Source organism: Pinus tabuliformis, chromosome 4_1, assembly GCF_031772625.1.
Source record: "Pinus tabuliformis cultivar Carrire ecotype Pingquan chromosome 4_1, CPIR1, whole genome shotgun sequence".
NCBI lineage: Eukaryota > Viridiplantae > Streptophyta > Pinopsida > Pinales > Pinaceae > Pinus > Pinus tabuliformis.
The window spans coordinates 950,262,045-950,334,133 of NC_142303.1; the positions used below are offsets into that span (position 1 = coordinate 950,262,045).

General features: G+C 37.2%; 2 long non-coding RNA genes and 1 pseudogene across 4 annotated transcripts; all 3 read left to right on the top strand.

The window, feature by feature from the left end:
• Nucleotides 1-10,879: 10,879 nt before the first annotated feature.
• On the top strand, nt 10,880-25,226 carry LOC149179284 (uncharacterized). Of its 3 annotated transcripts, XR_016258255.1 has the most exons (4): nt 10,880-10,961; nt 11,084-11,777; nt 11,918-11,991; nt 24,644-25,224. It is a non-coding gene; the product is annotated as an uncharacterized LOC149179284 (long non-coding RNA). The 3 variants fall into 3 exon arrangements; XR_016258254.1 differs by lacking the exon at nt 10,880-10,961 and having other exon boundaries at nt 10,974-11,777; nt 24,644-25,226; XR_016258256.1 differs by lacking the exons at nt 10,880-10,961; nt 24,644-25,224 and adding an exon at nt 18,675-19,073 and having other exon boundaries at nt 10,974-11,777.
• Nucleotides 14,891-17,147, top strand: LOC149179285 (L-type lectin-domain containing receptor kinase S.4 pseudogene; annotated as a pseudogene).
• A 7,849-nt stretch (nt 25,227-33,075) lies between the features above and the next one.
• LOC149179286 (uncharacterized) lies at nt 33,076-37,444 on the top strand. Its single transcript, XR_016258257.1, has 2 exons — nt 33,076-36,917; nt 37,058-37,444. It is a non-coding gene; the product is annotated as an uncharacterized LOC149179286 (long non-coding RNA).
• The last annotated feature ends 34,645 nt before the right edge of the window (nt 37,445-72,089 follow it).

Consider the following 72,089-nt stretch of genomic DNA (forward strand, 5'->3'; position numbering starts at 1 on the left):
GACAGGAATCTGGCCATTGAACTATGATGCTCTTATGCATGATACTGGTTGTAGCCAAGCGTTTCATGTGGATGGTCAAGAAGAAGGGAATGCCCAAACAGGTGTTGAAGTGCAAGAAGTAGATGACCAAGATGATGTTGTTGCAGCTGGTAATATGATTTCCCTCTCTCAAGGACACTTATATGCTGAAGATGATGAAACTGTATGTGAAACACAATATAACCATGAACAAATTCGCAGTAACATGGAGATCGTTCCACCAACTCAAGAACATGAAACTCCTGTTGCTGATATTGTTAATGACATTGTTGAACATGCAGTTGACAATGACCAATTGACATTGCCAAGCCAATTAACCCCCCCTTCATGGCTAGCAGAAGCAATGATTAATATGAATGCACATAGTGTCTCAGCAACCAATGAAGAAAGCATGAACATGCCCTCACAACCAGCATAATTGAACAGTGAAATTGTTCATTTTTTTGTGGACAATAGATCAATGGAAGAAGATGAAGCACATAATGAGGCATCAAATGAAGATAATGATATAGTTCAATCAGTTCCATCAGATACTGAAAGGGAAGTACCAAGCAATGACATGCAGGTGGGAGGGGTGGAGAAGACACTTGGCCGGTTCCTAAAGCTACTAGTAGAGAGAGTATCAGTGAAAAAAAAGCAAGGTGCACCGGGTAGTCTTCGTCTGGGCCGAAGCTCACAGTTACTCACCTCAGAGGACTATATAAACCTGTTAGTTGAGTTTGAAAAAAAGAAATTTGAAATGCAAGAATTAAAACAGAAAAAGAAGGATCTAGTCAAGGAGAAGAAGGCAACAAGGATTGTTGCAGCGCAACGTCGAGCAGATGAAAGGATTGAAAGAGATAAAGTAAGGCAAGTTAAGGACCAACAAAAACAAATGGCAAGACAGGAAAAGGAAAAAAGAAAGGCACAACAAATGCTTGAAAAGGAACAAGGGATGATCAATATGGTTGACAATGATACAAGAATAGCTGATGAAACCAGGATTATTTCAAACTCATTGGACTCCATTGCAGATAATACACCATTATTCCAAGATCTCATAAACATTCAAGTGCCTCATTATCAAACTGAGGGTTTACCCACTTGCCTTATTCCTACCAGAGTTGGTGTCAATTCTATGTATGCTCATTACACACCTCCACTTAATGCAAGGGTCAGTAGTGCAAATGTGAGGTATGGGTACTCAATACCTCCATGGTTGGAAGCTGCAAATTGGAGTCAATCATATGGCATCAATCAACCATTTCCTAATCAACACTTGACAGGTAGGCCAACCTACCTGGCTCAAGAAGTTAACTCAGGGAGTTTTGGCACTCAAGATTCTCAGGGCCATAAAGAATAGGGGTGTCATATGTTTTTGGTTGTAACCACATTATGATGTGGATTTTGGATGGATTGTATCTTTTTCTTGTCACAAAAACATTTTGGCTTACAACCTAGGTTGTTTTATTTCATAATGTGTGATACATTGTAGCCAAAATCCATTTTAGAAGGAACATCTATAGTCTATTATAATGTAGAAATCTTACAAGATTCTCAGGGTCCTAAAGAATAGGGGTGTCATATGTTTTTGGTTGTAACCACATTATGATGTGGATTTTGGATGGATTGTGTCTTTTTCTTGTCACAGAAACATTCTGGCTTACAACCTAGGTTGTTTTATTGCTTTGAAACGCTAACAACATTATGGTTCTATGCATTCACTACATTGAAAAGCCAACAACAGCTTGGTTGGTTGTAAAGCAGTTTTATTTGCAAGCTAAGCACAAATGTTTATAAAAATTTGATTATTAACATTGAAAGACTATTTATTACAGTGGAAGAAATGCTAGTACCTAGAAAGACAAAAAGAGAAACCAATGAAGTCTGCCACCCAATGGATGCAAACATAATAGTTAGACCTGAAACCAATGGCTCAAAAAATACACCAACCTCTGAAATATTTAAGAGAGATGATATCAGTGCACAAAAGATGCTACAATGATAACTTAGATACTTATTCCCCTTTTGAAATTGTTATGTCAATTCATATTATGTCTTGGGCTTCTTTTTCCACTGCAAAGATGAACAATATTTCACAAAATAAATCACTTAATACTTCACCATTAGCTTCAAAATGATGCTCCCAAGACTGATAAGTGATTTCTTATGGATATTAAACCTTAGCAAATTGATTTCTTCCTACCGAAACAAGTACACCAGATCTCAAAAAGCATATTTCAGATATCAGAAAACATATACCAGACCTTAGAAAAACACTTGGAAAGTCACCAACAGAAAAAACATATGACTTTATTAGCCTCTTATGGTCAATGTGCAATGGTCTTAGGCTTATTATTATTGTCTTATGGTATTTATTAAGTCACAGTAGCAATATGCTTCAGATCTAATTATTCATTGCAGTCAACAAGGATGATAGAAAGCAGGCCATTGTAAGCAGTTTTTCAACTTTGAAAGAATAACCTAGATCTAAGCAAGCTTACCTACAACATCTAGAGCTAAGAGAATGAGAGGGAGTATATGTCGATGTGATCCTTCATACACCTGTATAGTGCCATGGTCCATTGCAACAACATCAAGGGAAACTGAAAAGGAAGCTAGGGGTGACGATGCCTGAAATGCTTCGGATCTAGCAGTTCTTTTAGATGATGAGGAAGTAATCATCAACAAGAAGAAACCATCCAGTTAGGTTCCATGTCTCATATCCTGCTAGGTCCCTTACTATAATTTGACCTTTGCCCCGATAAAAGACAGATTAAAGAGGACAAATACCTACTGAACTGCTTGGGATCTATCAATTTTTTCAAATGATGAGGAAAGCTAAAGCAATCATCCACATCCACACAATCTCAAAATCACTAATTGACATGCTTACTAAGTTCATTCACATCCACAAGCCTATCTCCAAGATGATGGTGTGGAAGGAAAAGTAAATGTTAGCAACCCTCAACTGAAAGTAGCTAATTTAGAAACTAAAAGCCATGCACAAAAGTCACCTTTATGTTAATTTTAGATCTGACTTCTATAAGATTCTTCTCTACTTTAATAATGCAACAATTTTGTAAGGAACGATGATAAGTATAGGAAGGATATATTATGCAAGAGTTAATATTCCCGAAGAGTCGCTAGAACATGTTGTGTTATATGAAAAATACAAATCAGAATGTCAATGTAATGTTTTGCAATGAGATGAGATGCAAACATGAAATGCTCAAATAAGAAAGACAAAAAGAGAAACCAATGAAGTCTGCCACCCAATGGATGCAAACATAATAGTTAGACCTGAAACCAATGGCTCAAAAAATACACCAACCTCTGAAATATTTAAGAGAGATGATATCAGTGCACAAAAGATGCTACAATGATAACTTAGATACTTATTCCCCTTTTGAAATTGTTATGTCAATTCATATTATGTCTTGGGGCTTCTTTTTCCACTGCAAAGATGAAAAATATTTCACAAAATAAATCACTTAATACTTCACCATTAGCTTCAAAATGATGCTCCCAAGACTGATAAGTGATTTCTTATGGATATTAAACCTTAGCAAATTGATTTCTTCTTACTGAAACAAGTACACCAGATCTCGAAAAGCATATTTCAGATATCAGAAAACATATACCAAACCTTAGAAAAACACTTGGAAAGTCACCAACAAAAAAACGTATGACTTTATTAGCCTCTTATGGTCAATGTGCAATGGTCTTAGGCTTATTATTATTGTCTTATGGTATTTATTAAGTCACAGTAGCAATATGCTTCAGATCTAATTATTCATTGCAGTCAACAAGGATGATAGAAAGCAAGCCACTGTAAGCAATTTTTCAACTTTGAAAGAATAACCTAGATCTAAGTAAGCTTACCTACAAGCACATACTTTTGTAAAATATCTTAACTCTCAAACACATCCATCTTCTATTGAATACAGAAAGAAGTTAATACACAACAATAGCTCAAAACCAAAACTCACTAACCAACATAGTGGCGCACCCTACATATCCTTTCTCAAATAACAGAATAAGGTAAAATAATGTCTCTAAACACGTGCAATAAGAACTTGGTTTCACTGTGTCAAACCCTAACCCTACTCAGAACACCTAGTACACCCTAGCTCCATGGATAACTACACATCAGGCAAATCTGCTGGTGCCTCCTATAGAACTAAGCTCTCATCCAGAAATAAACAACTCCCATAAAAACACCTTAGACAACCTAAGGATGTACGCTATTTGAAAAACGGACCATGCATGCACCCTCAAAACTGAACTAAACTTAAAGCCAAACTGAACAGTAACAAAAGACAAACCGGAATTGCTAAATCTGAACAACCTGCAGAATGGAATTAACTGAAGGTGGAAACACACGAAAGATACTAAGATTAGCATATGCATGTTAACACAAGTATGCACCCTCTACACTCCTACATAATTGCACCTCCCTTACACTGCAGATTAGTAATGTGCCATCTCTATGCAAGGATTGTTGCACAAAACCCAAGACACACATTTAAAGCATCTCATTGCTATATGAATCTGCAGCATTGCTATGCCATCCAGACAAGAATATTGTCTACGCAACAAATAAGAACTTTTAAGAAGGCAGCCAATTGCCCTTATCTAACAATGTTCAACCCAAAAAGAACAGTAAGGAAATGGTTAAGAAACCAGTGCACTTTAACCCTGCAAACAAAACCCTAAAACCCTAACCTGCAAAACCCTAAACCCTCAAAACAAAACCCCTAACCTACAAAACCCAAAACCTGTTTGCCAATTTAACAAAAATTCCAATAAACAAGGTGAGGTGTTGAAAAACACATCAGAAATGGCTGGTAGGATTAAAATCCTACCGGATAGAAGCCATGTCCAAGTCCAGAGCTCGCCACACCTTCGCCAGACCTTCTCCAGAGCTCGCCACACCTGCAACAAGTGGGAAATTAGCAAATGGAGAAAAAAAACCAAAAAAACCAAACAAAAACCACAAAAACCTGCAATTACCTGTAAATGCAACCTTCGACCTCGAACTGGCTGAAATTGGTACTGGCTCCTCCCCAAACAACAAATAGCGCGAATTAAACAACCACCAAGGAAACCCTAAACCACTGGCGGTCCAGACTGAACAACAATTGCAGGCGGAAAACCACAAGAACAACAGAAACCTTGCTCCAACCATGGATGCGTGCAAGCAAACAATGGCGGACATCAGCTCAACCATGGCGGACGAAGCGCGCAGGTAATGGAGGCGTCCCGCGCCATCGTCGGCGGAGGGCTTCGCCCAAACACCAGACCCGAACAGAAAAACAAGAGGCAAACCACACATCGCGGCAAATAGGCGGAAACGACCGGGCTGAAGGTCGGCAAATGATGTTTTATGGCCTAACACGCTGCACAACACGTGACAGTCCACGTTGGACACGTGTCGTACAAGGTCATGTGGTGTTCACGTGCTTGTAGGCAAGGTGGAGGGGAGGGCGCACAGGGAATGGCGTCCCTCCCCTACTCAACTTTGAACCATAATGTTGAGTTGTACCCAACTTGAGTTATCCTTACCTCGATGGCATCAAGATTTCGCCCTTATCTGGATTGCAGATTCCGATCTTTTGGCTCTGTTTCACGCACGAGCGAGCCATCTTCTCTTGTTTTCTCACCTGCAATCAAGGAATGACTAGGCTGAATTTGCTCTATTTATGGTAGAATATCTGCGGTTTTATTGGATATTACAACTGTCTTCTTGCTAGCACCAAATGATTGTAACAGCATCTGAATTTCTTTCTGCTAAAAGCAATTTGACCAAAAGTACTGGAAGCATGATTTACCGCTGAAATACGCGGAACCCTATATTTGGCCATTCCCCTATTTATCTGAGGAGGGAATGAGGACTTTGTGTGCGATCTGCTATTTATATGAACGTTAACCCGCTGACCATTTACATTGAAGCAGCAAATAACAGAACGTTGTGGGTTGTTACAGGGATGCTCTGCAGTGTGGGAACATTAGGCGTGGGACGATTGGGAAGACTTGGTCGATTTTCTCTACTCAGTCTTCCCAACCCCTCCCATGCCTTTATTCCTCACTGCACGTCCCTGTTATTTCTACCCACTCATGCCATTGCCTCCATATTTTGTTTGTGGATTTGCCGACTTTTGTTGTTTTTCTGGCCGTTTGCTTGTTTGGGTTCTGTTCTCTACGGAAACAAGGTTGATCTGAGGAATAGGCAAGTGAAACCCAAGCAAGCTACCCTATTAAAGGGTACTGTGTGATATCTGCAAAAGGTAACTACAACTTTGCAAGTCATTCCTCTATTTGGCACACAAGTTCTCAGGGTAAGCTTTCTAATCCAGTTTGTCATGACTTGTCATTCCAGGGATTCAAGTGTCATTTTGTGGAGTGGGCTGCTTCTGTTCCTCCTCGGGTTCAGATTGACCTTGCAACCCAGCAGCAGTAAGTGGAATGATCGGAAGCCGTTTTTTTGGTTATCTTTGAAGAAATTTGTGAGATTAGTAGCCTCAAGCAGTGTTTTTTTTGGGTTATCTTTCAAAATTTGGTTATCTTTTAAGAATATTGTGAGATTAGTAGCGTCAAGCAATGGGGTTGTTTTTAGTCTGTTTTTGTATGTTGGCCAAGTTAATCCATCTGTTTTTCCATTTTTATTTTCAAGTTTTTTTCAGTTTGGTTTGATTTCGCTCAGAAGGAAAGGGGAAGAAGTTTAGAAGGAAAGAGGAAGAAGTTTAGGTAATGCAATAATCTGGGTTTATGTTGATTGTAGATTTCTGGATATTCAATCTGCATATAGTTAAAAAAAAATCCAAAAACTACTGTCAAAATAAAGATACCCAATGAAAGTGAAAGCAAAGTAATCCAAGTATATTCAAAGTATTCACTAAACACAGTGCTTTTTGAGATGTTATTTGGGAGAGAAATTAGTGTGCATGCCTGGAATATTTTACCTTCAATTTTTGTATTTTATAGATTTATGCAGTGTTTCTTTGTAGGTTCAACCAATCATGAATCACTACTACTATAATATTAAAAATATATTTTAACAGTTTGCATGTAATATATATCAATAACTTGCAATCCTTTGACATTATTACAATATATCAACATTTCCTTGAATTTGGATAAAAGGAAGAACCAGGTGTGTTAGGAACCACCGACCATAAAATTGAAATTTTGCTAAAATATAAATTTAAGTAATTTCAAGTTCCCTTCCCAGCTTTGGTTTTTACTCCCATTGATATAATTTTTACTAAATTAGATTACCTACACCTTCCTAATCTTCTTTTGTATTCTCTTCCATTGTTTATTGACCAATTGCTTGTCACAAAAGGATAAGTCAGTTGACCAGTTATTCAATATTCAATGTATGCACAACTGTGCTACTCATGGAAAGTTTATGCACATCTGTGCTACTCACGGAAACAGTTATTCAATATTCAATTTATGCACAACTGTGCTACTCATCGAAAGTTTATTCTCATCTGTGCTACTCACGGAAACTTTGTTGTAGAGTACTTAGTAATGAACACTTGAATTGTGGATGATTCCATGCTTAAATTCTTGATGCTCCAAGCATGATCTAGGAGGGGAGAAAATGGAGAATCTGAGTTACGAGTTGCTATCCCTCTGTAAGTGATCTTCCTAAGTTACGAGGGCTCCAATCGATTGATTTGTGGTTGGAATTTCAGCGAGGCGTTAATGTTGGATGTTTCATAATGTTGGTTGTAAGTTATGTAAGATGGTTGTTCATATGTTCATGATGACTGCCCTTTTTGCCCTAGGTGTAAGGATGAATACAGACGAGTTTAAAACTTGTTTATTGATTATTTATTGCCCATTATTTCGGGGACTAAGAAACGAAACTGCTACACTCTCTACAATTGGGATATCTTTCAAAGCATGGTTGATTGGGTTGATTGGGTTTTTATGATTATGTTTAGATGAGTATTAATTTTGATTATTAATTTTTTATTTTAATGTCTAAAATATAGATAATTAGGTTTTTGGTTTCTATAATTATAATATATGATTATTGATTTTGAATGCTATGAGAAAGTATGAATGATTGCCATGATGTGTATTATCATAAATAAATATTCAAAAAATTATAATAATAATCTTTTTTTGGTAACTAGAAGTTTTATTAATTTTCTATGAAATTATATAGAGAGTTATTGCATGCCTCTGCTCTGCTACTAGGAGTGGCAATGCAAAGGTTTTTTTTTTTTTTTTGTTAAAAAAAAGTTTCAAAAAATAGACAGAGTTATGCTATTTAGAACTAAATTTGACTAGTAAATGAGAATGCCTAGGTTGACAATCAGTAGAGTAACTATAAAACTATGAAACCAAATAGCTATCATGCATTGTATGAAGAAACAGATGGATCCACCACAATGGGGTCTTTAGGGTGCTTATTAGTCTTGTTTGGGCCTAGATGTCCTTCAATGCCAGCCAGTTGCATGTCCATGTCTTTAATCTGGAGCTGCAAGCCTGCATCTCATCACACATGAGCAATTTTTCATCCTTGGCATCATTGCAGTCTAGGAGCACCTTTCTCAGGAGCATCTTCAGTTGCCAATATAGGTCTATGGTGTGTAGATATTGATCTCGTCTTCCTCTAGTGAGCCTTGCATCCAATACCCATGTATTCACCTTTGAGATTCTTTTTGAATCAGAGAGAGAATCTCTCTCTTTAGTATTCTCTCTCTTGACCTCATGCAACTCCTATTGAATATCCAAAGGAATTTGGGCTTGATATTTCTCAGCTGAGGACTCATCTTGAAATCGAGCACATGAACTTTCTCTAGATCTTTAAACGCTTGCTCCTCTTTTTCTTCAACCATGTTTCCTGGTCATAATTAAAGGAGGAAAAAGAGGCAAAGAAATAGAATAAGATGCATATAAGAAGGGAGGACTAGAATTCGACCATAGACAAGTACAAGACTAATAAGAGAAACGCAAACAATGAACCCACCCAATTAACTATCATAGTGCCAGGAAAACCTTTCAAGGAGAAAAAGCACTAATGCTAAAAGCTAGAATAGAGGAATTTCCACAACAAAGTGTGGGAAGGAAAATAGTAGGTCTGCCCAGTGAAGGAGCCAAGGAGGGGATGCTTTGAATGTGGAAAAACCTCTCAATTCAAGGGTGATGAGTGAGGAGAGGATCTCATCATTGAGGTGACGATAGGGAGGAAACACACTAACATCATTACACAAACTATAACATTGATACCTCATCCTTCTTAGCCGAGAAAACATCATTACACAACCTATAACATTAATACCTCATCCTTCTTGGGCGAGGAAACCTTTCTTGTAGTAAATAACCATCACTTCCAAAGTTGCTTTGAAATGAGCCAGAATAATGAAGTGGGGGATGGCATGTCACATCCTCCTCGTTCATTTCTTGTTGGGACGACTTCCTAGGCTCCCTCCCACTTGACCAGTCCCATGTATTAGCTTAGCATAGTGTTGTTTCAGTATTGATGGACTAAGTTTATCCCATGAGAGTTTGACAAGTGCAGCTAAGAGGTGCAACATTCATTAGCTAGCTACAATCTTATTTTCTTTATTTTCTTTTTGTCAAACATGAGAGGTGATGATAACATAATTTTTGGGAGAAGATCTACTATCCATGCCAGGACGCTTTCTAGATTCCAACTATCCCGTTACCACTAGTTTGGAAATTTGTTTTTTAATGGTCAATTGTAGACCATATTCTTAAGCAAAAAGCTCAATCACAATATTACTAATATTACTATTATAGCCCACAGCATCGACGAAAGTGTGAATGAGTAATCCTTGGCTATTCCTATTACTCCACTGAAGCTAGACAAACTTGGATTGCCTTTATTAGAGGTGCCACCGAAATTAAACTTGAGAAATCCATGGGAAGGAGGAGACCAATGCTCCCAAGAAAATGGACAGGGCAGCGAGAGTTTCACAAAGGGGGATAAAGAGGTAGGTATTATGAGCCAAAATCCATGGGGAGGAGGAGACCAATGCTCCAAAGAAAATGGAGAGGGCAGCGAGAGTTTCACAGAGGGGGATAAAGAGGTAGGAATTATAAGCCAACATTGAAGTATGGCCTTTTCATTGGCAATAATTTGGCCAGACCTACGCTGACATGGATGAATGAGGATTTATTCATGGACATTGTGCTTGATATTCCTCTAGATTAAATTAGGTGGTAAGATTTTGGTGTGAAAAATGTGACACTCATTCCAGATTGAGACCTAGAAGGAGGCACCGAGCTTGATTAAGGATGTGTTGGCCTCAAAACAAATCCCCTTCCATGGGCTCCATATAGATTACTCTTATTGATTTTTATATAGTTGATTGGATTGATAATGCTGAACATCATTTTATTGTTTCAAACCAAGCTTGATTAAAGATGTGTTGGCCTCAAAACAAATCCCCTTCCATTTTCTTGAAATGAAATGGGCTCCATGTAAATATATTACTCTTATTGATTTTTATATAGTTGATTAGATTGATAATGCTGAACGTCATTTTATTCTTTTAAACTGCCAAAGTTTTGAAAAATCTTTGTATCCTCAAAAGTCATTGTGATTTCGATTATTTCATGACTGTAAGCATGAAATTCAAAACATGATTAAAACCAGTTTTCCTATGTCTTTCCATACCATCAATGATTCCTTGACATTCTTATGCTTATATGCTCTAACGAATTAAGAGATCTGATTCTGTTCTTAGTTGTAATCTTGATTATATACAAGGTGTTCATTTTTGTAATCTTAATTGTATTGTTCTCTAAAAATTGGAATGGATTTTCAATTTATATATATCCGAGGTTCATTTTTGCTTTTAAAAACACAAACGCCTTGGTCATATCATCAAAACCTACCTACCTTCAGAATTGGATTTTCGTTATAAAGTCAATGTTGTGGAAATTTGAATTTGGTAAGAAATGTTGTGTATATGGTCTAACTTTAAGCAAACCCCATGTTTGATCCATAGTTGGAATATTTGGTTGTATGATCTATTATCTGTCTGATATTTGGTTGTATGATTTATGAGTGCAGTCGTCCTGTGAATCATTAATGCGCAGAGCGGTATATGCAACCAAGTACAAAATCTAACCAGTGGCATATACTGCCCACGCATTCTGGTTACAGCTGTCTTCTTGCTATCACCAAATGAGTGTAACAGCATCGGAACTTCTTTCCGCAGAAAGCAATTTGACCAATAGCACTGGAAGCATGATTTACCGCTGAAACACGCGGAACATTATATCTGGCAATTCCCCTATTTATCCGACGAAGGAATGAGGACTTTGTATGCCATCTGCTATTTATATGAATGTTACCCCACTGACCATTTACATTGAAGCAGCAAAGAACAGAACGTTGTGGGTTGTTACAGGGATGCTCTGCAGTGTGGGAACATTAGGCATGGGACGATCAGGAAGACTTGGTCGATTTGCTCTACTCAGTCTTACCGACCCCTCCCATGCCTTTATTCCTCACTGCACATCCCTGTTATTTCTACCCACTCATGCCATTGCCTCCAGATTTTGTTTGTGGATTTGCCGGCTTTTGTTGATTTTGTGGCCGTTTGCTTGTTTGGGTTCTGTTCTCTGCGGAAACAAGGTCGATCTGAGGAATAGGCAAGTGAAACCCAAGCAAGCTACCCTTTCATAGGGGTACTGCGGGATATCCGCGAAAGGTAACTACAACTTTGCAAGTCATTCCTCCACTTGGCACACAAGTTCTCAGGGTAAGCTTTCTAATCCTGTTTGTCCTGATTTGTCATTCCTCTACTTGGCACATAAGTTCTCAGGGTAAGCTTTTAATCCAGTTTGTTATGATCTGCAATACAAATGTTTGTAGTAAAAAAATGGGTTGATTCTATTCCAGGGATTCAAATGTCATTTTGCGGAGTCTGCTGCTCCTGTTCCTCGGGTTCAGATTGACATTGCAACCCAGCAGCAGTAAGTGAAATGATCGGAAGCCTTCTTTTTTTTGGTTATCTTTTTAAGAATATTGTGAGATTAGTAGCCTCAAGCAGTGCTTTTTTTGGTTATCTTTTAAGATTTGGCCATCTTTTAAGAATATTGTGAGATTAGTAGCCTCAAGCAGTGGGGTTGTTTTTAGTCTGTTTTTGTATGTTGGTCAAGTTAATCTATCTATTTTTCCATTCTTATTTTCAATTCTTTTCAGTTGATCGGAAGCCTTCTTTTTTTGGTTATCTTTTTAAGAATATTCAATATTGTGAGATTAGTAGCCTCAAGCAGTGCTTTTTTTGGTTATCTTTTAAGATTTGGCCATCTTTTAAGAATATTGTGAGATTAGTAGCCTCAAGCAGTGGGGTTGTTTTTAGTCTGTTTTGGTATGTTGGTCAAGTTAATCTATCTATTTTTCCATTCTTATTTTCAATTCTTTTCAGTTTGGTTTGATTCCTCTGAGAAGGAAAGAGTTTATGCTGATCGCAGATTTCTGGATATTCAATGGGCATATAGTTAAAAAAAAAATCCAAAATATAAATTAAGATAAAGATGCCCAATGAAAATGAAAGTAAATTATTCCAAGTTTATTCAAAATACTCATTAAACACAGTGCTTTTTGAGATGTTATTTGGGAGAGAAATTAGTGTGCAGGCCTCAAATATGTTACCTTCAATTTTTGTATTTTGTTAGATTTATGCCGTGTTTCTTTGTAGGTTCAACCAATCATTAATCATTACTACTATAACATTAGTATACATCACTAACTTGCAATCCTTTTAACATTATTACACTATGTCAATATTTTCCTTTACAGGAATTGAATTTGGATAAAAGGAAGAACAAGATGTGTTCGGCATCACAACCATAAAATTGAAATTTTACTAAATATTTTCTAATATAATTATAATAAATTTGAGTAATTTCAAGCACCTTTCCCGGCTTTGGTCTTCTACTTCCATTGATATAATTTTTACTAAATTTGATTAGCTTCAAACACTTTTTAATTTAAGTATGGGGGATTTTCGCAGTGCATTATATTAGATATCATTTTTGGGATTCAACTGCGTTAAGTAAGTCATTCAAAGTATGACCATTTCCATGAGAGGTAGTCGTAAAGTGACTAATTTCTCATGATTTTTGAATAGTTCACTTAGCACTCATTGCATCGGGTGATGCTCACAGGGGTGAAGAAGTGGGATTGAAACTAGTGAAATGTGGAGAACGAATCACATAGCATCAATCATCACTTCCGGGGCTTGCACCCGGTAACTAGGACTTCCCAGGAGGTCACCCATCCCAGAACTCCTCTGGCTCAAGCGCGCTTAACTGTGGAGTTTTTCCCCACAATCAAGCCCACTTAGCTTGCTACCCCATTTGCAAAACCTTAGCAAGTATTGTGCCTCATGAACCATTCAGGTAGAGATCCCTTGACTCTTTTTGAATTTAAGTATGGGGGATTTTCGCAGTGCATTATATTAGATATCATTTTTGGGATTCAACTGCGTTAAGTAAGTCATTCAAAGTATGACCATTTCCATGAGAGGTAGTCGTAAAGTGACTAATTTCTCATGATTTTTGAATAGTTCACTTAGCACTCATTGCATCGGGTGATGCTCACAGGGGTGAAGAAGTGGGATTGAAACTAGTGAAATGTGGAGAACGAATCACATAGCATCAATCATCACTTCCGGGGCTTGCACCCGGTAACCAGGACTTCCCAGGAGGTCACCCATCCCAGAACTCCTCTGGCTCAAGCGCGCTTAACTGTGGAGTTTTTCCCCACAATCAAGCCCACTTAGCTTGCTACCCCATTTGCAAAACCTTAGCAAGTATTGTGCCTCATGAACCATTCAGGTAGAGATCCCTTGACTCTTTTTGAATTTAAGTATGGGGGATTTTCGCAGTGCATTATATTAGATATCATTTTTGGGATTCAACTGCGTTAAGTAAGTCATTCAAAGTATGACCATTTCCATGAGAGGTAGTCGTAAAGTGACTAATTTCTCATGATTTTTGAATAGTTCACTTAGCACTCATTGCATCGGGTGATGCTCACAGGGGTGAAGAAGTGGGATTGAAACTAGTGAAATGTGGAGAACGAATCACATAGCATCAATCATCACTTCCGGGGCTTGCACCCGGTAACCAGGACTTCCCAGGAGGTCACCCATCCCAGAACTCCTCTGGCTCAAGCGCGCTTAACTGTGGAGTTTTTCCCCACAATCAAGCCCACTTAGCTTGCTACCCCATTTGCAAAACCTTAGCAAGTATTGTGCCTCATGAACCATTCAGGTAGAGATCCCTTGACTCTTTTTGAATTTAAGTATGGGGGATTTTCGCAGTGCATTATATTAGATATCATTTTTGGGATTCAACTGCGTTAAGTAAGTCATTCAAAGTATGACCATTTCCATGAGAGGTAGTCGTAAAGTGACTAATTTCTCATGATTTTTGAATAGTTCACTTAGCACTCATTGCATCGGGTGATGCTCACAGGGGTGAAGAAGTGGGATTGAAACTAGTGAAATGTGGAGAACGAATCACATAGCATCAATCATCACTTCAGGGGCTTGCACCCGGTAACCAGGACTTCCCAGGAGGTCACCCATCCCAGAACTCCTCTGGCTCAAGCGCGCTTAATTGTGGAGTTTTTCCCCACAATCAAGCCCACTTAGCTTGCTACCTTTTTAATCTTCTTGGAGTAGTCTACCTAGGCGGTAGAATGGCCTGTTTTCCGGCACCGGCCGGAAAATCGTCCGGCTCCGGCCACCGGGAATGTCTCCGCCCTCCGCCACCCTCCTCCTCCGCTTCTCCGCCACCCTCCCCTGGCAATCCTGACATTCCTGCCACGGCCTGACAAAAAATCGGATTCGGATCGTAGGGAATGGGGCATGACATCCCCTGACAGACTACGAACTGTCACCCGCGTGCTGGTATTCATAATCATAACCCTGTTGCATAATCGCCAAGATTGCAATGCATAATTGCTGAATCGGAGAGGTAGACTACTCCTGATATCTATTCATGTTAACCTCTCAGATGTCCTTCTTGATTATATGTATGTTGGGTTTTCAGCATCCACAGGGCTGCTTTCTAGTGCTCCTCGGATGGAGTTTCAGGATGAATGGGCTTGCACAGGACCTTGAACTCTCAAAGCTTCCTCAGATTACATCTGCAAATTCTATGGTGAAGACTAGAAGGTTCATAGTTGAGGTATCCATAGCTGCCGTAACTATCACAATTCTTGCAAGTCTGGCAGCAGTTTACCTTATTAGGGGGATTCGACAGAGTGAGGTGATTGAAGAATGGGAGCTTGAATATGGTCCTCATAGATTCCCCTACAGTGAACTTAAAGTGGCCACAAAGGGATTTAGGGACAAACAGCTGCTGGGGTTTGGAGGTTTTGGCAGGGTTTATAAGGGCGTTATTCCCAGCACTCGGCGGGAAGTTGCAGTGAAGCAGGTTTCGCATGAATCCAAGCAAGGGGTGAGGGAATTTATTGCAGATATTGCAAGCATTGGCCGGCTGAGGCACAGGAACTTAGTTCAGCTTCAAGGTTGGTGTCGGTATAAGGAAGAGCTTCTGCTTATCTATGATTACATGCCAAATGGTAGCCTTGACAAGCTCTTGTTTGAGAGCACACAGAATATGTTGACTTGGTCGCAGAGGTATACAATTTTGAAAGGGGTTGCTTCGGCTTTGCTTTATCTTCATGAAGAATGGGAGCAGACAGTAGTCCATAGAGATGTCAAAGCAAGCAATGTATTATTAGATGCATATTTGAATGGCAGGTTAGGGGACTTTGGGCTTGCTCGTTTATATGAACATGGTTCAAATCTTCACACCACCCATGTAGTTGGAACTATTGGATACCTTGCTCCAGAGCTTCCTCGTACTGGTAAGGCCACAACAAGCACTGATGTGTTCGGATTTGGGGCTTTATTGCTTGAAGTGGCTTGTGGAAGAAGACCCATTGAGCCGAAGATGTCTCCCGAAGAATTAATTTTGGTTGACTGGGTTCGAGAGTTGCATTCCAAGGGAAAGCTTTTGGAAGCAGTTGATCCTAGACTTCTTAATGAGTACCCTGTTGAAGAAGTTGGGCTCGTTCTTGAACTGGGTTTGCTCTGTTCCCATCCTCATCCCGAAGCTCGACCTAGTATGAGAGAAGTAGTGCAAATGCTTGCAGGCGATAAAGCACATCCTGTGCCACCTTCTGAACCTCCTTCGGCAGACACACCTACAAGAACTGAAAATCTTGATGAATTCATTGTTTCATTTTCTTCATACAAGCATGGTTCATCTATTGCTATCTCACATCCTAACAGAAGCTCAGATGGTAGGCTAGTTTTCACACCGGATAGAACATCACCACTTTCACTGTTAGCAGCAACAGCTTGAAAGGTGTGTGTAATTAAAACAAGTCATGGAGTAACTGTTGTTGAAAAAACATATTTATTTTGGTCCGTTGGTGCATGATCCATGTCTTCTTGTTTATTGGACTGGCCAATGATGAGTTACTTCCTCTTCAAACAGACTAAGAGCTGGAGTTCCAGAGATACAGAGCTTGGAGTTTTCCTTTTGATATATCAGAAAAAAAGGCTAACAGATCTGAAGTCTATGATTGCTGAGTGTAGACAAACTGTGTGCAGTTTTACTAATCTTCAAAGAGTATTTGATGTAACAAAATGTAGTGATTTTTCTTCAGTTGACCCAGTTTTTCATCTCAGCAAATGGCTTGATTATCTGATACAACAGAGTGTAAATTTAGAGGAGAATTTCTTCTCTGATGTTTAAATTATATTTACAAGTCACAAAAAAATAACAGTGTGTGTTGAGTTTCTTTCAAGTGTGAAGATATGCCGAGTTACATTATCTGTGTAACTAGCAGTTTCCATTGTATATGAAATGCATAAAGAAATCTCTGGCTTGCATTCTTGTGCTTCAGAAACAAAGTTGTTTCCCAATTGTATTTCTGATTTTAGGGGTGACATTGTTTCAATGTTTGTACATTCCTTATAGAAAAAAAGGTGAACAATCATCTGTTCCCTCTATATTAAAAAAACAATCCTTGTTGCTTTATGTACTTCTTTGTTATAGTTTTAAATATTTTGAATTTCCTATTTATCTTCACAATTTTTCTGCTGTAGATTCTTCTCTAATTGCTATAGGTTGCTCTCCAGGTAAAACAATTTAGTATCAAGTGGTTGTTGGTTTCAAAGGGGGACATCTTTGTTGCCAAGTTGAAGAAGCTTGGTTTGCAGAATCTTGTGTTCTTGAGGCCTTGTTTTGAGGTCTTGATCAGAAAGCTAGAGAAATCTCATTTTCTAGGTAAAGAAGCTCAAGTTGGACAATGTTGTGTTGTTGTAGGAGTGATTATTTTGAGGTAGCTAGCTTCAGTGAGAGGCTAATAAGATATATGTGGTAGGAGAAATGACATCTAGACATTTAGAGATCGATAAATTCTATGGCCACAACTTCCATTTATGGAGGTTGAAGATGGAATATTTTCTTATTGAAAGAGAGTAGAAATCAGTATGAAGGACACAAAGTCTGACATCGTGAAGTAGGACTGGGGCAAGATGAATGATAAGGTCATGGCCTTGATTGGTCTTGATATATCAAATTCTATGTTAATGGATGTTTTAGGAGAAGCTAACTTAAACAGGGTGCACAATTTGATTGATAACAGCTATAATATATGTGTGAAAGTAGCTCATCTGCAGAATAGGTACTATTGAAGGATGAGCATAAAGTAACAGGAATTGCCACAAAATCTGAGTAGGGCAGTGAACCTCTCCACTCATGTTTAGATTCCAACTCGGATGACAGTTAAAATGAATGATTTCATAACTTAAGCCTTCAGACCTGGCAATAATAATCATAAAGCATACATGTATCAAACCCAATTGGGCTATCAAGTATTATTGATTGATAAAGACACCAAATCTCTGTAAACTTCAAAGAGCTGTTGAAATAGTTCCCTATTAAGCAGATGTGAAATCACTACACATCAGAACTTGAAGTCCCTAGATTTATTAATGAAGTCTTCTTGTACGACTAATAAATTTATCTGAGCTCAGATATAGCTAGATTCCATGACGTCAGAATTAAGAGGGCATAGATATGCTTCATCTAGGTCATTAAGGGAATTGCTTCATCTAGGTCATTATCCATATCTAACACAAACAAAGATTCATTTCAAAGTGGTGTTTTCCAAGAATGTATATGAATAATGAAAAATGCACCTGTTTAAAGCTACTATGGCTTTGTTTAATTTAACATTCCATGTAAACTGATAAAATAAACTAACAGTTGTTTATTCAAAGAAACTCAGTTAACGAGATTAATATGTTTCCAGAGGCACAAATAGTATGTTTCCAGAGGCACAAATATGACAATTATCGATAGTACATAACACAAACTTAACCTGAAAATGTGTACTATAATTAAGTGAGGATTTATTGTAAGCATGCTACATGGGTTAGATTTTGTTTAGCAAAGCAATCAACACCCTTTTCTTTGATTTTTGGTAGACTACTCCCTTTGGCCCGAAAGCCAACCCCTATTACATTGAAAATGATCAACTTTACAGAGAAATAAAGCTACTAGCTTTAAGGAATGAAATCCTAACAATAAACTAAAATAAAACAATCTCTGGCATGTTACAGGAAATCTGGAAATGATGAAATGGAATGCTTCAAATCTGAATTAGATCCACAGTTGATTGCTGACCCAATGCCTTGAAATCTGATATATACTCCACAGTTGCTGATTCTTCTCCATAAAATCTGAGACATGAAGCTGTTCCCTGAAAATCTGTCAGATATCCTTTAAACAACGCAAATTTTGCCACCTATCTGTTGTCACACAACACCTTTTTCTTTTACCAGGAGGAGTATTCTCCCTTGAGGAAGAGTAACTCAAATTAAATCTCGAGCATTTTGCTTGTTTAAAGCATCAGGTGGTTTTGAAACATGAACTACAAAATGAGTGCCCAAAGGAGCAGATTCAAAATACATAGAGGTGCCACTGGTTTGTGTGTCTAGCTTTCAACGGCTCCCCTCTGGCTCACATAGCTTTGCTTTTCACTTAATACATTCCAAAACACCGTTGGTTCATCCGCAGACTTTATCAAATCCTTTGACAGTCTATTACCCACTACAACACTGTTTGTTCCTCTGAAGATTCATTTGCAGATTTCAAGAATCTGTTCACTTCCATTCCTGCCCTTCCAGAGATGTAGTGTATAGATACAAAAGGAAGTTACAAATTTACAACATACACTTTTTAAGCTTGAAATGAAGCCATAGAAAATGGATGCACCGTTAGAATTATTATTCAAAATTTCTCATTTTGTGACCAAATCACTCTCTTTGTTTAATGGTTTAGAAAAGCAAATAACTGTATTCTATTACCGTGCCACAACTAAATGATATACAGACAAAATCAATAAGAGCCATGCTAAATATGAGCTATAACTCATTCATATAGTTCAATTACCAATGTCAAGCCATTCATAGGCAAATATAAAAGAGATCAATGCTGGTCCATAAGGCAAAGTAGAAAAGAAAAGAAAAGGTACCTTAGATCACTAATTCACTCACTGAATGCTAAAAGGGACTAAAACAAGTATATAAGCAATGGGTGAAACTGTACACAGAATTGAACATCTTCATTTAATCTCAATCTAGTTCTCACATTTAGGTTTCTAAAATATGTGAACATGTCTTGGATCAACCAGAGTTTGTTGATGGAGAGGCAAATCACTTCAGCAATTTCATAAAGGTGACTTAGACACTATAACCTTGATATGAGATTCAATCAATATTTAACAAAATATATTTTCTATATTTCCCAATCATTTGTGTCATGAGATGATATAAAACTATGATGATGTCAACATTGTAGTATGTTACTATGCCAAGAAATTTGAGGCTGGAGGCCTATAACCCTCCTCAATGTCTCCCACAAGGTTATTACAAACATTTTAAGAAAATGATTCAAGTCGCAAGCTTCCAAAATCATAAGAAAGAATATTATCACCTTGCAGAGCATCAAATTGGCCAGGGAGATGAGTAAGAAGGCTCACTTCCTTGAATTTGATCTTGACAAGTCATATAATATAATTAAGTGAGGATTTATTGTAAGCATGCTACATGGGTTAGATTTTGTTTAGCAAAGCAATCAACACCCTTTTCTTTGATTTTTGGTAGACTACTCCCTTTGGCCCGAAAGCCAACCCCTATTACATTGAAAATGATCAACTTTACAGAGAAATAAAGCTACTAGCTTTAAGGAATGAAATCCTAACAATAAACTAAAAATAAAACAATCTCTGGCATGTTACAGGAAATCTGGAAATGATGAAATGGAATGCTTCAAATCTGAATTAGATCCACAGTTGATTGCTGACCCAATGCCTTGAAATCTGATATATACTCCACAGTTGCTGATTCTTCTCCATAAAATCTGAGACATATACAGTGCTTGTATACTCTGCATATACAGTGCAGAGTATACTCTGCATATACAGTGCTTGCATATATAGTGCTTGTATACATCAGTTCCTCATTTTCCGAAGAAGTTAGATAAAAATGTCATAGTGCACAATGAAGCAGTGTCAAGTTAGTGGTTCAAGTCATTAATTGACAAGAGGATGGATCATCTACAGCACAAATGACAGGAGGAATGCATCAAAAGCATGGACAGCACCATGATTTCTTATGTAAAGGAGACAAATGTGTTGGTTGGTATGGACATATTTTTTATTTGTGTACTTTATAAAACTACAAACTTGTATTTATGTAAGCATTGAAGGTTATAGAGTAAGGACAGGATGCATAATGTATTGGTTGCTATGGATGTAAGGGTTTATTTGTTTACAAGGAGAAAAAAGAAACTGTAGCCTCTAGAAGTGATTCATTATGTCCATCTAAACAAAGATATGATATGCAGATCCATGATGTTAAGATAATAAATTCACACAAGCACCCAATTATCAAACATTGACACTTGAATATGCAATACCAAGCTTTCAAGTGGTATCAGACCTGGGCATGGGCAAGTTTGTAATCTTCTTCAAAAGTACCAAATCAGGCTTCAAAATTCCAAATAAGGGGTTTGATTTGTGTCTTGTTTGCTTCATGTTTTTAGAACTCATGGAAAAGTTGGTTGTGCAGTTGGTAACAGAGTTCATAATTGAAGCATTAGAATAAATAAGAATGCACGTTTCAGGTTGACTTGGTTCAAAAGCAACAAGTTCAGAAAACTTTGGGATGCAAAAAATTTGGGATGCAAGCATTTCCTTTAAGATGTTGCTTCTTGCCTCATTCACTTTCAACAAGGCATTCCTTAAAGGAAAGATTCCTTTGAGAACATGAATTCATGCAATCCAATGAATGTTGGCCATGTTTTTTTAGGGTCACCATTCGCTAAGCAAGACTAGACTTGAATGAAAGGGCTTTCTACAATGTACGTTTACATCACAACTCTACAAACATGAAGCAAAGAAGACACAAATCAAACCCCTTCACGTCACCACTCTTATGCGTTTTGATTGGCATGCGAATTAAGACTACTACTCCTCTCACTGTTGTACTTGCACCTCATTTTATATCTTCTATTAGCTAGACACTTAGATTTAAACTAGTCTCTTAGTTCTTTATTGTTAATTTTAGGCAACAATGGTATGTTCTATGCTTTAGAGCAATTTTACTTCAATTTCTTTATTAGCCCAAGGAAATAATGTTGAGGATTGCTTGAAACATTGGATGGAAGACAAGTCTGTTAGGGCACCACCTTGTGTGGTCTCTTGGGCCAAATGGCTAGCTAGGAATGCTATGCTATTGCAAAACAAAGGAGTCCTAACTTTTCAGGTAACCCACTAAATCAGGTACACATAATAATAATAATCTATTTTTAAAGTCACAACCTAAACTGTCACCAAATTGATATGGAGGGTTGTGATCAGCTGGTCAGAGAAGAAAAGAAAAACAAACACCAAAAAAACAACCTAGAATAATGGCAGAAGTAAACATTAACAAATTCAAAGATGGGTGGTTTTCGTGGGGCCTGTCAAGGAAAACTTGGAGTATGTGGGAGCAGGAGGCATACTATTTATTCAGGAAAACCATATAGATTGATTTGAAGACTGCACTGGGTGAAGGTACCATTAACTATGGAGAGATGAACTGTCTATGGTTCTTGTTAAGGGTTGCTATTGAAAGAGGGGTAACACAATTGCAGATTTCTTAAGAGCTGCAAAACATCACATTTTTGTACCAGGTAAAAGAAGATAGATAAGGTTCACACTTCTTTCCCTAATGCTAGCAAGAGACCACAATATCTAAAAATTCCAAATTTCAATGGCATTCTTTTTATTTGTGGGTTTCTTATTTAGTTTTCTTCTGCTGTGTATTTAGCTTTTATCATCACTGCCATAAGCAGTTTTCAGAACTTGGATTTGCTTTGCTACTTTGTCTCATGATGCTGCCTTCCTTGTGTGATTTAATTTATAAAGTTTTTCCATGCATTTTTCCACAATTTGTTCTTCTAGAATTAGGAGTGTAAGATTCTGTCCCACTACAATTTTCCCCTATTGATGAGCAGCATAATTATAATTGCTCAATCTGGCCGACTCTGAACAAAGAGCAGCATTATCATTTTTCATTCTTGTCTTGAAATATCACAAGGCTTTTCAATGCCTTAGTTACATGACTTGGACTTTGGAATGACTTGACAAAGGCAAAGAGTAAGAGGCTCTAGAAAATTTCAGGGAAAACACCACATATGACTCCAGTTATAAAAAGACAAAATAATACTAGTCTTATCTATCAAAATGATAAACGTGGTCAAACTCGTTGAGTAATTCTGTCAAGCTTGATCAAATTCATGGAGTCCTGGTCAGAGTCTCCAAGCCTAGGTCAAATTTTCTCAGTGTTGGCAAGTAATGAAAAGAAGATAGATAAGGTTCACACTTCTTTCCCTAATGCTAGCAAGAGACCACAATATCTAAAAATTCCAAATTTCAATGGCATTCTTTTTATTTGTGGGTTTCTTATTTAGTTTTCTTCTGTTGTGTATTTAGCTTTTATCATCACTGCCATAAGCAGTTTTCAGAACTTGGATTTGCTTTGCTACTTTGTCTCATGATGCTGCCTTCCTTGTGTGATTTAATTTATAAAGTTTTTCCATGCATTTTTCCACAATTTGTTCTTCTAGAATTAGGAGTGTAAGATTCTGTCCCACTACAATTTTCCCCTGTTGATGAGCAGCATAATTATAATTGCTCAATCTGTCCGACTCTGAACAAAGAGCAGCATTATCATTTTTCATTCTTGTCTTGAAATATCACAAGGCTTTTCAATGCCTTAGTTACATGACTTGGACTTTGGAATGACTTGACAAAGGCAAAGAGTAAGAGGCTCTAGAAAATTTCAGGGAAAACACCACATATGACTCCAGTTATAAAAAGACAAAATAATACTAGTCTTATCTATCAAAATGATAAACGCGGTCAAACTCGTTGAGTAATTCTGTCAAGCTTGATCAAATTCATGGAGTCCTGGTCAGAGTCTCCAAGCCTAGGTCAAATTTTCTCAGTGTTGGCAAGTTTGATCAGGTTTAACCAAGTTTGGAGCAGACTCAGGTTTATACCACTGTCTTGATCTATCTTTGTTCTTGGCTTTTACCTTTTCTATTGTTTTCCATCAGCGAGAATATTTTGTAAGACCAATTTGGACTGAACTGTTGCATCAATTGAAATGGTGACATGCATAGCTTTCATAAGAACACTGATGCATGAGTTATGACATTTCCAGTTAAATTTTTATTTGTTATTATCTCTATACATCAATGGTAGCCATATCAATGTGGAATGAAATCCTCAATGAAGGAATATGCCACTGGGATTCATTAACCTTCTTGCATTTAAGACGGCATCATAAAAACAACCACCACAGGCAAGGGGAGTCCAGTCCCTTGTACCTTTCTGGTCTACTATGAGTTCATTATGTGATTGTTTCGTCTTAACATCCGCAGAGTCGCTGTCTCTATTGAAAGGGCATATGCTTTCGATCTTCCTGTGTGCTTATTACAAAAGCATTTGCAACTTACATTAGCTTAACGAGATTGTGAACCTCAAACCCCGTGAACCGCTGTTAAAATTAAGTTTGCCATTAACTGCTCCTGCATACCCAGTTTTGACAGCGATATATGTGGTCCATGTAGACATGGAATCACATGGAATCAGACAAACAACAATAAAACAGTTAGCTTCCTCACTGGCAAATGCCTGCAGGAGAATTGATTTGGGTTTCTTTGTTTATGTAGCCATCTTGTCAGGTACATCACTGCCACAACAATTTGCCATGGGTTATTATGGTGGCAAACAATATTTGTTGTAGTTTTGACATTGCAACTATGCTATTTATATGTATTGCATTGCCTTATACTCTGAGAAGTGTTAAGCGGGTCTAGGCATTATCTGCCTTAGCCTCTCTTGCTCCACTAGAATTGTTTTTCCAGATTGATCAATGGGGCTTCTTTTATGTGGGTGGTGGAGAGACTTTGAACCTATGCCATCCATCTTTGGTTATATTACAAGAGTGACGAAGCTTTATTATTTGTGTAATGGCAGAAGAGGTTTTAGAAAAGGGACATGGAGTGGCACCATTGTTGAAAGCAGCAGCAGGAGAAGAAGAAGATGAAGAAGAGCAGGAAACGGCGGCACAGATAGCACTTCTGAAGTCTAAGATTGCTGCCAATGTCGGAGCCATGCCTTCTGTTTTGAAGAGAATGAAGCTAGTCATAGAGAAAATAAACAAACTTGATCAGTATAAGGGTAACATTGATTGTGTTTTCAGAAAAAGGCTGGCTCCTGACGATTGAATGCAATGCTGATTGGTATTTGGACTTCTTCTATTTGCAAAGATACGCTCTTACATTACAGAGCATACAAATTGTGTTCTACCCTGTAATATTTTCTCATATTTATAATGAAAGCAGCAACGATGTATTAGTAATTTATGTCAATAGAGAGCATTAACTTTGGCTAGTTTTTCTTTTCTCAATGCGGAGTAGCTATAAAATGCGGAGTATGACTGAAATTCACTGGTTTGTATCTCATGGGAGCTGTAACTCACCCAACGTTCAAATAGTATTGTTTGCTTCTGGATTGTTTGTATTATGATTGTCTGTTCTGATATTGTTATTGGTCTTCTATGCCAGTAGATTGGGTGTTTTGTGTCGACGAGGAGCAGGGTGCGAGCTGAAGAGTACCTTGGTGGCGAGCTGCAGGGTGCGAGCTGAAGAGTACCTGGGTGGCGAGCTGCAAAGAGGAATCGCAGAGCGGGAAGCGTCGGGTCGAAATGTGAGTGAGCAGCGCGGGTGACCATTTCGAATTGGCCATTCCAGCGCATCCCTGATCGGTCAGGGGATGTTAGGCGCTCTAACTGCATTTGGATTTTTTGTCAAGGAATGGCAGGGCTGTCAGGTCAGGGGAGGGTGGCGGAGAAAAAGGGTGGCGGAGCTAGAGGATGGTGGCGGAGGGCGGAGAGATTTCCGGTGGTCGGAACCAGACGATTTTCCAGCCGGTGCCGGAAAACGGGCCATTCTACAGCCTAGGTAGACTACTCCAATCTTCTTTGGTATTCTCTTCCATTGTTTATTGACCAGTTATTCAATTTATACACAACTGTGCTACTCATGGAAAGTTTATTCACATCTGTGCTACTCACGGAAACTTTGTTGTAGAGTACTTCTCAGTAATGGACACTTGAATTGTGGATAATTCCATGTCTAAATTCTTGATGCTCCAAGCATGATCTAATCTAGGAGGGGAGAAAATGGAGAATCCGAGTGACTGTAGGGAAACGAACAAATTTACCGCTCCTCACTTTAGTTATGCTAGTTTTTATTATGCAGTGTTGCTATCCCATTTTCTGTAAGTGATGTTCCTAAGTTACAAGGGCTCCAATCGATTGATTTGTGGTTGGAATTTCAGCGAGGCTTTAATGTTGGATGTTTCATAATGTTGGTTGTAAGTTTTTTTTTTTTAAATGGGCGGGGCTAGTTCCCTATAGAAGCATCATGGGCCCTCTTTTTTTTATACATATATTACAAATACGTGTCAGAACTACGCTGACAACCGTCAAATCATTGATTAATCACCATGGACACACATATACGCCAGCATCAGGGCAAATGGACTGCGGCAGCGGCGCTGCAGGATTCGAAACGGGTCGGGGGGTGTGCAAACCATCCGCCCCGACCGTCATAACATGCACATCGCGTGCAATGTTGGTTGTAAGTTATGTAAGATGGTTGTTCATATGTTCATGAAGACTGTCCTTTTTGCCCTAGGTGTAAGGATGAATACAGATGAGTTTAAAATTTGTTTATTGATTATTTATTGCCCATTCTTTCGGGGACTTACAAGCGACACTCCTACACTCTCTACAATTGGGATATCTTTCAAAGCATGGTTGATTGGGTTTTTATGATTATGTCAGATGATTATTAATTCTGATTATAAATGTCTAAAATATGGATAATTAGGTTTTTATAATTATAATATATGATTATTGATTTTGAATATTATAGGAGAGGCATGAATGATTGCCATGATGTGTACTATATTATAAATCAATAATAAAAAATTATAATAATAATTTTTTTTTGGTAATTAGAAGTTTTATTAATTTTCTATGAAATTACATAGAGAGTTATTGCATGCCTCTGCTTTGTTACTAGGAAAACCAGACCAGTGGCAATGCAAAAGGTTTTTTTGTCAATAAAAAAATGTTTAAAATTAAAATTTATACAAAAAATAGACAACTATGCTATTTAGAACTAAATTTGACTAGTAAACGAGAATGCCTAGGTTGACAATCAGTAGAGTAACTATAAAACTATGAAACCAAAGAGCTATCATGCATTGTATGAAGAAACAGATGGATCCACCACATTGGGTTCTTTAGGGTGCTTACTAGTCTTGTCTAGGCCTGAAGGAGGGCCTAGCTGTCCTTCAATGCCAACTCGTTGCATGTTCATGTCTTTAATCTGGAGCTGCATCTCATTACGCACGAACAATTTTTCATCCTTGGGTCATTGCAGTCTAGGAGCACCTTTCTCAGGAGCATCTTCAGTTGGCAGTATAGGTCTATGGTGCATAGATATTGATCTTGTCTTCCTCTAGTGTGCTTTGCATCCAATACCCATGTATTCACCTTTGAGATTATTTATGAATCAGAGAGAGAATCTCTCTCTTTAGTAGTCTCTCTCTTGACCTCATGCAACTCCTATTGAATATCCATAGGAATTTGGGCTTGATATTGCCTAGCTGAAGACTCAATTTGAAATTGAGCACATGAACCTTCTCTAGATCCTTAAATGCTTGCTCCTCTTTTTCTTCAACCATGTTTCCTGGTCATAATTGAAGGAGGAAGGAGAGGCAAAGAAATAGAATAAGATGCTGTTAATTTTAGATAACAATGGTATGCCTTATGCTTTAGAGTAATTTACTTCAATTTTTCTTATTAAACCCAATATCAATTTCTATATTAGCAATCACATTAACATTGATAGTAAATGCAGCTAGAACATAAACAGTAAGCAAAAGACACAATATTTGGCGGATGCCAAGGAAAAACTCTAATGTGGGGAAAACCCTTTGATAAAATCTTTTTATTATTCTTCAAAATTTCAGCAGAGAGAGAGAGAGAGTACATCATACAAAATTTACTTGCCCAATCACTGTAAAACAGTCCAGTCAAACTGTAGTCAATAGGATGCCCTAATTGGAAAGTCAACGTTGGTCAAACCAACAGAAAGTCTCTTCCAAATCAGCTCAGTCAAACCTAGTCAACTCGGCCTCCAAAGAAAGTCCAAATCAGCCCAAAACAGTGCTAAAATTCTCAGTCAAAGTCGGTCAACACTACAGTCAAAGTTGCTGCAGTCAGCGCTGGTCCACCTGCCCAAAAAATCTCGGTATCTGTGCTAGAATATGCGGCCTGCACAAACACGAGATTCTCCCACAAAAATCGCAGTCAAATGAAGTCAAACAATGCCCGACCAACGCTGGTCAAAGCTAGTTGCAACTCGGTCAACGCAAAAAATAGAAATGCCCAGTCAAACCTTTGCTTGTGTGGAGAAGAATAGGCTGCTTGTGATTTGTACGACCCAATCAGATGAAGAGAGAATGATGTGTGTTGAGGTGTGTCTAAATGAGGAAAGTACCTCTTCTATTTATACACAACGTTGAGGGTGAAGAGACACTTCTGTTGGGTTTCATGAGCCTACATTAGACTTGTGGCCGATCTTGTCAATTTGTCCATAGAAGAAATAAATTCATAATTCCATTTCTACTTGTCAGAATGAGATGATATTTAGATCAATCTTGCACCTCTCCGAAAGAGGAATCCAATAAAAATATCATCTCCATCAAATGAGCTGTCCAAGGTGAAGTTTGGCCCTAGTTGCCAATTTTAACACTCCCTTTCAACTAGGGAGAAATCCACTTGCCAAACCATTTGTCAATTTGTACCATCTCTGACATCCCTCCTCTGCTCTGTTGAACCATGAAGAAATAATGAAGAAGAAATGATCGAGAGTGTATCATACCACTCTCCACTGACCTGAAGTCAGTCTCCATTGATCCCAGATCAATATCAAACATCTTAGCATAGTGAGTACAGTAGTACACGATGCGTTGATCGGTAGTACTATGGTCCCTATCCTTATTTCCCAACTCATTGGCCAAATGAGAGGTACTTCCCATGAGTCTCAGACTGCATGGGTAGGATGTATCGATAGGAGAAGGTGAACCACTTATCCTGCTCATATGCCATAGGAGAAGGTGAACCACTCATCCTATGCATATATCAACCATCATGGGGTATCACAGGGGAAGGTGAACCACTCACCCTGTACACAGCGCACCTCTAGGGGAAGGTGAACCACTCACCCTATGGTCGCTCATAGCTCCTAGAAGAGTCCCAAGCCACTCGGAGCTCCAAGAGCTCAATATCCAACTCAAACGGGATCCTCATAAGAGGGTCTCTCCACAACTCCAAGTCGTTCACGGAAGGTTAAGAATTTGACCTTCCCGAGGGGCTTCGTAAGAATATCTGCAACCTGTTCATTAATCCCAATGTGATGGAGCCTTATTGCTCCCCGTTGTACCATATCCCGGATAAAGTGGTACCTGATATCAATATGCTTGGAGCGGTCATGAAACATGGGATTCTCAGAAAGACGAATCCCACTTTGGTTGTCGTAGTAGATCACGGTGGTGTCCAACACATGCCCAAACAACTCACTAAAGAGCTTCCTCAACCAAACAACTTCAGAGGAGGCCATACTAGCAGCAATATATTCGGCCTCTGCGGTGCTCAAAGCAATCGATTTTTGCTTCCTGCTCATCCAGGATATCGAAGCATAACCTAGTGAGAAGCAACATCTCGATGTGCTCTTACGATCCACCACACTACTAGCCCAGTGAGCATCAGAATAACCATGGAGCCACAAATTCCCGATAGTTTATCTCAGTCCATAGGTGATTTTGCCCCGGAGATATCTCAAGAAATTCTTTGCAGCAATCCAATGTATGTGATGAGGCTCGACCATAAATTGACTCAATGTATTCATTGCAATGCATATTTCTGGGTGGGAGTTCACCAAGAACATCAGGGTCCCCACGAGTTGACGATACTCAGAAGGATTTCCCAAATTGAGCCCAACAGCACTTCCGTATAACTTTTTGAAGTTAAGTTCCATCAGAGTAGTCATGGACTTACAATCCACCATCCCAAATCTTTCAAGTAGCTTCACAATGTATTTTCCTTGGGAAAGGAAAATCTCACCTGGATTTTGCCAGACCTCCAAGCCTAGGAAGTAGTGCATCAATCCTAGGTCCATCACGAATTCAGATGCCAACTCCCTCTTGCATTGACAAATAAGAGGGTATGCACTTGTCAGAAAGAGATCGTCCACATAAAGTACCCAGATGAGAGGTCTATCATTTTCAACCTTGAAGTAAAGGTTCAGATCAACTTCACTTCTTGTAAAACCCAATTTCATCAGATAGCTGTCGATCCTTTCATACCAAGCTCAGGGAGTTTGCTTAAACCCAGAGAGGGCTTTCTTCAACTTCCATACATGTGTCTTTCGATCTAGAACTTTGAACCCCCTCTACATAGACTTCCTCCTTAAGTGAACCATGCAAGAAGGCGGTCTTGACATCCATTTGATGTAAATTCCATCCTGAGAGGCAACAATGGCAATGATCGAACAAATGGTGGTATATCAGGCAACTGGTGCAAATATCTCATCATAGTCCACACCTCCTTTTGAGAGAAGCCTCGAGCAACAAACCTGGGCTTGAACTTTTCAGCACTTCCATTAGATCCATGCTTGATCTTGTAGAGCCATTTCGAGGTGACAACGAATTTGTCCTTGGGTCTAGGGACCACATCCTAGATATCATTATTCATAATCGACTCGTACTCTTCGTTCATAGCATCTTTCCAAACTTGGTGCTTCACAACTTCTTTGAATGTGCAAGGCTCAGTTTGAACAATGGTGCTCATGGCAGCTAAGTACCCTTGGTACCTATTTGACTTCTTACTTTCACGAAATGTCCCCCTTGGTGCAATATGTCTGTCGGCATCTTTGAGAGTGTCCCTGAGCCATGAGGGTCTCCTTTTTGAGGAAGAGGGCTCATGAGGAGGTGGATCAATGGGACCCATCGGTCCTTTAGCATCGGGCATCGGCTCATCTTGCGGTTCTCCCTGTTTTCATGTATCTGCTTCTTTGTCTTTCCTTGGAATAGGAAGGTTCCTAATTTTCCCAAGGGCAGCATCTTCATCGAAGGTGATATCATGACTTATTTCCATTTCTCTTTGACCAGACACATAGATTCTATACGCCTTTGAAGTTTCAATATAGCCCACAAATGTTCCTTGCTTCCTAGATGCATCCAATTTGCTTCTCTTTTCTTTCGGCACATGAAAATACACGGGGCCACCAAAAATTCTAAAATGAGAAACATCAAGTTTCTTACCCATGAAAACTTCTTCGAGAGTTTTGGAGTTCAATGCTTGATGTGAGGGCATCTATTTTGAACATACATGACAATGTTGGCAACTTCTCTCTATAGGAACTTCGGAAGGCTTTGATCATGAAGCATGGCACCGGTGGCTTCTATAGTGGAACTATTCTTTCTTTCAACAACTCCATTTTGTTCAGGAGTATATGCGGTAGTAGTCTCCCTCTTAATGCCAGCTTCTCTACAATAGTCATTGAACTCATTTGATTCATGTTCGGTTCCATTATCGATCCTCAATATTTTGATTTTCTTCCCTGTTTGATTTTCAACTAAGGCTTTGAAAGAGCGGAACCATGTGAACACTTCATCCTTCTTCTTCAAGAAATAAATCCAAGTTTTGTGAGAGAAGTCATCCACAAATATAACATAATATAAATATCCTCCCAAAGATGTCACATGCAACATACCAGATAGATTAGAATGAACCAATTGCAAAATATCAGTAGTCTTGCTATCACTTGAGGGGAATGGTCCCCTTGTATGTTTTCATTCGGCAAATCCCTGACAAACACCTTTCATGTTCTACTTTAAATTCGGGCATACCCGTCACCATCTTCCTTGCATCGGGTAGGGCTTTATAATGAAGATGAACAAATTTTCGGTGCTGTAATTCAGATTGAAGAGATGGGTCGCAAGACATAACTCCCAGTGGACTTCCTTCAACTTGATATAGGCTATCAACTTTGAATCCAAGAGTAAATGCTTCTTTGAATTTTCTTTTCCAAACATGTACCTTTCTGTCAATGAATGCCCACCTTGAATCCTTTGTCCTCCATTGCCAAGATAGATACCGGGTTCTTCTTTACATCAGGTACATATAGTAATTTTTGTAGATGAATGGTGTTACCTTGATTCAATTGAAGAGTAACATTCCCAACTCTTTTCACGGGATAGGTGGCATTGTCTCCAAGAATGATTTCCAAATTTGTATCATTTTCTATCAGATTTGAAAGAGCTCCCTTATACCCAGTGACCACTATCAATCAACCAATTTCCTAAGGTATCTGGAGGAGAGGCAGTAGAGAGGGCAGATATAAGATAAAATTCTTTTTGCTTGTTATCTACAACATAGATTCATCATATCTGGAGTTTCTTGATCTTTTGGGTGGTTGACCATTTCCATGTTGAGTAGCGGGAGCATTCTTTTTTCCTTTGTTGTTGAACTTGCCATTCCTTTGATTGTTGTTGCCCTTGAAATTGTTGCAGTTGTTGGTGTCATCATCTCGAGGTGTATCAGTTTTATTAGGACACTCCCTAGCATAGTGGCCAAACCTATTACAAATGAAGCATCTATCCTTTCTTCCATCTTTGAATCCCGATCTTCCTTGACTTTGCTTCTTTGAACCTGCATTGTTCTTCTTTTTAGCATGAGCAGAGAATGCAACAGGATCATTCCTATTTGAAGGCATGTCTCTCTCTATCATCATTGTTTTTTCTTGAGTACATCTAGTCAACAATTAATCAAAACCTGGAATTCGGTGATTGTTGAGGATAGTAGTGTTGAACACATCCCATTCACGAGGGAGACCTCCAAGGGCAATGAGAGTGAGTTGAATAACTTCTCCAATTGATAGAAGATCATTTTTGATTTCGGTGATCCTCATGAAGTAGGATTGGATATCTTCTCCTCTTCCCTTCTTTATGTCCTTCAACTTGTTCTTGAGGAAGAGGACTTGGTTTGCATTGCTAGCTTTAAACATGCTAACCAACTTGTCATACATTTCCTTAGATGTGCCCAAATCAGAGATGTAAGCAACTAAATGCTTATGAATAGAATCTCTGATGATCTTCTTAGCTTTGAATTCACCCTTCTTGTACTTTGTCTTAGCGGCAGCCGGTGCGTTTGAAAGAGGTTCAACAATCTTTCCCTTCACATAGTCCATAGTATCATGCTCTTCCAAAGTCAAGGCAAGAGACATCTTCCATGCATGATAATCAAACTTATCATTGAGTTTGTCATCAGATTTAAAGTAAGATGAGCCATTGAATCTTGTCCTTGTCCAACAAATCTCAATGATTGCTCTTCCCACTCTTGCTTGGGCTTTGTCTTCACCTTACCTCTGATACCATGTTAATTTTAGATAACAATGGTATGTTCTATATGTTTTAGAGCAATTTACTTCAATTTTTTTTATTAGTCCAATATCAATTTCCAGATTAGCAACCACATTAACATTGATAGCAAATGTAGATAGAACATAAACAATAAGAAGAAGATAAGCCAAGGCAAGAGGGCACAATATTTGGCAGATGTCAGGGAAAAAACCCAATGTGGGGAAAACCCTTTGATCAAATCTTCTTATTATTTTTCAAAAGTTCAGTAGAGAGAGAGAGTACATCATACAAAATTTATTTGCCCAATCAATGTAAAACAATCCAGTCAAACTGCAGTCAATAGGGTGCCCTAACCAGAAAGTCAACACTGGTCAAACCAACAGAGAGTCTCCTCCAAATCAGCACGGTCAAACCCAATCAACTCGGCCTCCAAAGATAGTCCAAATCAACCCAAAACAGTCTTGAAATTCTCAGTCAAAGTCGGTCAACGCAAGTCAATGTTGCAGTCAAAGTTGCTGCAGTCAACGCTGGTCAACCTTCCCAGAAAATCTCGGTATTTGTGCCAGAATATGCGGCCTGCCCAAATTAAGATACTCCCACAAAAATCGCAGTCAAATGAAGTCAAACAATGCCCAACCATATAGGAAGGGAGGATTGGAATTCGATCATAGACAATTACAAGACTAATAAGAGAAAAGCAAACAATGAACCCACCCAATTAACTATCATAGTGCCAGGGAAACCTTTCAAGGAGAAGAAGAAGCACTAATGCTAAAAGCTAGAATAAAGGAATTTCCACAACAGAGTGTGGGGAGGAAAATAGTAGGTTTGCCAAGTGATGGAGCCAAGGAGGGGATGCTTTGAATGTGGAAAAACTTCTCAATCCAAGGGTGATGAGTGAGGAGAGGATCTCATCATTGAGGTGACGATAGGGAGTAAACACACTAACATCATTACACATACTATAACATTAATACCTCATCCTCCTTGGCCGATAAAACATCATTACACAAACTATAACATTAATACCTCGTCCTTCTTGGGCGATGAAAACTTTCTTGTAGTAAATAACCATCACTTTCAAAGTTGCTTTGAAATGAACCAGAATAATGAAGTGGGGGAGGGATGGCATGTCACATCGTCCCCATTCATTTCTTGTTGGGACGACTTCCTAGGCTCCCTCCCACTTGACCAGTCCCATGTCAGCCCATATGTGGAAGCCAAATTAACTTGCATTAGCTTAGCATAGTGTTCTTTCAGTATTGATGGACAAAGTTTATCCCATGAGAGTTTGACAAGTGCGACTAAGATGGTGCAACATTCATTAGCTAGCATATCTACAGACTACAATATTATTTTCTTTTTGTCAAACATGAGAGGTGATGATAACCATAAGTTTTGGGAGACGATCTACTATGCGTGCCAGTATGCTTTCTAGATTCCAACTATAGGAAAATTTGCTAGGAGTTGAGCCATGATGGATTCTTTTGAGCATGGAGATGATCATTTGAAAGTATCTCGTTACCACTATTTTGGAAATTTGTTTTTAATGGTCAATTGTAGACCATATTCTTGAGCAAAAAGCTTAATCACAATATTACTATTATAGCCCATAGCATCGACGAAGGTGTGAATGAGTGATCCTTGGCTATTCCTATTACTCCACTGAAGCTAGACAAACTTGGATTGCCCTTAGAGGTGCCATCGAAATTAAAGTTGAGAAATCCATGGGGAGGAGGAGACCAATGCTCCAAAGAAAATGGAGAGGGCAACGAGAGTTTCACAGAGGGGGATAAAGAGGTAGGAATTATGAGCCAACAGTGAAGTATGGCCTTTTCATTGGCAATAATTTGGCCAATCCTACGCTGACATGGATGAATGAGGATTTATTCATGGACATTGTGCATGATCTTACTCTAGATTAAATTAGGTGGTAAGATTTTGCTGTGAAAAATGTGACAGTGGTACTCCTAGATTGAGACCTAGATGGAGGCACGAAGCTTGATTAAGGATTTGATGGCCTCAAAACAAATCCCTTTCCATTTTCTTGCAATGAAATGGGCCCATATGTAAATAGATTACTCTTATTGATTTTTATATAGTTGATTGAGACCTAGATGGAGGCACCAAGCTTGATTAAGGATGTGTTGGCCTCAAAACAAATCCCCTTCCATTTTCTTGAAATGAAATGGGCCCCATGTAGATAGATTACTCTTATTGATTTTTATATAATTGATTGAATTGATAATGTTGGACATCATTTTATTGTTTCAAACGGCCAAAATTTTGAAATTTTTTTTTATCCTCAAAATCATTGTGATTTTGGTTATTTCATGACTATAAGTATGAAATTCAAAACATGATTAAGACTAATTTTCCTATATCTTTCAATACCTTCAATGATTCCATGAGATTTTTATGCTTATATGCTCTAACAAATTAAGAGATCTGATTCTGTTCTTAATTGTAATCTTGATTATATACAAGGTGTTAATTTTTGTAATCTTAATTGTATTGTTTTCTAAAAATTGGAATGGATTTTCAATTTATATATATCCGAGGTTCATTTTTGCTTTTAAAAACACAAACGCCTTGGTCATATCATCAAAACCTACCTTCAGAATTGGATTTTCGTTATAGAGTCAATGTTGTGGAAATTTGAATTTGGTAAGAAATGTTGTGTATATGGTCTAACTTTAAGCAAGATGGTATATCATTTTTATTAATCAAACCCCATGTTTGTCGACCATGTTACGAAAGCTTCGAATTTTGTCACGTTCTTATGATCGAAACCTTTGATGTTATGGGTCATGCTTGGCAATCAAATGTCTGGGTGGTTTTCACTAGTCATTTCTGGCGTAATTGGAATATTTGGTTGTATTATGTATTATCTGTCCGAAACTTGTATTATAGTTATGAGTGTTGTGGTTAGGTGAACGGATATCAATATATGCTGTGATATCCATTAATGCGCGAGGCTGTATACGTAACCAAGTAGAAAATCTAATGAAGGGCATGTACGCATTCTGGTTGCCCCTGTGAACTAATTTGCTTTATTTGTCCATAAAATATCTACGCTCTTTTGGATATTACAGCTGTCTTCTTGCTAGCACCAAATGAGTGTAACAGCATCAGAATTTCTTTCTGCTGAAAGCAATTTGACCCACAGAACTGGAAGCTTGATTTACCGCTGAAAAACGCGGAACATTATATTTGGCAATTCCCCTATTTATCCGAGGAGGGAACCATGATTTACCGCTGAAACGCGCCGAACATTATATTTGGCGATTACCCTATTTATCCGAGGGAACGAGGACTTTGTGCGCGATCTGCTATTTATATGAATGTTACCCCACTGACCATTTACATTGAGGCAGCAAAGAACAGAACGTTGTGGGTTGTTACAGGGATGCTCTGCAGTGTGGGAATATTAGGCATGGGACGATTGGGAAGACTTGGTCGATTTGCTCTGCTCAGTCTTACCAACCCCTCCCATGCCTTTATTCCTCACTGCACATCCCTGTTATTTCTACCCACTCATGCCATTGCCTCCAGATTTTGTTTGTGGATTTGCCGGCTTTTGTGGCCGTTTTCTTGTCTGGGTTCTGTTCTCTGCGGAAACAAGGTCGATCTGAGGAATAGGCAAGTGAAACCCAAGCAAGCTAACCTTTCATAGGGTACTGTGGGATATCTGCAAAAGGTCACTACAACTTTGCAAGTCATTCCTCCACTTGGCACACAAGTTCTCAGGGTAAGCTTTTTAATCCAGTTTGTCCTGATTTGTCATTCCTCTACTTGGCACGCAAGTTCTCAGGGTAAGCTTTTAATCCAGTTTGTTATGATCTGTAATACAAATCTTTGTAGTAAAAAAATGGGTTGATTCTATTCCAGGGATTCAAATGTCATTTTGTGGAGTCGGCTGCTCCTGTTCCTCCTTGGGTTCAGATTGACCTTGCAACCTAGCAGCAGTAAGTGGAATGATCGGAAGCCTATTTTTTTGGTTAACTTTTCAAAATATTTTGGTTAACTTTTAAGAATATTGTGAGATTAGTAGGCTCAAACAGTGCTTTTTTTTTGGTTCTCTTAAGATTTGGTTATCTTTGAACAATATTGTGAGATTAGTAGCCTCAAGCAGTGCTTTTTTTTGGTTGTCTTTTAAGATTTGGTTATCTTTTAAGAATATTGTGAGATTAGTAGCCTCAAGCAGTGGGGTTGTTTTTAGTCTGCTTTTGTATGTTGGCCAAGCTAATCAATCTGTTTTTCCATTTTTATTGTCAAGTTTTGTTTTCAGTTTGTTGTGATTCCTCTTAGAAGAAAAGAGGAAGAAGTTTAGGTGGTTCAATGATCTGAGTTTATGTTGATTGCAAAATTCTGGATATTCAATGGGGATATAGTTAAAAAACCAAAAATCCAAAATACCTAATGAAAGTGAAAGCAAAGTAATAAGTTTATTCAAAGTACACTTTAAGCACTGTGCTTTTTGAGATGTTATTTGGGAAAGAAAGTAGTGTGCATGCCTGGAATATGTTACTTTCAATTTTTGTGAAAGCAAAGTAATAAGTTTATTCAAAGTACACTTTAAGCACTGTGCTTTTTGAGATGTTATTTGGGAAAGAAAGTAGTGTGCATGCCTGGAATATGTTACTTTCAATTTTTGTGAAAGCAAAGTAATAAGTTTATTCAAAGTACACTTTAAGCACTGTGCTTTTTGAGATGTTATTTGGGAAAGAAAGTAATGTGCATGCCTGGAATATGTTACTTTCAATTTTTGTATTTTAATAGTTATATGCCCTGTTTCTTTGTATGTTCAACTAATTATGAATCATTACTATAACATTAAAAGTATATTTAACAATAAAAGTATATTTAACAACTTACATGTGGAATTGAACCTGGATAAAACAAAGAACAAGGTGCGTTCAGAACCTCATAAAATTGAAATTTTATTATTTTACTAATATATTTTTAATATAAATAATAAATTTGAGTAATTTCAAACACCTTTCCCAGATCTGGTCTCTACTTCTATTGATATAATTTTTATACCAATTTGATCCGCTTCAAACACCTTCCTGTATTTCTTTGGTATTCTCTTCCTTTGTTTATTGACCAATTGCTTGACACAAAAGGATAAGTCCGTTGACCAGTTATTCAATTTATGCACAACTGTGTTACTCATGGAAATTTTATGCACATCTGTGCTACTCATGGAAACTTTGTTGTAGAGTACTTCTCAGTAATGGACACTTGAATTATTCAATTTATGTACAACTGTGCTACTCATGGAAATTTTATGCACATCTGTGCTACTCATGGAAACTTTGTTGTAGAGTACTTCTCAGTAGTAATTCAATTTATGTACAACTGTGCTACTCATGGAAATTTTATGCACATCTGTGCTACTCATGGAAACTTTGTTGTAGAGTACTTCTCAGTAGTAATGGACACTTGAATTATTCAATTTATGCACAACTGTGCTATTCATAGAAATTTTATGCACATCTGTGCTACTCATGGAAATGGAAACTTTGTTGTAGAGTACTTCTCAGTAATGGACACTTGAATTGTGGATGATTCTATGCTTGAATTCTTGATACTCCAAGCAAGATTGAATTCTTGATACTCCAAGCAAGATCTGGGAGGGGAGAAAATGGAGAATCTGAGTGACTGTATGGAAACGAACAAATTTGCAGCTTTATCACTTTAATTTTACGAGTTTTTATTATGCAATCCCATTTTCTGTAAGTGATGTTCCCAAGTTACAAGGGTTTCAATCGATTGATTTGTGGTTGAATTTCAGTGATGCTTTAATGTTGGATGTTTCATAATATTGGTTGTAAGTTATGTAAGATGGTTGTTCATATGTTCATGAAGACTGCCTTTTTTGCCCTCGGTGTAAGGATGAATATAGATGAGTTTAAAATTTGTTCATTGATTATTTTTTGCCTCTTATTTCGAGGACTTACAAGCTAAGCGAAACTGCTACACTCTCTACAATTAGGATATCTTTCAAAGCTGGTTGATTGGGTTTTTATGATCATGTCATATGATTATTAATTTTCTATTTGAATGTTTAAAATAGGGATAATTAGGTTTTTAGAATTATAATATATGATTATTAATTTTGAATGTTATAAAAGGTATGAATGATTGTCATGATGTGTACTATATCATAAATAAATAATCAAAAAATTATATGATGATTAAGATCTTTCGGAAAATCACATGGAGAATTATTGGTCGACGCGTTTCGAACCTCAATCTAGGTTCATCATCAGTCCCTGGTTTTGATGATGAACCTAGATTGAGGATTTGAAACTTGTCGACCAATAATTCTACTTTGATTTTCCGGAAGATCTTAATGATCATATCATCAATCACACAAGTATCCAAACAAAAAATTATAATAATACTATTTTTTTTGCAACTTAAAGGTTTTATTGATCTTTCATGAAATTACATAGTTAGAGAGTTATTGCATGCTTCTGCTCTCCTACTAGGAAAAACAGACCAATGGCAATGCAAAAGGTTTTACTGTCAAAAAAAGGTTTAAAATCAAAATTTATACAAAAAATAGACAAAGTTATGCTATTTAGAACTAAAATTGACTAGTAAATGAGAATGCCTAGGTTGACAATTAGTAGAGTAACTATAAAACTATGAAACCAAATAGTTGTCATGCATTATATGAAGAAACAGAGGGATCCACCAAAGGGGCCCTTTAGCGTGCTTACTAGTATTGTCTGGGCTTGAAGGAGGGCCTAGATGTCCTTCAATGCCAACCAGTTGCATATCCATGTCTTTAATCTAGAGTTGCATCTCATCACACATGGGCAATTTTTCATCCTTGGCATCATTGTAATCTAGGAGCACCTTGCATAGGAGCATCTTTAGTTGCCAATATAGGTCTATGGTGTGTAGATATTGATTTTGTCTTCATGTAGTGTGCATTGCATCCAATACCCATGTATCCACCTCTGAGATTGTTTTTGAATCATAGAGACAATCTCTCTTTAGTAGCCTCTCTTGACCTCATGCAACTCCTATTAAATTTCCAAAGGAGTTTGGGCTTGATATTGCCTAGCTGAGGACTCATCTTGTAATTGAGCACATGAACCTTCTCTAGATCCTTAAACGCTTCCTCTCTCTCCAACCATGTTTCTTGGTCATAATTGAAGGAGGAAGGAGAGGCAAAGAAATAGAATAAGATGCATATAGGAAGGGAGGAATGGAATTCCACCATGGATAGTTACAAGACCAATAAGAGAAAAGCAAATAGTGAACCCACCCAATTAACTATCATAGTGCCTGGAAAACCTTTCAAGGAGAAGAAGAAGCACTAACGCTAAAAGCTAGAATAGAGGAATTCCCACGATATAGTGTGGGGGAGGAAAATAGTAGGTCAGTTAAGTGAAGGAGCTAAGGAGGGGTGCTTTGAATGTGGAGAAACCTCTCAACCCAAGGGCGATGAGTGAGGAGAGGATCTCATCATTGAGGTGTCGAAACCTTTGTTATAGTAACTAACCATCACTTTCAAAGTTGCTTGGCTCATTATAGTAACTAACAATCACTTTCAAAGTTGCTTGGAAATGAGCCAAAATAATCAAGTGGGGGAGGGATGGCATGTCACATACTCCCCATTCATTTCTTGGTGGGACGACTTCCTAGGCTCCCTCCCTCGAGTAGTGCTATGTCATCCCATATTGGGAAACCAAATTAGTTTGCATTAGCTTAGCATAGTGTTCTTTTAGTACTGATGGACTAAGTTTGTCCCATGAGAGTTAGACAGGTGCAACTAAGAGGGTGCAACATTCATTACCTAGCTTATCTACAATCTTATTCCCATTTTGTCAAACATGAGAGGTGACAATAACCATAATTTTTGGGAGATCTACTATGCATGCCAGGATGCTTTCTAGATTTGAAATGTAGGGAAAATTGCTAGGAGTTGAGCCACGATGGATTCTTTTGAGCATGGAGTTGACAATTTGAAAGTATCGCTTCACCACTAGTTTGGAAATTTGTTTTTTAATGGTCAATTGTAGACCATATTCTTGAGCAAAAAGCTCAATCACAATATTACTATTAGCCCATAGTATTGACAAAGGTGTGAATGTGTGATCCTTGGCTATTCTTATTACTCCATTGAACCTAACCAAACTTGGATTGCCTTTAGAGGTGCCACTAAAATTAAACTTTAGAAATCCATGGGGAGGAGGAGACCAATGTTGCAAAGAAAGTGGAGAGGGCAGAGAGAGTTTCATAGAGGGGGATAAAGAGGTAGGAATTATGAACCAACTCATAGGGGGGTAAAGAGGTAGGAATTATGAACCAACATTGAAGTATGGCCTTTTCATTAGCAATAATTGGCCAATCCTACGTTGACCATGGTTGAATGAGGATTTATTGATGGACATTGAGCTTGATATTCCCCTAGATTAAATTAGGTCGTAAGATTTTGCTGTGAAAAATGTGGTAGTTGCACTCCTTCTGGATGTCCCAAAAGAGGAGACTTAGAAGGAGGCACCAAGCTTGACCAAGGATGTTATTGGCCTCGTAACAAATCCCCTTCCATTTTCTTGAAATGAAATGCCCCGCCCCCATGTAAATAGATTACTTATATTGATTTTTATATAGTTGATTGGATTGATAATACCAAACATTATTTTATTGTTTCAAACTACCAAAGTTTTGAAATATCTTTTAATCCTCAAAAATCATTATGATTTCGATTATTTTATGATTGTAAGCATGAAATCAAAACATGATTATGATAAGTTTTCGTAAGTCTTTCAATACCGTCAACAATTCCATGGCATTCTTATGCTTATATGCTCTAACGAATTAAGAGATTTGATTATGTTCTTAGTTGTAATCTTGATTACATACAAGGTGTTCATTTTTGTTAAAATTTGGCAGTTCACAGATGAATTTATCCTAGAAGAAATCATATCTTTCAGTTTTGTTCGAACCACTTGTTGTCGCCTGAAGTGTACATCTAAGGCATAATGCTCAGAGTAGGGGTTGTCTCTTTGATCCCTACTCACTCCGTTTAGACTTTCTCCTAGCTAAGTCAAGGGGGGTAGTTCCTAATGATGATGACAAGGGGAAAGCTTGTTGGAACAAGTAGTCCTAGGAGAACTCGGAACAAGATCACTGCGTCTCTAAGAAACTTTAAATTAATTAGCAAGTGCGTGTATTAAATGAACAAAGTAAATCTTAACAAAATGAAGTAATTAAGGACAATGAGGCAATAGCAGGATTAACATATATAGACTAGTGCCTAATGAATAATGCGCAATATAGATTATACCACTTGCACAAAACTTCAAGTCACTAGATAAGCAATATTGCAAAAAGGAAGTTAGCTTAACTAATCAAGATAACCAGAGATGAGTAGTTAACAATCTGAGAGCAATTTGCAATTAATTTTGATAATCACAATACAATATCTTGCAATTATGAGTTGAGCTCACAATTCCAATTACCGATTGATCAAATGCAATATGACAATTGCAATTGATTCAAGAGAGACAACACATATACTTCAAGAAATTAAATTGCCAATGTGCTTATAACTGGATATGGAATAAATGTTTGAGCACAAAGTTATTAGCTTATGAAAATTATTGATGAAGCAATAATATACTCTCAATGAAACAATGACGACGTTTTAGAATAATATATCATAATGCCAATAGTGTCCTTAAAACATTCTTCACTTAAAAAATTTGAGATAAGAAAAGATCCTTTAGTAAAACAAAACTTGGAAAATGGTAAATGAGATTGTCAACTTAGATTGACCAATAATATCCAAATGAAATAGGACCAAGCAGCAATCCTTTGGAGAATACAAATTATTGTTATGTTGCTTCACTCAAACACATTTATAGCCAAGATTTTTAATGTGAGCAATGTTGAATGACCTACGATAGGATAACAAAAGTTCTTCCAATGATGAATCAATGAATCACAACAATAATATGTACCTTTAATTTTGTGACTTGTTGAGGATTTCACTTTGTCATATGACAGTTAGAAACTAGTGAATCTTTTGAGAGCATCCAAGCACAACAGAGACTACTAACAGTGATTTGAAAATTCCTCCATAAACTAGACTTGGATAACAAGAAAAACACAAATATGCAATTCAACTATGAAATGCATTTAGATTTTTGACTATGTAAATATGCAAGCGTGAAAATGCAGTTAGTGAAGAGATGCAAAGGTTATCCTTAACAAAATATGAACCAAGAAGCAAATGTCAATTTTATATCAATCTATTGTCTAAAAACCAATGACCATTTTACCAAATATGCATCAAAAGTTCACTGTACCACTGCCAACCACGCTGTAGCTCATATGCCCACAAGATACCAATGTCCAATATCAAATGCAAATAGAGAAGAACCAATGCACAATGACAATCTAGATGCCAAGAATACTTATGCTAGACCATAATAATGCCACTCTAACTTCAAATCAGAGCACTGTAACCATGCAATTAGTCAACTGTAGTAATGGGATCAACAACCTTGTGACAAAATTTCTTCACCAAAATGCATGGAACAAAAGACCAAAACACCTATGATTCTTATGTGATGATTTTTAGCTCGAAAATTGATATGCTAATACAAAATCTTGAGGGGAAAGCCTTAGTTGTGTAAAAGATGAGAAAATTCTTTAATAAATGAAGCAAAACCCCTACAAAACCACCAATGTTAACTCTGAAAACAAATGGATTTTGAGGAGGTGCAAAATATCTTTGCAAAACAAAATTTGGACTTTGAAAAACACCCTGGCACTAGTGAATAAAATTCCTAAGGTTAACTTAAAATTTAATTCAGATCTTGAATTTTTGAAGGGGAATTAGCAATGGTTTCAGGACTTGCATCCCTTAAAATTTGACAAATGACTACAAAATTTAACTTCAAAATTTAGAAGCTCGTTGCACCAAGTGAAAGAAATAGGCCCAATGTTCAACGCAAAGGGAATTAGGCTTCTCAATGTGGTGTTCTCAGATCTCTGCAAAACAAACCCTCCCCAAAAATGAAGTAAAATCCCTCCGCCAAAAATTGATTTTGTAGTGATATATAGCTTCTAATTCTAGCAGCCTCTTAAAAAATTGTGAATTACTTCAAGCCACCAAAATATGAGTTTTGTGCCCATATTTTATGATGAAATCCTTTTAAAAAGCCGTTTATCTCAATTTAAATTATGTGAGTGAAGATAGAACTGAAAAACCCAACAGTTCTCTTGAAGTAATAGTTCCACAACCTCTGAAGTTTGATGATCCCTAAAGCTTGTGGCTTCCTAATCTGCAAAACTAAACACGTCTGAAACCACGAAAAGAATTTTATAAATTCGATTCTAAAAAAAGATTGAAACCCTTGAAAATGTTCAATTTAGGAGCCCAAAAGAACCACAAAATTGCTTGCAACCCTCACAAATAATTTCCAAGGTTTTGCCAAATCGAAAGAACCCTCTCAAATTTTCAAAAAAGCAAAACCAAGTCAGAAAAATTTATAATTGAAACCCTCTAGAAGTTATTTGAATTACTGCAAAGGGTGTCCTCAAAATACCTATGTCCCTCTTAGCACTGGGTAGATGGATTGCAAAATTTCTCAACCTTGGTACCCCTGCAAACAAAAAAGATTTCCATCTGCCCTGCAAAAAGAATTATGAAATCACAAATATTTATAAACTTTTGCCATTCATTAAGCTTTTCAATAATGCCTCAATAGATTTTCCTTTTCTTTTTTTAAATAATAATTTTCTCAATTGACGGTTAGTAAAAAAAAAAAGGAATGGACTTCATAAAGTTTTCTTCTTTTAGATGGATGGGATAAAATAAAATAAAATAAAAAACAAAAAATAAAAATAAATATAAAGTTTATTTACAAAACAATTTATTTACATACATATAAATAACAAGCTCTAAGAAGCATATAATTTCATTAATACCTTTTTTTTTATAAAGAAAAAATTATTTATAAAATAAATATTTACAAAACAAAATAAAGAAAGATAAGTATAAAATATTTACAAAACAAAATAAAGAAAGATAAGTATAAAATATTTACAATTAATTTAGTAGTGTTTTACAAATCTAATCTATGGGTATAAGGACACCTCTGCCCATAGGTTAGATAGAGTAGCTTTGGAAATAGCAAATAGATAATTTAAAGCTCAATAAGTTAAAAAAAAATTGGAGATAAATAATTTAGATGAGGTACTAGTTCAGAAACAACTTGCAGAAAAATAGATTATTAGATAAATCCTGAGGCTTTGATCAAGTAGGCTCTTTAGAAATTATGCTTTGAGAGTCAGCTGGTCTAATTGAGGACTATCCCCAAACGTTTAAATAAAATTTGAATGATTTTCTACAAACACTAGATTCAACTGTTAGATCAAGTAGAGAAATAGAACAACAATAAAATTATGAAGAAATAGAGATACATGCTATTTCAATCAAAATTAAAAATGTTATGCTAGATCTAACAAACTAAATAAGGTACATGTATTCGGATTATTCTAAGAGAGCTATTGATTGATAGTTTTCACATAATATTAAGCAGAAATCAAAACAATATTACCATAGATTTATGAAGATGAACACCACCGCACGTTGAAACCTCAAAAACTTTTGCATTAATTCCAGAAAGTATACAAGAGAGCTTAGTACACGAATCAAAGATCAGAGGAAAAAACAAACTGACGCTGACCTCTAATTTATAGGTAAATTTTTCAACAATTAGTTGGCTTGATCCCTGTCAAATTAATCTCGACCGTTCATAAATATTTAATTAATCTTTAATCATCACTGTCGAAATTATTTAATTTTTGAGGAAAAATCGATTTTTTCATTTAATTGATTTTTAATTAACTCAAAATTAATTATTTTGAGTTAATTTCTTCAAAACAAATGAATTTGACTTAACCACGAAGGCCCAAGGGTTTAAAATTTCTTGATTTCTTCAATATTCTTTTGGTCAGAGATTTCCAAAAATTATCTTCTTTAAAACCCACGAATTTCATCATTGGAGAATTTAATTTTACCTAAGACAATTAAATTTCTGGCTTAAGATTTTAATTTAATTTTGTTAGAAAATTTAATTAATTGATTTATGAGGGGATTAATTATTTTTCCAGCCCTTTAATACTTAGCCATAGTGTCTAATTATGAGGGACCATGCATTAAATATTTTTTACATCAAGATTTTACATTTTAATACATGAAAGGGGAAAACTGGTTCGTTATAGACCCTAAAAAATACCCATTTATGTGACACAAAATACAATCCAGTAGACCAAATGACTTATAATAAAAATAATTTAGCCAATTAGTTAAGATTATTCCCAAATCACATTTACACAGATTCGATCTAAAACACTATGACTCGCCTAAGATTTTGACGACAAAATCCACTCTAGCTTTGGGATGAGGGTGGAGGGAAAAACTCTACGATAATTTGTGTCTAGAGACAGATGAATTAATGAGACAAAAAACCTCCTAGAATGGAGATCATCACCAAAACCATAGGTTTACCTAGGCTATTACATACACACATGGTCATACTAGGATTATTTACATTATACATATGTAGAATGGGTTGACATTTTTACAAAACTGCAGACTAATGATGAATATTAAAGGTGCGAACACTTGAACATGATAAATTCCTTTTGCGAAAAAATGGGTGCACTGTTACGGAATCGTTGACACATAGTGGTCAGCACCACCTATAATAAAATTTCATTTATGACAATTTTAATATGAATTTCCTAAGATAGTAAGTCACATTGAAATTTGTAAGTGACTTTCAAAAAATAGAAAGTCATGTTTAAATGATCAAGGATGATTTCAACATATGGGATCCACTTTAAAATCAAATCAATCATGATTACACAAGTCAAGAATTAATATTTTTATCCTTACTATTATTATTATTATTATGATACTATTATTTATAAAATAGTCTAAATTTATTCACCTTCAATGGATTAATGAAATCAAATTCTCTCATGGAATAAGTAAATTAAATTGAGAATATCTTACTTGGCAAATCGAACCTCTCTCTTCGAATAAAATATTAACTCCATATGTAAGAGAATGTAACTCTCCTTCACTATTTCAATGTATGGAAAATGTGTAACTTCTCATTAAATGCACTTGTAACTCCCTTGTTTAATTTGCTTTGTAACTCTCACCAAAATATTCTCTCATGTCTAAGTGTAACTCTCTTTCTTCCTAATTTGAATTGTAAATCTTCAAGCCAAGTGTACCTTTCCCTCTATTCTTGGGATGAGTTACACTTCTCCTCAAGTAACTCCTCCCTCATGGATTTCGATTCTCCTATTATTGGCTTAATGTATGAATTCATTTTGTAACTCCTTTTCTTTCTCATCTATTTAAGCAAGAACAAGTGAGAGTTTAAAGTAACATGTCCATTGTGAAGAAGGAGAGCAAGTGTTGAGTGTGTGCAAGAGAAATGTGAGAGCTAGTGAAGTAAAATATCAAGGGAAGAGTTGGAGTCAGTGTGAAGGACATGATTTAATCAAGAGAATGATGAGATCTTCAAGCAAAGAGCAAGTGCACTTCAACTGCAAGTTGATTATACATTGGTGATTTTATTTATTCTCATTATTTCTCTCTCTATACTCTGCTGAACAATTGAAGAAATCTAATAGAAGAAGAATCATTTAGGTTTTTCCTTTGAGGGGTTTTGCCCTGGTCATTGGACCAAAATCATTATGTCTCATATTTGTGCTTGATTGTATTCGTATGATCCTTAAGTTTATGTTCTATCTAGAATTGCTAATCTGAAAGTTTTGAAGAAGAAATCTACATTCTAAGTAACTGTAACAACATATAACATCCAATTCCATTCAATTTTTTGCGAAGTACATTTAATTGTTTGTAAAGTACATTCAACTTTCTGCAAAGTACGTTTAGTTCTCTACACATAACTTTTAAGTTTTTGCAAAGAATTGTTAAAATTATGTATAGAACTTTTAGATTTTAACATGTTATCAGAGCCTTGATGAAAACAAGTTCAAAGAGACCAGAGATCACGTTAAGACTCCCCATTTGCTGCAAAAGTTTTATGATTAAGATAACTTCATCCTATTTCAAGGTAGAGGAGAAGTTAAATGATGCTTCAAACTTTGGTCTATGGAAAACAAAGCTAGATATCACTCTTGAAGAACATAGATTTCTGGAGTATGTTTAAGATAGAGTCGTCGATTCACCAGATAATTCAAGTGTTGTTGTCAAATCCAAACATAAAAGGGTGAAATCAAAGTTAGAAAAATTATCTTTGATTCTCTTAGTAATCATCTCATTACTTATGCTTCTGGTTTGAAGAAAACTAAAGAAATGTATGATAAACTAATTGACATGTTTGCAATTAGTAACTTGAACCAGATTATTGTCTTGAAGAATCAGCTAAAAGATATTAAGATGAACAAATGAGAGATGATTCAAGCATATTTTTCAAGAATGACCAAAATCAAGAATCAAATGTCAACAATTGGTTAAGTTGTGCTCGACAAATAAATGGTGTTGATTGCACTTGAAGGCCTTTCTCCATTTTGAGAGAATTTTATCATCACCATAAAAAATATTAACATTATTCTCACATTTGATGAGCTCTTGGGAAAGTGTATCCAAGAGGAGGCTCGAATGATCTCCAGAGAGATGATTTCACATCACGAAGAAAGATAACCCACTGTATTTTCAGTCTATGATAAGAGAAAGAAAGGTAATAGAAAAAAATATGTTTTCAAATCAAATAAAAAGAATCTAGATATGTCAAAAGTTAGATGTTTTAATTGTCAAAAGCATGGTCACTTTGTTCGTGACTGTAAAAAAAGAAGAAGAGAACCTAGCTTCAAAAACAAATATGATTATAGAAAAGACACTTTTGAAAATCAAATAAATGGTCATCTTAAAAAAACAAGAAATCCAAGGTATAGAAATAATGCAGTAAACACTCAATCAAAATATTTTCTTATTTATGCTATTTCCAACTCTTTTTCTACAGATTCATTAGATAACCGATTAGTTGATAGTGGTGCTTCCAAAAATTTTACTGGTTACAAAGAAGAATTCTCTAATATAGTTAAGAAGGAGACTAATTTAAATGTTATCCTTGGAGATAATTCTACTCACCAAGTTAATGGTTATGATTTAGTTTCATTTCAGTTAGATGATGACAAATCTATTTTTCTGCAAGAAGTTTTGTTTGAACCTGGTTTGAAAAAAATGTTGTATCCATATCTGCTCTAGAAGATAAATGAATGAAAGTTTCTTTTATTAATGGAAAAGTTCTAACCTGACCTTTGAACTCTAGTATGAGAGAAGCCTTCACTTTTGGATCAAGATGTGAAGGGATTTACAAAGTAAATGGTAAACCCATTCATGCACTGATCCACGATACTGATCTTCAGTGTGAGCTATGTCATAGAAGATTTGCTCACCTACACTAAAAGTCTTACCTCATGTAAGGAAGATGATTTTTGGAATTCGTGAGATAATAATGGATCATAAAGGAATTTTACTAGGATGAACAAGTGGAAGACATATAAAGGGAACATTCCTTTCAAGCAGAACAAAAGCTAGATATGTACTTTAGCTCTTACATGCTGATTTATGTGGACCTATACCTGTTACTTCTCTTGGTGGCTACTTGTATTTCATGATTTTTGTTGATGATTTATCTCGCAAGACATGGATATTATTTTTGAAAAATAAAGGGAAAATATTTGACATGTTTAGAAATTTCAAAGCTCTAATTGAAAATCAAACTGAAAAGTTGATCAAAGCTTTCATATCTGATAATGGGGGAGAGTTCACCTTTAATGATTTTAATGGTCTTTGCAAAGACGCTGAAATAAATAAAGAAACCCCTGTGCCATAGATCCACAACAAAATGGTGTCGCTGAGAAGAAGAATAAAACCATTATGGAAACAGTCAAAGCCATGTTGCATGATCAAAAGATACCGAAGTTTATGTGGGGAGACGCTGCAAGTATTGTTGTTTATGTGCAAAATATAACTCCTCATAGGGCCATATACATAAGACTTTTGAAGAAGTCTTCACTCGTAAAAGGACTGAGGTGATTCATTTGAGAATATTTGGTTGTTCTGTGTACTTCCATGTGCCAAATGAGAAAATGAACAAATTGAAAGATTTAGGTAAGAAATGTATGTTTGTTGGTTATTGTGATAATTCAAAATCTTATAGAATTTATGTACCCGGTCAAAGAACTATAGATTTTAGTAGAGATTTAACATTTGATGAAGATGCAACTCTTAGAAAAGCAAGAGACAAACTGTTAATGAAAAAGAATTTGCATCTGAGTTTGAACCGGAACCTGAGAATGAGCTTGTTGATAATCCAATGGATTCCATGGATCCTCTAGATCCTCCATGACATGACCCTCCCACCAGAAAGAGACCATTATGGTTGTGAGATACCTTGCAAGATGTTGAACAACATGCTGCCCCAAGAGGAACATTCATAGAAAGTAAGAATCCAATTTGGTTTCAAGGGTATGTTGTTGCATTGAGGGACATCATTAAGGAAAAACCATGCACCTTTGAAGAAACTGCAAAAGAAAAAGTATGGAAAGATGCCATGACTGAAGAATGCGAGTCCATCATCCATAATGATGTTTCGGAAGTGGTTCTTAGACCTCAAGGTAAATTTGTTGTCACTCCGAAATGGTTGTTTAAGATTAAAGATAACACAAATGGTAGTATTGAAAAATATAAGGTTAGATTTATAGCTAGAGGTTTCTCTCAGAAAGAGGGAATAGATTACAATGAGATTTTTGCACCTGTAGTTTGATATACTACCACTCGATCTGTTTTCTTAGCTGTTAACCAAGGATGAACTCTACACCAAATGGATGTGAAACTGCTTTCTTGCATGGATTCCTCAAGGAAGAGGTATTTTTGGAACAACCACGAGGATTTGAAGAGCACGGTAGCGAAACTCATGTATGCAGACTAAAGAAATTCTCATATGGGATGAAGCAAGCTCCAAGAGCTTGGTATGCTCACATCGATGGCTACACGATAAAGCTTGGTTTTACAAGAAGCAGTGCAGACCCAAACCTCTACTTCAAGACAGTCCAAGGTATATCTTCGATTCTGGTATTGTATGTCGATGATTTATTCTTGACAGGAGGAAAACCTTTAATCCTCTAGTGTAAGAGGGAGTTGGCTTCTGAATTTGAAATGAAATAACTTAGTTTGATGCATTACTTTTTTGGGTCTAAAGGTCGAGGAAAGACCTAGTGAAATTTATCTTTTTCAAGGAAAATACGCTGTTAAGCTTCTTGAAAGATTCACTATGGTAGAATCTAAGTTCATGCATGCTCCTATTGAAATGAACTTTAAGAAATTGTGTGGAAAAGTTGCAGGACCTAATCTGGAAAATCCCACAGAGTATAAACAACTCATTGGTGATTTGATGTTTTTGGTTAACACTAGGCATGACATATGTTTAAATGGTTGTAAACACTTTAAGTCAACATATGATTGATCCCTTTCATGCCCACTGGATCGCTGCAAAACATGTACTCAAATACTTTCAATGGAACTATCAATTTAGGATTGAAAATACACTGCTAAAAAGTGTAAGACTTCATGGATATATTGATGCTGATTAGGTTGGTAACTCTGCTGATAGAAAAAGAAATTAAAGGGTGTTGCTTTAGCTTGGGATCTACTATGATCTCTTGGATGAGCAGAAAGTAGAATTCTGTTGCATTGAGTACATTGCTGCTAACATGGCTAGCTTTGAGGCAGTTTGGCTGAGAAAGTTTTTTGGGGAAATATTTGAGTAAGTTCTAGACACAACAATTATATATTGTGACAATAAGAGTGGGATTCATCTTGAATAAGTTCTCGTGTTTCATGATGAGTCCAGGCATATTGACATCAAATATCACTATATTCGGATATGGTGCAGAAAGGAATAGTGAGGCTCCATCACATCTCCACTAATGATCATATAGTTGACATCATTACCAAGCCTTTATCGAAAGGAAAGTTTTTGTTTTTCAGAGAGAAACTTGGACTTATGGATGTGACCCTTCTAAGAAGTGGTCACCACTTATCGAGAACACTGAGTTGCCTTGCCCCCTATCAGAGTCACATGATTAGGGAAATATGCCAAAAAACTCTTGAGGATGAGGGACCTCTTGTGTAGTGTGTGCCACAAGAGTAGGCCTCAGTGTGCATCTGACCCACTGTTTGGGACGTGGGAAGAGCCATCTATCTGACCAATAGGTGTAGTGAGACTTGTATGTGTGACTTTTATAGGATGCAGGTGTTCCACCTCTTGACGTTTAATGAAAACTGGTTGTGTTTGATTCTTGTTTGTGTGACTTCTTTGAGTCTTGTCCATGTGATGATTCTTTCATTTCCAAGTTTGTGTCAAGTGGATGATTCTTCTTTAGATTGTGACTTCATTTTTATAGATGTTATAGAGTAGAGTTGAACTAAGATGAATGAAAGAGATCAGAGGAAGCATATATATTTGATGTAGAAAGAAATTCCTCCCTAGATGAGAGGGAGTATTAAAATTTGGTAGTTCAAGGATGAATTTCTCCTAGAAGAAATCATATCTTTCAGTTATGTTTGAACCACTTATAATAAAATTTCATTTCTGACAGTTCTAATATGAATTTCCAAAAATAGTAAGTCACATATCAATTTGGAAGTGACTTTACAAAAATAAAAACTCATGTATAAATGATCAATGATGATCTTGACATATGGAATCCACTTTAAGATGAAATCAATCATGATTATGCGAGTGAAGAATCAATATTTTTATCCTTACTAGTATTATTATTATTATGATACTATTATTTATAAAATATTCTAAAGTCATTCAGCTTCAATGGATTAATAAAATCGAATTTCTCTAATGGAATAAGTAAATTAAATTGAGAATCTCTTACTTGGAAAATCGAACCCCTCTCTTCGAATAAAATAGTAACTCCACACTTAAGAAAATGTATCTCTCCTTCACTAATTCAATGTATGAAGAAAGTGTAACTCCTCATTAAATGCACTTGTAACTCCCTCTCTTCCTAATTCGAATTGTAACTCTTCAACACAAGTGTACCTCTCTCTCTATTCTTGGGACAAGTTATCCTTCTTTTCAAGTAACTCCTCCCTCATGGAATTAGATTCTCCTATTATTGGCTTAAGACATGAATTCAATTTTTAATTCCTCTCATTTCTCCTCTATTTAAGCAAGAGCAAGTGAGAGTTAAGAGTAACATGTCCATTGTGAAGAATGAGAGAAATTGTTGAGTGTGTGTAAGAGAAGTGTGAGAGCTAGTGAAGGGAGAGAGCGAGGGAAGAGATGGAGCAAGTGTGAATGACATGATATGATCAAGAGAAAGAGGATATCTTTAAGCAAAGAACAAGTGCACTTCAGTTGCAAGTTGATCAGACGTTGATGATTTTATTCATTCACATTCTGTCTCTCTTTGTACTTTGTTGAACAATTGAAGAAATTTAATAGAAGAAGAATCATTTGGGTTTTCCACCTTGAGGGGTTTTTCCTTGGTCACTGGACCAAAATCTTAGTGTCTCATATTTGTGGTTGGCTTTCTTCATATGATCTTTAAGTTTATGTTCTATCTAGAATTGTTGATCTAAAAATTTTTGAAGAAAAAATATGCATTCTAAGTAATTATAATAACATATAACATTTAGTTCCATTCAGTGTTCTGCAAAGTGCATTCAACTTTCTACAAAGTACATTCAGTTCAATTCATTTTTTTGTAATGTACATTCAATTTTATGCAAAGTACATTTAGTGTTCTCCATAGAACTTTCAAGTTTCTGCAAATAATTGTTAAAATTTTGCATAGAAATTTCATGTTTTAACATTTTAATCTCAATTTTATTCTTTTCTAAAAGTTGGAATGGATTATTTATTTATATATATCCCATGTTTATTTTTTCTTTTAAAAACACAAACACCTTGGTCATATCATCAAAACCTACCTTTAGAATTGGATTTTCATTATAAGTCAATGTTGTGGCAATTTAAATTTGGTAAGAAATGTTGTGTATATGGTCTAACTTTAATCAAGATGGTATATCATTTTTATTAATCAAACCCCATGTTTGATCCCTATTCTTTTGATCTTGTCAAACTTAGAATGACATTCGTGTCGGCCATGTTATGAAAGTTTCAAATTTTGTCACATTCTTATGATCGAAACCTTTGATGTCAAGGGTCATGCTTGGCAATCAAATGCCTTGGTGGTCTTCATTAGTCATTTCTGGCGTCGTGGCAATATTTGGTTGTATGATGTATTGTATGTATGACACTTAGATCATAATTATGAGCGTAGTCGTCCTGTCAATTGATTTTCTCTATTTATTGTTATAATACTTGCGCTCTTTTGGGTATTACAATTGTCTTCTTGCTAGCACCAAATGAGTGTAACAACATTTGAATTTATTCCTGTTGAAATAAATTTGACCAACAATACTAGAAGCATGATTTACCGCTGAAACATGCGAAACATTATATTTGGAAATTCCCCAATTATTCGAGGGAACAGGGGCTTTGTGTGTGATTTTCTATTTATATTAATGTTACCCCATTGACTATTTACATTGAAGCAACAAAGAATAGAACATTGTGGGTTTTTATGGCGGTTCTCTTCAGTGTGGGAACATTAGGCATGGGACAATTGGGAAGACTTGGTTGATTTTCTCTACTCAGTCTTCCCAACCCCTCCAATGCCTTTATTCCTCACTGCACATCCCTTGTTATTTCTACCCACTCATGCCATTGCCTCTAGATTTTGTTTTTGGAGTTGCCAGCTTTTGTTTTTTGGTGGCTGTTGACTTGTTTGGGTGTTGTTCTCTACGAAGACAAGGTCAATCTGAGGAATAGGAAAGTGAAGCCCAAGCAAGCTACCCTTTCATAGGGTACTCTGGGATATCTACAAAAAGTAACTACAACTTTGCAAGTCATTTCTCTACTTGGCACACAAGCTCTCGGGGTTAGCTTTTAATCTAATTTTTCATGATCTGTAATATAAATGTTTGTAGTAAAAAAATGGGTTGATTCTATTCCAGGGATTCAATTGTCATTTTGTGGAGTCACCTGCTCTTGTTCTTCCTTGGATCTAGATTGACCTTGCAACCCAACAACAGTAGGTGGAATGATTAAAACCCTTTTGTGGTTATCTTTTAAGAATAATGTTAGATTACTCATGTGAAGCTGTGGGGTTGCTTTTAGTCTATTTTTGTATGTTGGTCAAGTTAATCTATCTATTCCTCCATTCTTATTCTACAATTCCATTTGATTTTGCATAGAAGAAAATAGGAAGAAGTTTAGGTGGTGCAATGATCTAAGTTTACATTGATTGCAGATTTCGGGATATTCAATGGGTATTAGTTAAAGTAAAAAAAAATTCCAAAATCTACAATCAAAATAAGGATTCCCAATGAAAGTGAAGACAAAGTAATCCAAGTTTATTCAAAGTACTTATTAAGCCCAATGCTTTTTGAGATGTTGTTCGGGACAAAAATTAGTGTGCATGCCTCAAATATGTTACCTTCATTTTTTGTGTTTTATTAGATTTATGCAGTGTTTCTTGATAGGTTCAACCATTTATGAATCACTACTACTATAAGATTAAAAGTATATGTAACACTTTGCAAGTAAGGTATATCAATAAATTGCAACTCTTTTAACATTATTATAATTTTTCAACATATCTTCTTTACAAGAATTGAACTTGGGTAAAAGGAAGAACAATGTGTGTTCTGAACCACCCGACCATAAAATTGAAATTTTACTACTAAAATATCCCTTGATATAATTATAATAAATTTGAGTAATTTCAAGTACCTTTCCCAGCGTTGGTCTTTACTTTCAATGACATAATTTTACTAAATTTGATTAGCTTCAAACACCTTCCTAAATCTTCTTTGTTATTCTCGTTCATTGTTTATTGATCAATTGCTTGACAAAAAATGATAAGGTAGTTGACCAGTTATTTAGTTTATGCACATATGTGCTACTCATGGAAACTTTGTTGTAGAGTACTACTCAGTAATGGACACTTGAATTGTGTATGATTCCATGCTTAAATTCCTGATGCTCCAAGCATGATATGGGAGGGGAGAAAATGGAGAATCTGAGTGCCTATATGCAAACTAACAAATTTACAACTTGTCACTTTAGTAATACAAGTTTTTATTATGTAGTTTTCCTATCCCATTTTCTGTAAGTGATTTTACCAAGTTACAAGAGCTCCAATCGATTGATTTGTGGTTGGAATTTCAGCGAGGCGTTAATTTGGATGTTTCATAATGTTGATTGTAAGTTATGGAATTGATAAGATGGTTGCTCATATTTTCATGAACACTGCCTTTTTTGCCCTAGGTGTAAGGATGAATACATATGAGTTTAAAATTTGTTCATTGATTATTTATTGCCCATTATTTTGGGGACTAAGAGGCGAAACTGCTGCAGTTTCTTCAATTAAGATATCTTTCAAAACATGGTTGATTGGGTTTTTATGGTTATGTCAGATGATTATTAGATTTGATTACTAATTTTCTATTTTAATGTCTAAAATATGAATAATTAGGTTTTATAATTATAATATATGATTACTATTTTTGAATATTATAAGAGAGGCATGGATGATTGTCATGATGTATGCTATATCATAAATAAATAATATTTTTTATTAATAATAATTTATTTTTGGTAACTTAAAAGTTTTATTAATTTTCCATGAAATTACATAGCTAGAGAGTTATTGCATGCCTATGGTTTGATACTAAGAAAACTGAAAAAGTGGAAATACAAAATGATTTTTGTAAAAAAAAATTTAAAATCAAAATTTATACAAAAAACAGAAAGAGTTATGTTATTTAGAACTAAAATTGACTAGTAAATGAGAATGCCTAGGATGACAATCAATAGAGTAACTATAAAAACTATGAAGCCAAATAGATATCATGCATTATATAAAGAAACATTTGGATCCACCACAATGGGGTCTTTAGCATGCTTACTAGTCTTGTCTAGGCCTGAAGGAGGGGCTAGGTGTCGTCCAATGCCAAGCAGTTGCATGTCCAAGTCTTTAATCTAGAGCAGCTGCATCTCATCATGCATGAGAAAATTTTCATCCTCGACGTCATTGTAGTCTAGAAGCACCTTTCCCAAGAGAATCTTCAGTTTTTAGTATAGTTCTATGGTGTGCAAACATTAATTTTGTCTTTCTCTAGTGTGCCTTGCATCCAATACCGATGTATCCATCTTTGAGATTATTTTCGAATTGGAGAAACAATCCTTCTCTTTAGTAGTCTGTCTCTCGACCTCATGCAACTCTTATTGAATATCCAATGGAATTTGGGTTTGATACTGCCTAGATGAGGACTCATATTTAAATCGAGCACATGAACCTTCTCTAGATATTTAAACGCTTGCTCCTCTTTTGCTTCAACCATGTTTCCTAGTCATAATTGAAAGAGGAAGGAGAGATAAATAAATAGAATAAGACGCATAAAGGAAGGGAGGACTATAATTCCACCATGGATTGTTACAATGCCAATAAGAAAAGAAAGCAGTGAACCCACCCAAATAACTATCATGTTTCCAGGGAAAAACTTTCAAGGAGAAGAAGAAGCACTAATGCTAAAAGCCATAATAGAGGAATTTCCACAATAAAGTGTGGGGGAGGGAAATAGTAGGTCTGCTAAGGGAAGGAGTCAAGGAGGGGATACTTTGAATGTGGAAAACCTCTCAATCCAAGGGTGATGAGTGAGGAGAGGATCTCATCATCGAGGCGATGATAGGGAATAAAAACACTAGCATCATTACATAGACTATAACATTAATATGTCATCCTTCATGGGTGATGAAACCTTTCTTATAGCAAATAACCATCACTTTCAAAGTTCCTCTGAAATGATCTAGAATAATCAAGTGGGGGAGGGACAACATGTCACGTCCTCCCCATTCATTTCTTGGTAGGACAACTTCCTAGGCTCCCTCCCACTTGTCTAGTCCCATGTCACCCCATATGGTGAAGCTAAATTAGCTCGCACTAGCTTAACATAGTGTTCTTTCAGGATTGATGGACTAATTTTATCCTACTAGAGATTGGCAAGTGCAGCTAAGAGGGTGTGACATTCATTATCTAGCTTATCTATAAAGACTTATTTCCTTTTTTTTCCAACATGAGAGGTGATGATAACCAAGATTTTTGTGAGAAGATATACTATGCATGTCGAGATGCTTTCTAGATGCCAACTATAGGAAAAATTTCTAAGAGTTGAGCCTTGATGGTTTCTTGTGAACATGGAGATGACAATATGAAAGTATCCCTTTACCACTAGTTTGGAAATTTGTTTTTTAATGGCCAATTGCAGACCATATTCCAGAGAAAAAAACTCAATCACAATATTATTATTATAACCCATAGCATTGACGAAGGTGTGAATCATGGATCCTTGGTTATTACTATTACTCCATTGAATCTAACCAAACTTGGATTGCTTTTAGAGGTGCCACCAAAATTTAATTTTAGAAATCCATGGGGAGGAGGAGACTAGTGCTCCAAAGAAAGTGGAGAGTGTAGAGGGAGTTTCATATATGGGGATAAAGAGCTAGGTATTATGAGCCAACACTGAAGTATTGCATTTTTAATGGCAATAATTGGCCAATCCTACACTGAACTTGGGATGAATGAGGATTTAATCATGGATATTGAGCTCGATATTCCCTTAGATTGAATCAAGTAGTAAGATTTTTTTGTGAAAAATGTGAGAGTTACACTCCCAAATTTCCCAAAAGAGGAGACCTAGAAGGGGGATCTGATTAAGGATGCGACTGATGAAAGCAACACTTCTCCAATTAGCAATACTGAGTCTGATGTTGTTCCATCTCTATCAATATCATAAAGGAGAAGAGAAGCCTGAGTTTAAAGAGTGTTTGCAAAAGGGAAAAAACTTTAAGAGATGCTCACCATTCTCTACTTCAAATTTACAAAGATGACAAAATTATAGGCCTTGAAATCCTTTTTCATTTAGCCTATCCCATGTTAACATTTTTCATCGGGATGGAAGCCATAAGAAACTGGAGACTTTGGGCCACAAATTTGTCACCAACTCTTCTTCTAGATTTCCTCCTTTGGGAAGTTGTTGTAGCTGACCTCCAAATAGTAATATTCCTTGATAGTAAATGCACCCTTAGGTTAATAGCCCCATTGCAATTTGTCCTTGTCGTTGGAGATTTTGATGGTTCTTTGCTATCAAGTTTTCCAAAAGAGTAGCCATTCTTGATGGGTTGGTTGAGGGAGTCAATTATCTTCTAGAAGCCATGTTTTATGTTGATCTTCTTAAGACTCAATATGCCAAACATCATAGAAAAAGTGGTGATTTATAGACATCATAGTGAATCTTAGTTCCTGAATAGATTCATGTTCACTTATTTTTGGAAGTTGTTGTTGAGAATTGATCAGCGCTGGTATTACAACAAGAATGCTGCAACTCCGAGGGATACCAACTTTAATTTATCAATCCGGTATTCATAAAAACTTAAGAGGTGACAATGTTGTATGCACAACAAACACAATTCTACCTAAGCTGCTATGAGGCAATGAATCAAACCAAGGCATACAAATACCATTTTGCAAGCTTAAAGAAGGTATTTTTTTGAATCTAACTTGGCAAGAAAGGAATTTTTTTTTTCCCTATTGCATAAGAGGAAACTCTGTTCTACTTGCAAGGAAAGAAGTACTTGAAAATGAAACACTAATCTATTGTAGAAAATAAATGACAAGAAAATAAATATATTCTAGCTGCATGAAGTAAATACCATCAAAGCAATCCTAAACTACCGCATGAAGTAAATACCATAAAAGCAATCCTAAACTACTACATTCAAAGTAAATCCCATTCTAATTACAAAATCCAACAAATGTTTCAAGGAATATCAATGTAAACTACTCCTACGCTATTGAATTCATGCTCCAAACAACTAACCCTAATTGTAGAAATAGATTGCAGTGATGAAAAGAAGAGTTATAAGAGGTCTCTAATCTTCCTCAAGCTTTTTTCCAAAGACTAGAAGACGTTGTGAAGGGTTAAGAAGAAAAATTAGGATTAAAAAGAAATTATGGTCAAGTTATGTTGGGTTTTGTGCGATGCTACAAGGTGGTACAGGATGCCCTGTATTGCTACTAAATTGCATCCAAGAGAACTCCAAGGGCTTACAAAGTGATCTGAATGTGAGGAAAGATGGTAGAAGGTTGGAGAAGACTATGGAAGACCTTACCAATCTTCGTCCTCCTTAGGATTCCATCTTTCACAATGGGATAATGCAAACCAATGACCTCTACTAAATTTGTGATGTAATGTTTGTGTGTAGACCATGTAGAAGGGATGGATGAGAATTGAAGGAGGGTGCTATGGAAGGTGGTGGATATGCAAATGAAAATTATGCTTCTCTTCCTTGCAAGCTAGTTGGTATCACCTGCAAACACTGAGGTTATTCAACTAGGAAAAATATCAAGATCTAAAAAATGCCAAAAATACTAATTGAAAGAAACCAAATTATAAAGGATGAGTTGAATTTTAAACCAAGATCTAACTTTTTTTTTAACAAGATCGGTTACTGTGTTTTCTATTCAAAAAGAAAAAGGGAGCAAGCTCCCATTATAAAAGACATTTTGGAAAAAAACACGCAAATGGAGGAAGATGAGGGAGCACAGTCTAGGGTTCCCCAAGCCTTACGTCCGAAATTACCAGGATTTCCAACTACATCCTTCTTATAGAGCCTAACAAAATGATTAAGCATATATTTACCTTTGTAACACATATGAAAGCTTTGAAAACAGTGACAAAGTGCTAAAGGAAAGATTAATCAGAGCTCTTTTAAAACTGGTTGACTGAAGGTTCCTGCTAGGATAGGATTCTGCTGCCCTGATAGTTGGAGTTCTCACCGTTTTGATTGATTATTAAGCCCTTGAGATAGTTGAAAGAATCCTACATGTGTTGGAACTCGTCCTTGAGAGCTGCCATTTCAGAGTTCTGGTCATTAGGTTGCTTTCTCAGGAGAGCATTCTTAGACTTAGACTGTATCGTGTCGTCCTTAATTGTCTCACGAAGTTGATCAATGATGAATTTATTTTCCCTGCAAACCACACATTTGTCATTTTGGGAGGATTTTTCTAATGGGTTCATATCCATGGCTACGCTGAGATCTGTTCGAACACTGTTGGCATTATGATTCTGGTATGGCTTTATGATACATATGTTGTACTTGATGGCAACCTCAAAATCTTCAGCTCATTCTCCCCCTTTGACATCAAGGGCAAAGGGTTATGCTCCCCCTGAATATGAACCAGATCTGCAAAGAAGAAACATAATCCACCAAACACCATAAATGACCATGAAAGAGATAGAGACATATTGCAGTAATATTCATATCAGCATCCATGATCGCCTTCTGTACATCCTCCATAATGCCAACAATGCATTATAAGCTCCCCCTGAACCAGTGCTATTTGATCTTCAACCAATCCGCAACCCAGCACATGTACGCATATTCCCGTACAACCAACAATCAGAAGAGATTCAACAACAAGATGATGCATCAACAACCCCCAGCTTTTGCCTGAGGTATTCAAAAGTCTCCCTGGGCAATGGTTTGGTGAGTATATCAGCAACTTGTTCCTTAGAAGGAACATACTCCAACTTGACCTTCTGTTCAAGCACTTGTTCCCGAAGAAAATGATACTTGATTGGTATGTGCTTGGTTTTTGAATGCATGACTGGGTTCTTTGAGATGCTGATTGCACTTGTGTTATCACATAAGATGGAGATAGGTGGTGTACAAGTGATTTGAAAATCCTGCAAGGTCTGCATCATCCAAAGGAGTTGAGTGCAGCAAGATGCAGCAGCAACATATTCTGCTTCAGCTGTAGATAAGGCAATCGAACTCTGTTTCTTGCTGAACCAAGATACTAGTCTGGAACCCATAAAGAATGCGCCACCACTTGTGCTCTTCCTGTCATCCACGCTTCCGGCCCAATCGACATCTGTATAAGCATGAAGTGTGAGATTTGTATCTCTAGGATACCATAAACCATAATTTTGAGTCCCTCTAAGATATTTGAAAATTCTCTTCACTGCCTGAAGATGAGTCTCCTTCGGATTTGCCTGAAATCTTCCAACTATTCCAACTGCATGCATGATGTCCGGTCGGGTACCTGTCAGATAAAGTAGACTTCCAATCATAGATCTGTAGGTTGGTTGATGTACTGCTGCAGATTCATCATTTGCACTGAGGCTACATCCTGTGACCATGGGTGTACATACTGGTTTTGCATCTTCCATGCCATATTTCTTCAAAATATGTTTGAGATACTTGGTTTGAGACAAAAAGATTCCTCCTTCCTTTTGTTGGATTTGCAAACCAAGGAAATATGTCAGTTCTCCCAGCAAGGACATTTCAAATTCTTTCTGCATGACCAAGGCAAAGCTTTGACTCATAGCTTCTTCATTGCTGCCAAAGATAATGTCATCTACATACACAACAAGTATTAGCAATTTGTCATTTTCAACTTTTATATAAAGATTGCTATCTGCTGATCCTTTTGAAAAACCTTGTTGATGAAGATATTTGTCCAAACGATAGTACCAAGCCCTTGGAGCTTGTTTGAGACCATAGAGAGCCTTTTTCAATCTGCATACAAGATTTGGATCATTTCCAAGAATGAAACCATCTGGCTGCTCAATATATACTTCTTCTTCTAAGTCTCCATTCAGAAAGGCTGATTTCACGTCCATTTGAAATACTTTGAAGTTTTGAAAGCTTGAGAGAGCAAGGAACATTCGGATGGCCTCAAGTCTTGCAACAGGAGCAAAGGTTTCTTCAAAATCTATTCCTTCTTGCTGCGCATACCCTTTACAAACAAGTCTGGCCTTGTTTCTAATTACTTCTCCATTTTCATTCAATTTATTTTTGAAGACCCATTTTGTTCCTATAACATTCTTATCTTTTGGTCTAGGAACCAACTCCCAAGTGTTGTTCTTTTCGATCTGCTCAAGTTCTTCATCCATTGCTTTGACCCAACATTCATCTTTGCATGCCTCTTTCACATTTTGTGGTTCAGTGGAAGAGAGTAATGCCAAATAGCTTGAAGCTTCTGCAATTGTTCTTCTTGTTTGTACACCTGCTTCTTTCTGCCCCACAATCTGAGATTCTGGATGATTCTTCTGAACATATCTGGATGGAGTCTTCTCTTCTATTCTTGTCTGCTCCTCTGGTTCTTCTTGAGGTTCTTCTTCTTCATCATTCTGTCTTTGAGGGTAGCCTTCATCTTCTTCGATGTCTTCATGATGTACTTGCCTAGGAATGTATCCCTTCTCATCAACCACTACATCAATGATGTCAACAATTCTGCCAAGTCTTTTATTGTAGCACTTGTATGCTTTGCTATGTGGAGAATAACCAAGAAGAATGCCTTCATCTGCTCTAGGTTCAAGTTTGCCAAGTTGCTCATCAGTATTCTTAATATAACATTTGCTCCCAAAGATTTTGAAGTGCTTCACCGAAGGAGTCTCACCACACCAGAGCTCATGAGGGGTTTGAGTGCTGTTAACACGGACATTTGTTTTGTTGAGAATAACAACCGCAGCATGTGCAGCTTCACCCCAGAAAGTTGCGGGAGTACTCGACTCATCAAGCATAGCACGAGCCATTTGTTGGACTGTTCTGTTCATTCTTTCCACAACTCCATTTTGCTGAGGAGTTCTAGCTGTAGAGAATTCTCTTCTTATCCCATGTTCTTCACAGAAATCGAAAAATTAATTTGAGGTAAACTCCCCACCTCTGTCGGATCTGAGACACTTAATTTTGTGTCCTGATTCATTTTCAACCAAGGCTTTGAAGGATTTGAATTTTTCGAATGCTTCATCTTTGTGCTTCATAAGTCCTAACCAAACAAACCTGGAGAAGTCGTCAATGAATAATATCAAGTATTCTTCTCCTCGAGGTGTCCTTTTCCTGAATGGACCACATGTATCTGTATGAACTAGCTCAAGAGGCATGCTAGCTGATCCTTCCTTCTCTGGAAAATTAGTTCTGGTTTGCTTTCCAAACTGACATGATTTGCATATGGTGTTGTCTGGAATTTTGGTATCTGGAAGATCACGAACTGCCTGATATCTGCATGCTTTCCTTATTTGTGAAAAGCTTAGATGTCCCATCCTCCGATGCCATAACCAGTGTTCATCATCCTTGCTCTGATACCAATTGCTGGAAATAATACTGAGAGGGGGGGGGGTGAATCAGTATTATCACATTAATAAAACTTTTTCATTTCCATAATCAGATTCATATATGCTACTTCCACAACTTCTTATGATTAAGTTAATTGATCTTCAATGAGTGCATTAGAACATTATCAACCATATTATCAGATAACAGATGCCGTAATAGAGAATAGATCATCACACAACGGAACCAAATGAGCTGAAGATTTTGAGGTTGCCATCAAGTCCAAAGGGGGAGATTGTTGGCATTATGATTTTGGTATGGCTTTATGATACATATGTTGTACTTGATGGCAACCCACTCATCTCAGATGATAAATTATAGTGCAGAAAAGTTCACGCACTTATATGCAGAGAAAAGCTTATTCTATGTAGAGAAAAGTTCACGCACTTATATGCAGAGAAAAATTTATTTCATGTAGAGAAAAGTTCACGCCAACGGAACCAAATGAGCTGAAGATTTTGAGGTTGCCATCAAGTCCAAAGGGGGAGATTGTTGGCATTATGATTCTGGTATGGCTTTATGATACATATGTTGTACTTGATGGCAACCCACTCATCTCAGATGATAAATTATAGTGCAGAAAAGTTCACACACTTATATGCAGAGAAAAGCTTATTCTATGTAGAGAAAAGTTCACGCACTTATATGCAGAGAAAAGTTTATTTCATGTAGAGAAAAGTTCACGCACTTTTATGCAGAGAAAAGTTTATTTCATGTAGAGAAAAGTTTATTTCATGTAGAGAAAAAGTTCACGCACTTTCATGTTGGAGAACTTACCTTTGGTCCATGGTAGTTAGTCCTTGGTATTTGAACCTATGGTTTTGGACCATGGTACCTTGTCAAAAGTGTGTATATGTTGGAGAACTTACCTTTGGTCCATGGTGGTTAGTCCTTGGTATTATTGAGCCCCATGTTTTTGGGCCCCTTGTATTGGTTATCTATGGTATTGATCCATGATTTTAGGAATAAGCTTGCCTATATAAAGCAAAGGAGATCACTTGGCTAATTCATTCTTGCAAATCGAATATCTTAAGATCTGAAATATTGGGTTATTGTTTTAAAAGTTTGATCTATGAAAGGGAAGTTGAAAGCGAATCTGTGAAGGGTGATCTCTCGAGCGCTGCAGCTGCGGAAGTGCGGAGGCGCCACAGAAGGCGCAGTGCGGAGACGCCACAGAGGCGCCACAGAAGGCGCAGTGCGGAGGCGCCACAGAAGGCGCAGTGCAGAGATGCCACAGAGGCACCACAAAAGGCACAGTGCGGAGGCGCCACAGAAGGCGCAGTGTGGAGGCGCCACAGAAGGTGCAATGCGGAGACGCCACAGAAGGCGCAGTGCGGAGGCGCCACAGAAGGCGCAGTGTGGAGGCGCCACAGAAGGCGCAGTGCGGAGGCGCCAGGCGCCACAGAAGGCGCAGTGCAGAGACGCCACAGAAGGCGCAGTGTGGAGGCGCCACAGAAGGCGCAGTGCGAAGGCGCCACAGAAGATGTAGTGCGGAGACGCCACAGAGACGCCATAGAAGGCGCCGTGTGGAGGCGCCACAGAAGGCGCAGTGCAGAGGCGCCACAGAAGGCGCAGTGCGGAGGCGCCACAGAAGGCGCCGGTGCGGTGGTCGCGGCGCCACAGAAGGCGCAGGTGCGGAGGTAGTACAGATATCCGCAGATCTATACCAGTGAAGTTGCGATCCCTGCTTAAAATTTGTTTTAACTGCCTTTGACTATTCTGCAGGGTTTTGGGTGCATAACTGATGTTTGGTTACTGGTATTGAGTTCAGATAACAACATGATTAATGACTTATCTTTATGTACTAGATTTGGTTGATAACTCTCATAATATCATTGTATATGTATGGATCTGGTGATTGGGTGATTCAGAAGGTTGTTTGATTATGAGCTTCAATGTTATTGTTGGGTCCAGTATGAAAATTGGATGAAAAGTGGCCTTTCAGATTATGTGTTGTGCTTCAATGTATCCAGTCTGAAAATTGATGAAACGTGGTACCTGGAGGAGAGAAGATTGTAGGCCAGCGCCTATGTACTAGTATCTAAGCTAGTACAAAAGCTAAGGGAGATCTTTGGAGCATTGTAGCAGGTAGCAGCCTGCGTACTAGTAAATGGATCGGCTAGTACAAGAGAAAAGGGGGTTGTAGCTCCCGTACTGGTATAAGACTGCACCAATACAAATATTGTAAAAGGATTTTCTTATTAAGAAGAAGATTGAGATGACTTGCAGCAGGTGGTTTTTCTCCCGCATTGGGTTTCCACCTTATATCATGGTGTTCATCTGTGTGCCTTATGTGTGATGATCTATTCTCTATTACGGCATCTGTTATCTGATAATATGGTTGATAATGTTCTAATGCACTCATTGAAGATCAATTAACTTAATCATAAGAAGTTGTGGAAGTAGCATATATGAATTTGATTATGGAAATGAAAAAGTTTTATTAATGTGATAATACTGATTCACCCCCCCCTCTCAGTATTATTTCCAACAAACACTCCTTTGATGACTGAAGAAAGAGCAGGGCAACTGCAATAGAGAGATGGAGGGGAGATCAACAGAGGGGAGGCTCAACGAGGAGGGAGGGGGAGAAGGGGGGGCAGGGATAATTAAAGGAAAACACACAGGGAGATGCAGTAAGCAAGTTGCACCTGGAAAGGAAGAGTGCAGCGGAGAGGTACCGAGACTTAGGAAAGCAGAGGGAGAATGGGAGTAGGAGAATAGGCATGTTGTAAAGGAAGGCTAGCCCAATAGTGCATAACAATAGGAACTGGAGGAATAACACAGAGGGAGGAGAGAGCGCAGAGCAGACAGGGGAACAAAAACTATGACAGGAGATGAGGAAAGGCGAGGAAGGTGAACGAATAAATAGAAGAGCAGAGGGGAGGATCGGGAGGAGGATCAGGACAACATATGAGAGATTACAGGGAACCTGAGAGAGCACAATGTGCTTGGGATTTGCGCAGGGACAGGGAAGGAGGATGAGGAAGATTTGAAGGATATTTTAGTTCAGAGAATAAGGAGTATTAGTGGAATTAATCAAATTGCATTCCATATGCCGAAGTGACATTGGTAGGATTTCCCTGCAAAGAGAATTATGGGATTGGGATTTGAACAATATCATGAGAAATTCGAGACTCACCGGGAGACCGTGTTATTGCTATGTTGGCCTGAATGTCTGTTGTTTTATTATTTTCTCTCAAAATATGTTTGAATGAGACCTTGCCCATATTAACCAAAATTTTCCTGATCCCTCTAATGATTTGACTCAATGCATTGTTTGTTGGAGTGCTTCTCTCAACCATCGCTTGAATTATGATGGTTGAGTCACCCAGAATTACTGGGTTTTGCATTTTCCTTTGTTTTAGAATTGTTGTGCCTAACAACAATCCGTAAGCTTCTGCCCTGTTGTTTGAATTTTCCCCAAGGCCCCATTCATAAGTAATTGGATTATTGCCACCTGATTCAAAGAGGATGCCTCGAGATCCAATTTTTCCAGGGTTTTCTTTGGAGGCACCATAAAAAATGAGGCAAGGTCTATTTACATTTTTCATCCACAGGATGAATTCATCACTTTTTAATCTTATTTTCCAGTTCTGAATATTAGGATTTAAATTGATGATGCTTGGCCTATTAGGCCTGATCATTGCATATTTAATCCAGTTTCTCTTCTCTTGTTAAATCTGATTGGTGTCTATTGATTTTACTCCTTTTGAAGATAAGAATTAAGTTTTCAAGCCCCAGGTCCTTGACAATACATTATTGATGCTTGGAGGTTGATCGTTGAAAATTTGTTGGTTTCTTACCAACCAGAGCTACCAGCACAGAAATGAGGGAAGACAATACCTTTTGATGGTTTCCCTTTTTTTAGGGAGTATGGGTATTCTCTTTTCCATGTTGTGAAGAATTCATTGAATGACTGAGATAGATGCAGATTGACCTCTAGAGGACTTACTAGAAGGTGCCAACATTCTTGAGCCAAGGAGAAATCGAGAAAAAGATGTTTGATCCTTTCTTCACCCATTAAGCACATTGAACATATGGAAGAAACCGTAAATCCATTTTTTTAAAGATTTTCAGGAGTTAGGACTTTACATTTCAGAAGTGTCCAAATGAATATTTTGACCTTTGGTAAACTTTCATATTTCCACACAGTTCTCCAATGAACCTAGTCTTGTTTATCTTGTTGAGCTTGGATGGTCAAATAACCGGATTTCACCGAGTACTATCCACCATTGGGGTTCCATCTGAATGAGTGTTTGGAATCAAGGCTAAGAGGAACTGCTCCCTTTAGAAGTTTTATTAATGAGTTCCATTGAGATTTGATGTTTCGAGGAAGATTAGGGGTCCTCCATTCTGCCAATTACCATTTTTCCATAGAGAGATGTCATTCAATGTGCAAATTCCATTTGTGCTCATCCATCCTCTTAAGTTTTGGAGATTTATTTGGTTGGCTAGGGGAGGGTTCCCCATTATGCTATCTTCCCAAATTTTGATGCATTTTCCATTCCTAGGAAGCTTAGATGAGTTCTCCTTGATGAGAGGAAGAGATTTTTTGACTAAGTTCCATACTTGAGTGCATGGCCTGATCGGGAAGCCTTCTTCTAGAAGGAGAGATCGAGCATGATTCATATATTTAGCTTCTAGAACTTTCTTCCACCAACAGTCCTTTCCTGTGATAAACCTCCATGCTATTTTTTCCCCAAGAGCCAAGTTCAGGTGAGCAGGGAGTCTTATGGACATGCCTCCTTTTTCATAAGGCAAGGTGACTTGATCCCATTTTACTAAGCTGAATTTTTTTTAGTCAGCTTTCCCTCCTTTCCATAGAAATCCCCTTATTATTAACTCGATTTGCTTATGGATGATTTCTGGAGCTAAGATAACTGCGAACTGATAGATTGGAAGAGCTGTGAGCATTGATTTGATTAAAATCACTTTGCCTGCTAGATTGAGCCAGTTCATGCCCAAATTTTGAATATTTTTTTTTTCATTTTCTCTATATGTTTATTCCACAATTATGTCTTCATGTTTTCTATAGATATAGGAAGGTCACGATAGTGGAAATGGATCCATCTTTCTTGGAAGGGGATATCCAAAATCTGAGATATTCTTTGAAAGGTGCGAGGAGAGGTGTTCCAACCATATATTTTGCATTTTTTGTTGTTTAGGAGACCTCCTGAGACTTCCAGAAAGTTGTTGAGAACTTTTTTTATCGTTCTAGCTACTATATAGGAGGCACCTCCCATCACTAGAGTGTCATATGCAAATAATGAGTGGTTGGTGCTTTTTACTCCAGGGGAGATAGAGAGGCATGTTAATATGCGATCTCTCCTGCACTTTTCTAGGTGTCTGCTCAATGAATTTGCCATGATTATATAAAGAAAGGGTGAAAGAGGACAACCTTGTCTCAGACCCCATGATCTTTGGAAAAACTCACTTGGCCTGCCATTGATCAGAGGAGTGATCCATGGGCCTACTGTGCAGGATTTGATTATATCAATTATCTCATAAGAGAATCCAAATTTCTTTAGAACAACAGAAAGGAAGGATAGATTCACCCTATCGAATGCATTTTCCATATCTAGCTTTAGAATAATACCTTGCTCTTTCCTCATTAAACTAGAATGCAGGGCTTCTTGCACTATCATGATGTTGTCGAGGATCTGTCTACTGGGCACGAATCCTCCTTGATTTTCAGAAATTAGATCAGGGAGGATAGGCTTTACTCTGTTTGCTAAAATATTTGTGATGATTTTGTAGGAAGAGTTACACAAGGAAATTAGTTGGAATCTGATGAAAGAAGAGGGCCTTGCCTCTTTTGGAACAAGAGCTAGAAAGGAAGATTTGTAAATCCTCCTAGCTTATTTTTCCTGAATACATTCCTTATAATTCTGATAAAATCTTTTTTTCTTAAATTCCAATTGTTACGATAGAAAGCAATGGAAAATCCATTTGGGCTTGGAGCTTTGTCCAGCTGGAGATCCCACATAGTTGAATAAATCTCTTTCTCATCCACTTATTTAGTGAGTTCTTGATTTATTTCTTCATTAATTTTTTTGGGACTATGCTGGGTGAAGACTTCATGATCAGGATTTGTTGCATTCGCTGTTAGGAGCTTTTTAAAGTGGTTGTGGGCTTCCTTTTTCAACTCCTCTTTTCCTCTGATTTCTCTTCCTTCATCATCCTTTATTCTGTCTATCTGGTTAATAATTATCTGCATCCTTATTGATTTATGAAAGAAGGAAGTATTTTTATCTCCTGCCTTCATCCGGAGGTTGTGAGATTTTAATCTCCACTCCTCTTCCTCAACTCTGTTTTCTCTATATATTTCCCAGTAAAATTTATTTTCCCAGAGTTGACTTTCTTTTGTTTCTTCATTTTGTTCTTTTGTCTCTTGGGCTATCTCCATTTTTTTAATTAACTCTACCTTCCTTTTCTGTGTTTCTTTATGGTTGTTCTTTGCCCAAATTTTCATTTCCTTTCTCAATGTTTTTAGTTTGGTTTCTGAGACAAAGTTTGGAGAACCTGTAATATTTTGTGACCAAAATTATGATGTTATTTTTTTTACTTCCTCACTGTTGTTCCATATTGGACTGTATCGAAATGGATTTGGGACTAATTTTCCCAGAGTCCCAAGAGTAATCACCACTAGGTTGTGATCAGAAGCTGAGGTATGAATGATTCTTGATATAATTGAGTTGAAGTTGTTGGATTTTTTTGGTTTAGGGGGTCCTGACCCTGGTTCAAAGTTAGCTGCGCCAACCAACAAAACCCTACACTACTGGCCCTTTCGGCAACAACCCGCGTAGCGCAGGCTACAGTCTCACCTAAAGCAGTATGGGGGGATGCAAGAATTCTGCATCCAAAGAATAGTGTTATGTCTTTCGGTATCTGAGATCTGTCTTCGTGCAGATCGATAAACTCTTAGGGCACATTGATACAACTATGTTAAAATAGCCTTCAGACCTTCGCGAAGGTCTACGACCAATCCTTGCGGACCTCTAACAATAAATTTGCCTAATTACGCACATCAAAGAGCAGTCCTAAATTAGTGTTCGCGCAGATTTACTTAAGTCATTGGTAAACATAAGAGAAATCACCAGAGTCTTCGCGGAAGTATTTAAACATGCATTGCGTACATTATTAAGACTTATTAAAGAGAATCACGTAACATTCAATCAACAAATCATTCATCAACAACATATAAAATTAACATAAATAAACATAAATACTCAAGAATTCTTCGGAAAACTGTCTTTATTGATCTTAATTCAAGATTACAGACTCAAACTGCCCAGCGCACACAACTGTAGGGGTTCGCGCACTCAGCTGCAGACTCTTCCAAGCCTCCGCGCACTCGATGCAGACTCTTCCTAGCCTCCGTGCACTCATCTATAGATCCTTTCTTTCCCTATCTAAGCGCAGGAAGCAGAGCCTTCCTACCCTAGCTCCTTTCCTAGACTCTTTAATTAACCCAATTCTCTATCTTTTTTTTTCCTCTATTTCTACTTGTCCCTTCACTAAGACTCACTATTTATAGACTTTTCATATAATGCCATGGTTTG